This window comes from the organism of the source record quoted next, unplaced genomic scaffold (genome assembly GCF_019419815.1).
Source record: "Pyrus x bretschneideri cultivar Hongxiangsu unplaced genomic scaffold, Pyrus_bretschneideri_v1 Contig31, whole genome shotgun sequence".
NCBI lineage: Eukaryota > Viridiplantae > Streptophyta > Magnoliopsida > Rosales > Rosaceae > Pyrus > Pyrus x bretschneideri.
Window position 1 is genome coordinate 4333950 of NW_025999624.1, and position 71620 is coordinate 4405569.

At 36.8% G+C, this 71620-nt stretch overlaps 6 protein-coding genes and 2 pseudogenes across 7 annotated transcripts; 3 read left to right on the forward strand and 5 right to left on the reverse strand.

The window, feature by feature from the left end:
- Window positions 1-2969: 2969 nt before the first annotated feature.
- LOC103935644 (heterogeneous nuclear ribonucleoprotein F) lies at window positions 2970-6659 on the reverse strand. Of its 2 annotated transcripts, XM_048590273.1 has the most exons (3): window positions 6505-6659; window positions 3278-4066; window positions 2970-3128 (listed from the first exon to the last, which is right to left on the reverse strand). In XM_048590273.1, exons 1-2 carry the CDS (start codon window positions 6516-6518, stop codon window positions 3304-3306), a joined length of 777 nt encoding a protein of 258 aa, XP_048446230.1. In that variant the 5' UTR covers window positions 6519-6659; the 3' UTR covers window positions 2970-3128; window positions 3278-3303. The 2 variants fall into 2 exon arrangements, with proteins under 2 accessions (XP_048446230.1, XP_009343715.1); XM_009345440.3 differs by lacking the exon at window positions 2970-3128 and having other exon boundaries at window positions 3159-4066.
- A 6251-nt stretch (window positions 6660-12910) lies between these two features.
- On the reverse strand, window positions 12911-16673 carry LOC103935646 (annotated as a pseudogene).
- Window positions 16674-21952: 5279 nt separating this feature from the next.
- Window positions 21953-24159, forward strand: LOC103935645 (chaperonin-like RbcX protein 2, chloroplastic). Its single transcript, XM_009345441.3, has 5 exons — window positions 21953-22291; window positions 23019-23110; window positions 23256-23313; window positions 23661-23726; window positions 23820-24159. The coding sequence occupies exons 1-5, from the start codon at window positions 21953-21955 to the stop codon at window positions 23937-23939; spliced, it is 675 nt and encodes a 224-aa protein (XP_009343716.2). The 3' UTR covers window positions 23940-24159.
- Window positions 24160-25080: 921 nt separating this feature from the next.
- On the reverse strand, window positions 25081-33675 carry LOC103963895 (uncharacterized protein C26H5.04). The gene is made up of 9 exons (XM_009376772.3): window positions 33143-33675; window positions 29847-30566; window positions 29122-29217; window positions 28963-29046; window positions 27523-27757; window positions 27265-27425; window positions 26230-26508; window positions 25986-26147; window positions 25081-25380 (listed from the first exon to the last, which is right to left on the reverse strand). Exons 1-8 carry the CDS (start codon window positions 33518-33520, stop codon window positions 26091-26093), a joined length of 2010 nt encoding a protein of 669 aa, XP_009375047.2. The 5' UTR covers window positions 33521-33675; the 3' UTR covers window positions 25081-25380; window positions 25986-26090.
- Window positions 33676-42961: 9286 nt separating this feature from the next.
- LOC103940537 lies at window positions 42962-46905 on the forward strand (annotated as a pseudogene).
- Window positions 46906-47045: 140 nt separating this feature from the next.
- On the reverse strand, window positions 47046-51259 carry LOC103935648 (protein DETOXIFICATION 42). The gene is made up of 14 exons (XM_009345443.2): window positions 51035-51259; window positions 50375-50577; window positions 49815-49936; window positions 49522-49731; window positions 49203-49393; window positions 48951-49086; window positions 48749-48845; window positions 48517-48617; window positions 48229-48392; window positions 47976-48047; window positions 47774-47890; window positions 47577-47672; window positions 47350-47471; window positions 47046-47268 (listed from the first exon to the last, which is right to left on the reverse strand). The coding sequence occupies exons 2-14, from the start codon at window positions 50449-50451 to the stop codon at window positions 47226-47228; spliced, it is 1548 nt and encodes a 515-aa protein (XP_009343718.2). The 5' UTR covers window positions 50452-50577; window positions 51035-51259; the 3' UTR covers window positions 47046-47225.
- A 3681-nt stretch (window positions 51260-54940) lies between these two features.
- LOC103963919 lies at window positions 54941-55570 on the forward strand. Its single transcript, XM_009376798.2, has one exon. It carries the CDS (start codon window positions 54941-54943, stop codon window positions 55568-55570), a length of 630 nt encoding a protein of 209 aa, XP_009375073.2.
- A 764-nt stretch (window positions 55571-56334) lies between these two features.
- LOC103935650 (dicarboxylate transporter 1, chloroplastic) lies at window positions 56335-60126 on the reverse strand. Its single transcript, XM_009345447.3, has 3 exons — window positions 58937-60126; window positions 57498-57719; window positions 56335-56984 (listed from the first exon to the last, which is right to left on the reverse strand). The coding sequence occupies exons 1-3, from the start codon at window positions 60059-60061 to the stop codon at window positions 56622-56624; spliced, it is 1710 nt and encodes a 569-aa protein (XP_009343722.1). The 5' UTR covers window positions 60062-60126; the 3' UTR covers window positions 56335-56621.
- Window positions 60127-71620: the final 11494 nt, after the last annotated feature.

The following is a 71620-nucleotide window of genomic DNA, read 5'->3' on the forward strand; positions in this document are numbered from 1 at the left end:
TTTAATAAACCAGGTGAACGTGAGCTATCTCATAAAAACATACGAGCTGCTCACGGGCTTTATATGAAATATGTCAAAGCTTATCAAGTTCGGCTCAATTTTTGAACAAGCCTAATATTTTGTTTGAGTTCAACCTATTACTTTGATGAACCTAGCTCGAACAAGCCAAAATGAGTCGAAAACTAGTCCCTCAAATTGTTTTGTATCAAGTTGAATTAACCTTAATTTATTTTACCAAAGTTAAAAAGGTATATTTGATATTTTCAAATACAAATTTTGATATATCATCTTCAAACGTTGAGTTTCGAGTTCAAAACCTCTATTTTTTAATTAAATTAAAATATAAATATCGTTTGTATTATTATTTTAATAATAATACAAATAGATCAAATAAAAGTCTAAATTGAAAAAAAATTAGGTCGACCATCAATAATATGAAAACACGGAGATACCCAACTTTTACCTTTTGTGAAGGGATTCAAAATGAAATATGCGAAAATAAATCAAACTAAGGTCTTTAACAAACTTGTTAAAAATGAACAAAAAATATGAGCTAGTTGGCTTAATTATGGGGTGAAGCGAGGGTTACATATTGTATTAGGTTTGGAAATGGTTAAAATATAGATCGCTTCCTCTTCACTTATAAGCAGTTACGAATTTAGGACTCTAAACTCATGGGGTCTCAATGTAAAAACCGCCAAGTGCGTGCAATGCACAAATTTTTCTTTTAATTTTTTCATTAAGGCATTTAGTCGAGCAATTGGTATGCATTATCTACCTGGTTCTATTAATATCTTCCAAGGCTTGATGCTGAGCATCACTTGCCAAGGCGTGTTGCCGAGGCTTGTCCCAAGGCTTGTTGAGCACCAGTTGTTAAGGCCTGCATAATTTTTCCTAAGAGGCATTGCATCAAACAATTTGTGCGTATCCTCCGGCGACCTTCCCCAATGTATTTCTTGAGTTTAGGATCCCGGGATCTAATAGAACCCCTTGGATTTTTTTTACTTACAAGTGAGAGATATTAGATTCAACTCATATGATTGTTGATAATAAATTATTTATGTGTTTAATTCGATATTGATCTAGTTAGTGACTAGCCTGTTGTGTGGGGCTACTCCAATGTGCTTCCCTCTAGAGTAATTTTTACTTACTGTAAGGGAATGAGAATAAATAAGTATGAATGAAAATGAATGGGCCGGTTACCTAAAAAAAAAAAAAAATCTCATTAGCATAGGGAGCTGTCCTATATATAATTTGTATATAATTTGTATTCACCTATGCTTGCAAGTTGTTTGTTTTTGAATTCAGGTTTCCTTTATATCCCACAAATACCTGTAGAGAAGTCAAATCTTATAAATCATTGGGTCAGTATATAAAAAATAAAGCTTAGATCTTTAATTAATAAAATTAACATTTGAATTTCTCTCCCGCCAATCTAAGAAATGAAGCAATATATGTTGATTTCCTTTGCACCCTAGGGATTACAATACAAATATATCAATTTAGAATATGGGCAAGAGCAAGACGAGCAGCTACCCAAGGAGCAGTTAATAGTTTAGATTCTATTCGATTATATATATATATATATATTCGGTAACATTGGAGAAGAAAAAGTACTAAGAAACAACTAATCTAATCGTAGTAACTCTATAATAGTTATCAGAAAGAGTTTGAACTAAATAAGAAGAAAGCTCTGCAAGCTTTTGAAACTCTATGTCACTATTTAAATCAATTTAACTAATCCGTCAGTTATAAAATTAATATATCTATAAACAAACTGCATTTAAATATTCAATTATATATTGATATATGATAGTACTAAATTCATGATTATTTTATTTTCATTAGTTATCTAATTAGGTGATGAATGATGGTCACTCACTGTTTTGTCTGCAAGCCAACCTTTTTTTATTAGGGTTTCTGAGATTGATTGATTCATGCATGGTGGAGCTGCCCCTGCCCCTCTTGTTTTTTCCCCCTTTTTTTATTAGAAATTTTCCAAGACACTTGATGCCAGTATTTTTCAGGGAATCCTAAATGCAGGAATTTAATATTTGTACACGTGTCCCTTTATACTTGGACAAAGTCATGGCATACAAGAAATTTGTTTGGGATTGGTTTTGTGAAATTATGAACATGGGTCAACGGAGTTTCATGTTCATGTTACTATTTAAATATGAATCTTGTTTTTGGAGGTTCCGATGGTATTTTTCTACAGCATACCCTCTTGTGAGACTTTCTTCTAGTTTTGTTCCCTGTTAAGATAAAATGACCTAATGTTATGTTGTAAAACTATCATTCAAATTATAAGCAGCGTGGATTGCATTAGTAGTTAAAGTTTTTATCTCTAAGCAATGTTTCATGTTTAAATCATCGTTCTTTTTTTTTTTTATCTAGCTTAGAATAGTAATAAAAATCTCTCACTCATATTAATCGGGAAACATATCAGATTGTCAAATTAAAAATCCAATAAGTACTTGTTTAAATGTATAATTCAAATTGACGGCTTGAGATAACATAGTGTTGGTCTGTACCAGTAGTTGTGGGGAGAGGGGTTGACTTCGGTAAGAATTAAGCAAGCAAGGTTGGAAAAGCTGCCAAATGAGCTAGTTTTGCAGAAAATGAGGATTCCGAAGTAAAATCTCATATCAACTAATTTCTCTCTCCCTAAACAAAATAGATTTCAGTCGGCTCGAGATATTCTCTCGCAATCATTTCATAGCTTCAGTGGTATTATTCAGTCAATTAATTTTTTTCACGTGTTAAAAAGATGAATCGCATATTTAATAAATAATTCTCACATAGTGAAATAGTTGTAAGAGACGAGAAATTTTTTATTGTGACAGGAACGTGGATGGTACATCACGTGTTTTCATATAAAAGGTGGAAATTTTTATTTTTTAAATTATTAATTTTTTAACACACATATTCCACCATTTGTATAATGACACGTAATGTACCATCTCGTGTCCCCGCCACATTGAAAAATCTCTCGTAAGAGAGAACCCCTGTCTCAGCTCAGCGTAATTCCGACAAGTTGCCCACGAATGCCTTACAACAATTTCAGCAACATCCAAATGCAAAACATGTGTCACGTAGCAGATACAGAACGCGAGACAACAGACAACCTAAATCAGCAGAGAAAACTAAGCTAAATATGAAAAACTTCACCCATACATAAATCATACTTCTCCCAAAACAACTAGAAAATCTGGCTGAAAGTCGTCAAGCAAAATTTGAAGCAACAAAGTAAAAGATAATGGGTAGTACACAATACCAAATTGATGGCCAAGTTACAAGGAATCACCGTCCTCTGGATATTGCTTCATCCAACTCATCATGCGTGGAGGGGAACAACTCTATGTATCGACTTCCAAGCGTCATCCTATCCTTGGCCATCGCTGCCTTGGAGTCTTCTGCACTTGCAAACTCCACAAAACCTTCCCCGGTCGGCCTCCCTTCTGAATTCATTGTGAAATGAATTGAGGATTCTGACAACACATAGTCCTTAAAGAAATCCATTATGTCATCCTTCCCAGCTGAAAATGGCAATCCCCTCAACCGCAATACCCCGGTATGCTCCGCTGAGTCCTTCCCTTCATCATAAGATTTGGCCCTTGGGGCATTTCTGCGAGGGGAACCTCCACGAGAATCAGATACTTCTTGAGCTATTGCCTTGTAATATTCCTGCCTCTTACTTCTGAACACTTCAACATATCTCCTGCCCATGTTCTGCCTATTCTTTTGTAGGGCAAAATCAACCTGGAGAGGATACCCCAAAACACAAAAAGCTTCCCCAGTGAACTTGCCATTCTTGTGGACAAAAAGAACATCAACAATGTCAAGACCATGGAAGAACTCAGCAACATCAACTTCTGTGCAATCAAATGGTAGACCACGAAGCTTGACAACAGGGAAAGGCGGAGGTTGTCCAACATATGCATAAGGAGTTGGATTGTACATATAACTTGAGCCGGGGGAGGTCCCATAGAATGAAGATCCTGGCTCACTTAGCCGCTGACGCTTTGAACCCATTTCGCGGCCATCACCACCATCAGCAAATTTACTTTAGTCCCCAGTGACAAAAGCAACAGAAAAGAGAAGCAAACTCATCAGTACTCTTAGCACATATTGTAAAGAATCACAACTAATTACAGAACTACATTAATATGCATTCCAATTTTCCAATAACGTTTCATTCAGTAACCATTTATGAGTGAAACAAGCAGAATCTTGGTGCACGAAGAAGAAAACGTACACCAATGACTCCTCCTAGTTTGGTACTTTTTTTTTTTTTCTTTCTAGAAAAGCATTTCTCATGCAATTTTCATTGAACCACAACTTTTAAATCACAAAATATATGACTTAGAACCTAGGACAATAGTAGTTGCATTAATATAGACTTCAAGATTAGGAATTCATTAGGTACTGTTTAAATCTTGGCACTTTCATGTTCTTTCCGTGGATGTGGGTAAATCAAGTCCCTACGTGCCATCTCTCTTTGTGTTTCTTCTTATACATCAATTGTTTAGAAACAAGAATATATGTGCTACTCCTACAGGGATATTATCGATACATATAGAATTATAGATGCCATCATTGACATCATTCCTGCATATCAAATTTCCATACAATGTGTATTATAGGTTGTCACATGATAACCACTATATAAAGCTCTGCCTTCACAAATTCCTCAGCTCCATGAGTGTTTGAAATAAGTCACTTAGTCATAAATACAAGTGTTCTAACAGTCAATAACCCAACTCGACTTCTTTACAATTACGTAAAATGACAGCTCGGACCACTTCTGATCATTCTAGAGGTGTATTTTGTACTGTTTCCTTGATTACAGCAACAATAATGTCACCAATATAAGCATATTATCGATTACTAGCTCCTATGATTCGGCCAAAAAGAAGCTAGCGAATTACAGTTCAGCATTACGTGACACGAAATAATGCAGCCCACAAACATTAAAAAATAGGTTGGTTTAATGTCATCCACAAATAACCCAATTTCGACACAACAAAACTGCTTACGTAACATTAGACTGAAGGTATGACAATTATCTTCCATTTCTTAATATGTATTGTACTATTCCTTGTAGAATAATAAAATTTTAAGGTTTTTCTAGTATCAGGATGAATTGGATTTTGTTTTTATAACGAATAAATAGTAATACATTTGGTTAGAAATATGTGAAACTTAGTTTTCAGTTTTTAATTCAAAATATATGTGGAGTCGTGGACTAACCCAAACACAACACCACTAATAAATGGGTGGTTAAGCCTTAAGTGTCAAGTCATTCCTCTCGATTAACAAAAGAGGTCGGATTAGGGACTAATAGTTAACAAGACATAACATGACAGGAAACAAACACCACCTTCTAACATCACTTGACAATGAAGTACATAAATTGACCCAAACACAGCATGATCAAGGAAAAGGTTGGGTTAAATGCCTAGTCACCTTAAAATGGTTAATAAGACCAATTGGGTGAGAGTTCTTACTAGTAAGCAACATGAACCTAAATGATACGATCATACGAGTAGAACAAGACATAAATACTACCCTTTGGGACTAAGGACCTTGTGCTACTAACTTACAAATTTTATAAGTTGGGAAACCCCTTAGGTGTAAAAATTATAAACTAAAGATAAATTTGCTCAGGAAAACCATATATGGTTGTTCACAAATATAGAAATAGGATTTTTCCCGACAAAACAAAGAAAACTCGTAAATACATTTGCATTATCCGCATCGAATCTCAGAATTTGGTTCATATATTTTTCTTCCATTACCCTAGACACCTACCATAAAGTTAAATCATCCTAGGTATTCAGCTACAGGTACTCGCTTAAGATATTAATGAGGTCAAACATTTTATTCAGGTCCTAAATAAACCTCTCGAAATTGTTTTAGTTTCGACTATAAGGTTTTGATGAACATACTTTCACATCCTAATTCTGCCTTTAAACGTGCGTCAATTTGAAAACAAGGGAAATAATCAATAGTTCCTCAAATAGAAAAAAGTTTCCTCAGCCCAAATAAAAGACAGGAAAAAAAAATTTAAGAGTCCATTTGATGAAAACAACATTATCCAATTACAAATTACCAGTAAGGATTTATTGGTGTAAGGGTTTTCGAATCATCGATGACTAGCTATAGACACTAAATTTGTTGAATTTTCTTCGAAATCGAGCATAGGTAGGCAAGCAAAACAAGCCCAAATAAAATTAGTTCTAATCAGATTATTTTACATTGTTCAACCCCAAATAATCCATAAAATTTCCGGAAAAATATGAACTTAAATTCTGGGCGTCATCTAATTTATATAATCCACAATTAACAAGAACATCAGAAAGAAATCGATCAACAAAGGCCATCGACAGAAATTAATAGAGAAAAAAGCACTTATATGGATTGAAATAACCTAAAGATAATGGAAAGATGAAGAAGGAAGAAATTGAAATAAAGGGTTAGAAGGAAGGAAAGGTGCGTTACCCTCTGTAGAACATGTTCCTTCGTAAGTTTGTCTTCTTCGTCGTCGTCTCTCTCTTAGCGGCGCCTGTGTAGCACGCGAAAGGAGAGCCTGTCCAACTCTCCCTAGCTCACATTCTTCACCTTTAAAAGGCTATTTATATTATTATTTTTTTAATTACAAGCAATATTATCGAGTGTTCCTTTGTTGGCACTCAAACTTGTAACGCTGCAAGCGGAGAGAAGCTACAGAGTTATTGTATGCTATCGTAGGTTTGAATTTTGTTGGTAATTAATTTAATATTTACATAATAATAAAATCTTATCTCATTAAGTAGGATCGATTGTAGAAATCTTAGAACGTCATTATGCGTATTCTGTGCCACGTTATCCGTTTAGATCCAAGTACTCAAAGTCCTTTTTTAGAGTCTCTTGCCAAGTTTTTTTAGGTCTTCCTCTACAGTCTACCCCTTCAACCTTGAACCTCTGTCTCGTAATCGCATCTTCTAACCGGAGCGTCTGTAGGCTTCGTTTCACATGTCCAAATCATCTTAACCGATTTTCTCTCATCTTACCTTCAATTTCGACTACTCCTACTTTACCTCAAATATCTTCATTCCTAATCCTAATCATTTTTCATGTGCCCACACATCCGACGAAGCATTCTCATTTCCGCTACACTCATTTGGGAAATTTGAAAAATACAACCAAATTTTAGGCTCTATATAGGGTTATAACCATCATTTTAATTTTATAATAATTACAACAAAAAACTTAATGTAAAAATACTAATATACCCTTAATATTAGGGTTCCTTGCAATAAACAAAACACAATCTTTGAACTACTTTAAAATGATGAATTAATGTCATATTTTTTATTTTCATTAGTCTCTATAATTTTTAAACTACTTTTTGCAACTTCCGGATTTTTGCAAAAGGATACAAAAGCCATATTTTTATGTTTGGCTGCACTTTCATTGTTCAATCACTTATCAATTTTAGAATCTTATTGGAGGTATCAAGATGCTTAACAATTTAATCCCGAAGGCTTTATTATTATTATTATTATTATTATTATTTGTTTTTAATTCATGCTTTTATTCTGATTTAAAGGTTGCAAACATTCAAATGTGTAGTTAAAGGTTTTAGACATCCGAAGGTAGTTTAAAGGTTACATAAAATAATGAAAAAAAAATGTTAGAGATTAATTACTAATTGATGTCAATTTGCCAAAAATAATGCAGGAATTCAAAAAACTCTCTCCATCTATATTCACATATGCAGTATTACTGGTTGTTGTGAGAAATCCTAATATTAAGTGTATATTAGTACTTTTACATCAAGTTTTGATTATACTTATCAATTAATTAAAGTGGTGGCTATAATTGTACATGAGATCCAAAAATTGGTTATTTTTCCAATTTTCCCCACTCACTTTGTATACTGATAGGAGCATATTCATGCGACTTAAATGGCTTGTTCTCGTGCATTTACGTTATGTTTCTTTAGTTATTTTAGTACTTTAAGCTATTTTCGTGTGTTTGTAGGTCCATAGGGCTAAAGGAGCAAAAAGATGCATTTTGGAGACTTTTGGAGCACTTTTGGGCTAAGGATGGATAGCTTATGCTTGGAGCCAAAGTGTTGGACGAAATTGAAGACCTAATTGAAGACCAAAGTGTTGGAACCTTGTTCTCTTTAGTTCTAGGACATTTAAACCTTTCCTATATCCATTGCACATGCATTCCTTTAATCCACATTCATCACCACTTCAACACATGCATCCATAATCATTTCTCCAACCTTGCCGTGCACATCATCATAAACAATCATGCACTCCACATGCATTTCCACCTTTACCAGACCCTAAACGTATCATCCACACAAATCTGCCATCCGTGCATCCCCTCACTAGGTAATCATTCAACATTTCAGAAATGAAGCCATTCCACATGCATATTCAACCTACCTGTCATTCCACTTCATTGCACATGCATCTTCATAAATCAACACATGCATTCACATGTTTTCACAACCTAATCCACATGCAATTGCATCACCCATTCACCACCAGAAATCACTCATTGCCGTGCACATTCACTCACCACAAACATTCCACATACAATCATCAACATATCTAGTTGTCACTCACATGCATTTCCTTCATCATTTCCAACCCATCTGTCCCTTTAATCATTCACACATACACCCATTCACTACCAAGAAATCATTCAACACATGCATCTTGGCAGATTTCATATGCACATTCAACATTCCAGAAATCCTCTCAAAACCGTGCATTATCCCTTTCATTTCTGTCAAAGCACATGCATTCCCTTCATAAATAATTCACATGCATTCATCATCATTACCCCTTTAATCCACATTCTTTCCCATTTCAGATTCACCACAGGAAAACACCGTCATTGCCGTGCCTAATTCCATGCATTTCATCCAATTTCATCCACATGCACACAAACAAAGTTCCTTGCCGTGCACATGCATTCCCTTCCATTTTCTGCTTGCATTTCCATCTTTGCACATGCATATATTCCTCCTCCTAGCTGTCATGTCCCCCCCATTTTACCTATAAATAAGCATCCATTGCATTCATTCTCATTCACTCTCATTCATACACATTTTAGTCACAAACTCTTCCATTTTCAGAATGTAGACATCAAACCACAACACCTTGCCGTGCTCTCCCTTACAATCCAAACACCATTCTTCCATTCCTCCACCACTCCCCAAACCATTCACACCATCAAAACATGTCCTTAGACCTTGTGCCACAACGAAGAGGAAGAGAAGAGTGCCTAAACGTTCATACAATTCAAGTTTGAGTTGTTGGAATGTTTGGGTGTTTCTTTGATTTCAATGTTTAAATTCAATTCTCTTTGTTTTGTATGTTTGAGGAATGGATGAAAAGAGTGCTTAAACGTTCATACAATTCAAATTTGAGTTGTTGGAATGTTTGAGTGTTTCTTTGATTTCAATGTTATAAAGAACTAAATCCCCCTTTGGCTAGGGGTGGTTTCGATGTAGCCTTGCAAGATTGCCATGTAGTTAATTCAGAATTCTCATTCAGTCTATCTATTTCTTGTTTCATTCTCCGATTTAATTGTGACTTAGTGTGTTGATTTTAATGCTTGATCATCATTTGAATTAACCACAGGTTGTTTAGCCAAGATTAAAGCACACATCATGCATAATCTTGGTGGATATGTGAATGAATGAAGGGAATGTTTTGCAAACATCCTGCCGAGTGTTCCCTTTGGTTTTATGAAAGTTTCTTGTGCACTACATATTCTTGATTAGGAACCAAAGTTGCACATCACAATTAGGTTCATGATTAGAGACATTTGATCAAATCCACACATCATATGGTTGATCATATCTAAGTGAAACAAACTCAAGAAATAGGTAGATGACTGAGTATAAACTGATTTAACAAAAATGGACTTGGTTTAGCAATGGTGAAATCAAATCCCTAGCTTCATCTCCATTGATACTATCTCATTTTATTAGTTGTTGATTCATTTATTTGTGTTTACTTCATTTCCTTATGCTTTTAAGTTACAACAACAAATCTGCCTACATTGATTAGTTTTATTTCTCTAGTAAAGAGTTCTTGCAAAACAAGTAATTATATAGGTCCAATTAGTCCCTGTGGATTCGATTATATGCATATGTTCATGTGTGGATAAGGAACCCACTAACTAGTTTCTCATCATTCTTCGTTTTACAATCTATTTTGTTCCCAAGTATTTGTTTTGTTTTCAATTTCATCCAAAACCAATCCCCCTTTTCTTTGTTAAGTCATTTTAGTTAGAAATCAATTTAGTTTGTGTTTTTAAAGCATTTTGAGTCTTTGATTTGTTTTAATGTTTTAAAGTTTAGTTTTGCATTCTTTGAGTCTAGTATAGTGTTTTATATTATGTTTTTACGTTTTTGAGTCAAACCCAAGTGATTAACAATCCCTCCTAATCCCCGGTCCAGAACGATCCCTACTTACATCATTACTACAATTGTCAAAAAGAGGGTTTAATTTGTGCGCATATAATTATCGCATCATATACGTGTTGATGCTTCACCGCCAAACATTCAGTGCCATAAAGCATTGCTAGCCTTATTGCCGTCCTATAAAAAATTTCCCTTGGACGTTAGTGGCATACGACGGTCGCACAGTACACTTGATGCGCTCTTGCACTTCATCCATCCAACTTGTATTTATGGTTGAGGTCTCCATCCAATTCTCTGTTCTTTTGCAAGATAGATCCTAAGTAGTGAAAATAGTCGCTCTTTGATACTTCCTGATCTCCAATCCTCACCCCTAACTCATTTGAACCTCCATTCGCACTGAACTTGCACTCCTTATACTTTGTCATTGACTAACTTGGGCGAAGACCTTTAGATTCCAACACTTCTCTCCAAAGGTTAAGCTTCTCATTTACTCATTCTTGAGTTTCATCAATATTATATCTTCTGCGAAAAACATACACCAAGGTAAGGCTAATCTAACAAAATCTATCGTTTGACCAAAAAAAAAAAAAAATTACTAAGTTAAGTTCACCCAATTAAAATTTTAATTTTAAGTTCACCCAACTAATAAAAATCATCTCTTCTACACCCATCTTCATCATCTCTCTTAGCAGCTGATGTGGTAAAAGCTAACACACAAATTAAACTTGTAAATGATGTAATTGTAGTATGAATAAGTAGGAATCTTTCTATTCCGGATATTATAAAGGATGCTAATCAATACAAACTAAACTAATAAAACTAAAACTAAGTTAAACTAACAATGAAACAATGAATGGGGGATTTTGAACGAATTTAATTAAAATTAAAATAAAAGTAAATGGCAGCAAGTAAGTTAAGTTGTGAATAAAATACGGAAGAAATGATAGCTAAAGGATTATTCTCCTCACATGAAACATGTGTATACAAATCAATTTTCAGTTATTCTTCCTATAAACGAGAATGACAATACCCTAAATTAAATGTGGAAAACACTAAATAACTCTCAGATTTTCCTAAGTTCATTGAATTGGACTTAGCGACACAACCAAATTATTCTTCTCAAGTTCCCTAACTATCAAAAGCATGATAGAGATACATCTCGAAGATCATTAAGTTCTGTGAAAATTATAAGCATTGACGAAACATTTGTACCTATGAAAAGTATGATAATCCTGCCAAGGATTATACTTAAATTAAACATGACTAGTGAGTTTTACTACTTATGAATATAAGTTTATAACGATCAAGTGAAATTCTCTTATTTTCTAGAAATTCAAGCATGCAAACTTAGTTGGTCACCCTTAAAAGATATACAAGAATAAGTTCTCTATAAACCAGATAAATAAATTGCATTCACGTTTAATGAAATAATAACTGGATGTAATCAATTAATATAAAACATATGTCCATATCTTCGAATTCACCTCTAGCTAAAAAGAAACATAGTTGCACATGTTTATCATAACTAAAAAGCAAACTAAAATAAACATCGATACTTAAAACAAAGATAGAAAAAACTCTGAAAATTCCAGCAACTTCAATGTGAATAATAGGCACAACACGCTTGTGTAAAATGTTGGAGGACATTTTTATGTGTAGGGCACAACTGAATCCAAGGAAGAAAGGGATGAGGCGTTTGAATTATTTTAGGATTCTAAAGAAACAGTTTGAGAGTGTTCGAATGTGACTAGGACCTTCCCTTGCAGCTAGAGATATGATAAGATAAGATAGTGTTTCACTCCAAGTAGGACTTTTCTTACTTGTGTAATTCCTTGTCTTCCAAGCTTCAACTTAAATTCCTTCATACATTAGCACGTGTTTAACACCTTTTAAACTCTAAAAATGTCCAATGCATAAGCTATCCATGCATGCTATCCAATCCAAATCCAAAATTGCTCCTAACTGCTCCATTTGATCTCTAATTATCAACTTTACCAACTTGACAATCAATAAAACAAAAATAACCTAAATCGCTACAACAAATGAAAATTAACTCAGTTAATACAAAGAAACAAGATAACTTAGTTAACTCAGTTAATACAAAGAAATAAGATAACAAAGTCGCATAAATATGCTTCTATCAGCAGAACAAAGGTCCCTCTTATGGTGGCTATGAACCACGTCATGAATGACGAGAAATCTAATTAAACCAAGGTTAGCTAGGGTCAAAGACAATGAACTTAGATTGAAGAACTATTTAAGCCAAATCCTATGAATGACAAAGATGTTACATTTATTAATTACATTAGATGGTCATGGGCATGAAGATAAGGAAATTACTACTTCCCTTCATTTACATCAAAATCGCACATTTGATGAATTTTTTTATTTACTTGTTCAATTATTGTTGAACTACAATGGTTTATACTATCCATTTCGTGAGAAAAATGTAGGGGTGGGGGAGAAGACTGCACCAAGAAGTTAGTTTTGATAAATATAAACTGTCCAATGTCATAGCATTTCATGTCTACATACTACCATTGTCATAACAACCGGTTCACGTAGAAAGCTCTACTCAATCCACACTTAATCCTAAACATCAAGGGTTAGCTCAAGTTTACAGAGTCATAAGCCGTAAGCCGAACCCGCAGAGCAGTCATAGTTTGGTTATGATCGTAGATTTTTCATAGCTTCCTTATGAGGAGAAATATCCTCTAGTCGAGTTCAAAGTTCTTGAATTGTGAGGCTTCCCCCTTCAGCATCATCAAAAGCCCGCCAAATGAAGCACTTACCTCCCTGAAGCCACAAGACAAAACCCAATAAAAACACCTCCTCACTTTTTTGTCTTTCTGTATGAGAAGTCATTGGAGCAACTGATTGTTGTAGGAATAGCATCATCATCCTCTACAATTTGTTTTTTGAAATAACAAGGATCATATTTGTCGAGGATATAATACCTTAAGCGGACTTTTATCAAATTCATGTGAGCTTATTGCCTTATTATACCAATTCCAGATGCCTACAGTTTAGCTTTTGTTGTCTTTGTCACGAACAAACAAATAAATAGCATCATCGTTAGATCCTACTAAGTGAAAGTTTTTATACGTACGCTTTTGGATCATGTTTAGAACCTTCTGAAATCTTAAAAAGCTTCCCTTGCATGACATACTCATATTCATCAGCCAATGTCCTGCGATTGCCCTGCAAAAAGGGTAAACTTTACCGGTCAGGCATAATGTGGCTCAATAATTTGGTAAAACCGAACACAAGCAACTACCGCTGAGAACAAAGGTCAAGAAAACATGGAACACAATCATCTTTAGGAATCACCGACTTGTTCTCATTGTCAATTCATTATTGACAAAGATGTGACCTTTCATATTGACCTTCAATGCTATCATACGTACACCTCATAATTTGATCAAATCCAAGCAGATACTATCACCAACTTGAAGTGTCAGCCCTGCCATTTTATTTGTCAGTTTAAGATTAAATTTATTTGAAGGCAAGAAATATTCTAACCTAAAAGCACATAAATAAAATCTAGAAAAGAATAAGGCATTCCAATAAATAGCAATCTCAAGATGTGGCGGAAATCTGCAACTTTGAAGATTCCCATGCTCCATAAGTTAAAACCCACTTACACAAGAGTGTAATAATAAATGATCAACCGACTATGCCACTGGCAATGTAAGTTGTAACACCATTCACCATGAATTTTCCCCTAGCAATCAAGTTCTATGAACAACTGCATTACTCTGTATTTCCATCCAACCCAAAACAGTATTTAGGAGGAACCACGGAAGACCAGATGTGCTATTAATAAACTAGATTATGCTCCCAGTAAATCAATAACAACATTTAACAGAATAACCACTGACCACACCATAATTTGTCTGAAATCTCAACCTCACTCAAGCCATCAGCTATCATGTCACAAGTTTGGCAAGCCACCCATGCTCCAATCACACTTTCAAATGCGAAAGCTACATGACATCCTCACTGCCCTCCTACACCAACCTCCTAAACCATCACTATATTACCTCCATCATCCTTCTCAGGTTGTCCTACAACAAATCTCCACAAACTAAGAAAAGCCTAATTGATTGGAGTATGCGGCTTAAAATCCAGATCAACAGTTAACATGAACCCAGTATTTTCCACCATACTAAATGTACCTCTACTCTTTCCCCATCTGTGTTCATAAGAAGTACCCCTGAATCTTGAATGCAATGGCACACAAAAAATAATTGATAGATCATAGACAGGATCAAAGTTATCTCTCAACCCTTAAAGAAGTAATGACTTTCTTTTCACCCAACTAATTGCTCACATTTCACAAACTTTTCATAAATCTCTCACACAAAAGGCCTTCTTAAAATATGAACCCCATCTAAGTTCAAGATAGGTCAAAAGGAAGGAAAGCCTACTCCCATCTCCATTGCATTACTAAACGCGTTTCAGTTGGCACATCAAAGGAAATTTCATGTTTGAAAAGCAGAAGTACTAGTAGATGTACCTTAGATCATGGTAGAGAGTGGCCAGCAGACTCTGGGCATGTATCCGTAAAATGAAAATGCCATTGCAAATACCAAAGTTGTAACCGCAAATGTAACTTGCTGAGAATATATCCTACCTCAGGAAAACAATAGTGTTTCCTGACAATATAAGGTCATGGGCTTGTACATCTACAGCCAATTGGTTTTGAGCTGGATGCTCTAATTCAATTATTGTATCAGAGAAAACAATTCACGTATCGGGCCTAGTGAACACACGTGCTCGCATGTCACCCGATATATGTTGCCCCACGTGTCTGGCTCAAGTCAGACAACAAGTGAGGAATGGAAAGGTAAAAAATCCCCACAAAATCAAACATCCCAGTCAGTTTATTACAAGCTTATACAAATTTCAGAAGTTCAAACCCATCACAGGTCACAAAAAGCTTAAATCCACTGCTGCATGTGAATGTACCAAAACCATACATCACTATGGATGTAGCTCAGGCTTCAAGTTTCTGTCCAAGTTTTTTCCAGAAATAGTAGTTTATTCATTTTAGTGGTAGGTGAAGTGATAGGACAAGGACCGTATATTCAAATTAAGCTGACAAGAAAAAGCGTAAAAAAAAATCTCAGGATATCATGGACTATGTTGGACTTTGGTGATACAATGTGACTAATGAACAGATACCACTCTGATTTACAATAATTCAAAACTTACTAGCTAGGTGATATCATCACCTAGCTAACGTTCATTAGACAATAGAAGATCTGGCATAACTATCTAACCTTAATATGCAGTCTCGGTTTATCTACAAATTACGTTCACCTTCCAGTGGTCTTTGTTAATCACTAATTACTCATTACAAAGACTTCGGCATTTCCCTACGTGAAAGGACCAGGACTGCCTTTCCGAAACCACCTAATAGACTAACCATGAAATCCAAGACAAGATACACGTGACTTACAGAAACTGTTAGAGACCCCAAAAACACCCAAACAAAAAATCCTAAATAAACCACCATTGAAATTTCAGAAAAACAGTACGGGTTTCCGGAAAAAAAAAAAAAAAACCCAGTTTTGCCACTCGAGCTAAAATCACTGATAGCTCTCAAGCTAATAACCCAAGTCATAAATTCACTTTCACTGTACACTGGCACATGCCTTCATACATGTCACATTTCCAATACAGGATTACAGATACAGTAAAAAACAAGAAGGGAATCCATAAATATATAAGCAACAAAGTAAAAACAGAAGTTCGAGTAAGTATAGGTTTTACCTGGGTGAAATAACTAGTATCAGGAGTTCCATCTAAATTGATTGTGGAAGTTAAAGCCATTGAGAATTTCTCACCTTCCCTCATCGGATACACCTCTGAATTCACATCCACATGCATGAACATCTCGCAAGTCTCACTCTTTGCTTCCACTCGAGTAACTTCAAAGCGCAAAAAATTAACAAAAATTGAATAAAAATTAAAAATTTCTTGAAAGGGTTATGTAATTTCGAGTAAGAAAATTCGAAAAGATGGATGGGAATACCCTTATCGAACTTTTTGCCATCTGGGCTCAATTCGCAGAGTCTGAACTATGTCCTCGAATAGACGATCAACCATCCTTGCCGCTCTGAACGCCGAGTGTTGTCTCGCTACAAAGACGACGGTGTTTCGAGTAGTGGGCCGACAATGGGGCTTGCTTGCGGGGGATTGGCTTATAAATGCGGAGCTACCATCTCCCACCTTGACATGCTGAACGGTCCTGATCTCCCAAAAAATTCCATAAGTAAAAAATAAAGAAAATTAATGAAATGATTTGAAAACTTTGAGTTTTAACGATAAGGACAAAATAAAGGGTAAAGTGAATAGTATCATAATTGACTTTTAGTGTAAAAATATGATTTTTCGTTAAAGTGAATAGTACCGAGAGCTTTTCGTTAAAGTTCCCTAAAAATAAAGATTAAGTACTTAAAACCCCAACACTTTTTAATATTCCAAAAATATACTTAATTTATGGAAAATGTAACATTCGTTAAGTCCAAGTTAATTTTCTGCTAAATTAATTAGGGACGTACTTTGTTTCCAATCAATAACAAGGTCTTGGAACTAATAGTCACCACCACCCCCATCAAGCCACCATCACTAAAAACCAATGTGCAACCATCAACTCCACCCTACAACCCAAGGCCACTCTAAACATAAGCAAAACAAATATGCTATAGCAGCTGGAAGTAGTCATGAAAGGTATGCACTTCACATCATCACCCACAAAGATCGCATAGAACTTCAACATGTTATCAAAGAGGTAGATATGGTGGCAGATGCACTTGTTGACTCAAGACTTACAACAGATTTCAAATACTAGAAATATAACCAGATTCAATCTTGTAGGTGGTGGCGACTATTCGATTGGGTTGTTCAATCTCCTTTAATGTCAAGGATTATGATGGTAATACATCAATATCAACCTATGTTCTTTCTCCCCTCCTTTCTAAGTCTTCCTCCCTTATTACCTTATCAAATTTAACTCACCTTAGGTCTTAATATTTTTCAATCAAGTAGGCCAATCAAAGCTTTCAAGACTAGTATAAAGCTTGGAAAAGGGTTTCCATGGTTGGAGGTTAAGCTTGGAGTTGGTGAGGGTTTGATATTTTTGGATCTTCAATGTTTTCTGTTTTATTTGTGAATTTGTTTATTTATCTGTTTCATCTTTATGTATTTCTTGAAATTATTATTATTATTATTTGTGTCCAAGTAAGCTAAAAGTGGGACCCATTATTGCCACATGTACATTTAGTGGAAATTAATTAGGGCTTAATGGATGTGACATTATCAATAGGTTGGATGCTTGTTTGAAATGTTTCAAAAAATTGAGACTAATTTAGAATGAATAAAAGAATGGGGGACTTTAAGTATTTAATCCTAAAAATAAATAAATAGAATTGACCTGCTCTATTGTAACATATTTAGAGCAACTCTAGCCCAATTTTTTAGGTTGGCCTAAAGTCCAAAAAAGAGGTCGGCACCCCGCAAAACATGCTGAGCAAAGGCCCAACCTATGTGACTCACGCTAGCGTCAGCATGACGTCATATAATCCCATCTCTAGCACCTAAGTCGTCTAGCATCACCGATCTCATCATCCTGCAAACCCAGTCATCAAATCTTGCTTTCTCCTGTGTACATGAACTGCAACCTCCTTCTCCAACCACCGAATTAGATTAAAGCTTCAATTTGAAGATTAAAGCTTATAAATCCCAAATATAGAAACACCAAAATGCGATAAACCCAGAAAACTATTACCTTGGGTTGTAGTGCTCTTATCCCGAAATCCATAGGCAAAAACGAAATCAAATTTGGAGCTGTAAATCATAAATTATATTAGAAACTTGATTTCGGATTTTTGAGTAAAAGAGATAGCTCTCTCTGATTCGAGGAACAAGAAGAAAGACCTGCTGGTCTTTTGATCCAAATGAAATCAGGTGCATAATTAGCTTCCTCATTTGAAGAAGAGAACATGGAGAAAAAGGGGAGAAAAAAAAGAGAGGTGGGGCGAAGGTTGGTCGGAGAAATAAGGGGAGAATACAAAGGAGAGGGAATGGAAACATTGGGAAGGAAACAAAAATGTTAGACCCTTTCGAGAGAAAGGAAGAAATTTCCTAAAAGAAAAAAAATTAATGATAAAATATTAATTGATATGAATGAAATAATATAATATTAGATGAGCTGGGTGCCAGCGCATTTTTAGGGATGGAGTTGCATTTGGCCAATTACTGTTTATTGGTGTCAATCACTATTCATTTGAGTGGATTAAATGGGCTGAGTGTCAGCGCATTTTTAGGAGTGGAGTTGCTCTTATGGGCGTATTTTAGAGAAGCTTAAAAATCTGAGGGTATTCAATTAAGATTTAAATTTTTTTGTAAATGTTTAGGTGTATTTTAGAGAGGTCTGCTTGACTGTGGCCATGGGCATGGTGCAATACCATAGCCTCTCCGGGCTGGGAAGGAGTGTATAATCGTGGCTTGCCACTAGTTGTCTCCTTTTTTTTAAAAAAAAAAAGAAAAGAAAAGAATTAGAATGTTAAAGTTACACAAGTCTATAGAATTTCATGTGTATGAATCTATTAAAGTTTGGATGTATTCAAAATATCATTGATTTTGAAAGCATTTTGAAATTAATGGCTTTTTAGAAATTTTGTGATGTATTGTATATAATAAAAATCTCACCTCTCATCCAAAGATTTTGATGGATTTTTCTCTTCCATCTTCTCATAATATAATCAACCACCAATCCTCCCACCACATTTTCTACCACCGTCTTCCCCACCTTGTCATTGCCATCGTTGCCACCACTACCTTGTATCAAACATTACCACCACCATCCTTTCCACTGCCACCATCACATCTACCAAGGGAAGAGCCGTGAAGGGACCAGAATGGTCACGGGCGTACCCTGACATTTTTTTTTTTTCACCCAGGAAAATTAAAGTTATCCCTCTGATTTGAAATATTTTTTAGGGTATTTTGGCCCCAACCAGAATCTTTTCCTTATTTCCTTCACTAGGTTCGGTATGAGGTTGGTGGCTTTTATGCCGTTAATTGGGATCACTGTGAGTTTTGAGTGACTCAGATGATCAGAACAGAGAGAGAGAGAGAAAAAATCGGCGAGAGAGTTGGTTTTATTTTTATTTTTGCCAGTTTTTTTTTTCTCTATTTCTTGAAATCTTTAAATACTAATACTTTTTCTTTTTTCTATTTCCTCCTTCCTTCTTTCTTTTGCTTAAAGGGACTTTTATTTTGAATCTTAGTCATGATACTGGGTATGAGGGTTGAGTTGAGGAAGATCATAACAAGAACAGTATTATACCAATACCAGATGATGAGGGTTGGTAGCTTAGGACAAGACATATCCTTATTTTTCTTAGATCAGAAAAGCGTTTTATGGTGAGACTTTGACTTCTTCTGAACCACCTTGGTGAGACCATCACCACCACCATAACGCCACCACCTTTGACCAACATTGTAGCCAGCATCCGCCGCCACTGAAATCATGTCACAATTATCACTATCGGCCCTACCATCACCACCAACATCATTACCTTATCACAACCCTCGCCACCACCATACCTCCACCGCCTACTCCCCACAAACATCACACATGATGGCCCGCCACTTTTTTCAAAACTAATGGAAATGTCCATTGAATTTTAATGGACATGCATAAATTCATGACAAAAGTCTCACAGACTTCATTAAAATTCACATAGAATTTACTCAAAATCCATGTCAAGGCTCAAAAGCTCTCTCAAAATTCATGGATTTATGACTCCCACAACATCTTTTAAATCTCACTTCACTATCCTCCCCGCCCCACAGTTTTGTTTTTGACCAAAACAATTTGGTTTTCATTAACTTCCGGAAAACAAAAATAACCATTACGTTTTTATTCATTAGTTCTTATTTTCTGTGTTTGAGATATGGGAATGTATATAGGAAAACGGAGGTGTCAAAATGGGCGGTGAGAGTGAAGAGAAGAAAGAACAAAAACAAAATCTTAAAAGTAAGACCAACTTAGAATGGTTTTCAGCTCCTAGTTTTCATTTTGTGTTTTTTCTATTATATTTTTTCTACATGTATTTACTCCATCCTTCCTTTAATCTTTTTTTTTCCCTACATTTGTCCCATGTCTTTCTCTTCTATCTCTAACACAAAAATAAAAACTAAAACTTGTCTGTTTCCGTTCCATCTTCCTATAATATTTAATGCAAGTTCTTTTGTATCAATCATTGATATTCATTGCCCGAATTTTATTTTTAGTTTTGGAATTGTAGGGTCTAAATTCTTACAGTTTCATAAAGTTGTGGGAATGAATTTTTGGTCAATCAAATAGCCGATCCCATACTTCAAACCAAAAGAAAGAGATAACTCGTACCTATTACACTGGTTGTCGGATCATAGAGTTTTATATTGAAGATATAACAAAACAAAATGCAGTTTATAAGCGGAACTCTGTTCTCCGCACGTCTCTCATGGGTAAACCCACACACGGTCACGTGGGAACTCAATACCCACATTGAAAACTGATCATTCATTATGTCAACACAATTTTTCAAGAGTTTCATACACTAGAGCAAACATAACTTTTTGAAGGCTTGGTCATTCATTGAATACTCTTTAAGTTGAAGCTAACCCCTACTTTTTGGAAGTCCAACTTAAAAAAGCAAACTTGAGACTAATAAATTGGGCTTAGGACGTGTTGGAATAATTACTTGCTATGATAAAATAATAAACATTTTTAGGCTTATGACCACCACAAATATCTTTATTATTGTCCTCAACTTAACCAAATTAAATTTTATAACAAAAGACATCGATATTTGAACCGCAATAAGAAATTACTATGAATAGAAGTCAATGCCAAAGGTGATTGTAAATGAGACTATTTTATACCTCGTGGTTGACCACCGTAATCTCTCATGTTAATAAACAAACTCATGTTGTCAAAAGCTCAATTCTAAACCACAAACGTTCAAGCAAAAGAATCTAACCTCCCTACCCAACGTGGAATATATACAAAATGCTCCCACGTGGCAAGAAGCCCACCAATTTGGAGAAAGCAACCGTCCGGTCGGTTAGATAGCAGAAAAATTGAATATTCAAAAAAGGTGAAGAAAAGGAAGAAGCTAAGTTTGATTTGATGAGTCGTGGAACGTTTGTGTAGGAGTAATTTGGACCTCAAAATTTGTCTGGTTGATGTTCACACACCTTTAAAACCTCCCAGATTCTCCCACACCGTCACTTGCACCACAATACCATCTTCGTTCATCACCAAGTTTTCCCTCTCCTCGTAGCTCCTGAATCTTTGGCTAGATTTTCTTATCAAAATCTCCCATTTTCTCGGAAACCCCATCACCAGATTCTTGTCATTTCCCTGAATCCAGCTGCAAAGATTGTTTTTTGGGAACAATTCTGATCTGGGGTTTTCTCAAAAAGGTGGTTTGAGCTTTTGAGAGAGAGAGGATGGTGGGAGCTGCTCTGTCTGTGGTAGGTTCGTCGGTGGTGGACTCGCACACTAGTCCTTGCCTGTGTTTTGATGCGCTGCCGACGACGGCGATGAATCTCAAGAGCGGCGGAGAAATGGTTTTGCGGAGGAATTCAATGGCCAAGAAGCATGTGGTGAAACCAGGCTCCTTGGAGTTGGGCAGTTCGTTCATTGATTTTGGCCACGACAGGCGATTTTCGATGAAAGCTCTTCCTGTTACAAGGAATAGGAGTACGAGGAAGCGAAAGAACCGGGGTTTTGTAATTGTTAATGAACTTGCTGGGCAGTATGAAGACAGTTTTGAGGATGTTAAGACGGTGAGAAACTTGTCCCCTATTGAGATTTTTGATGAACTTTCATTGGATGATGTTTTATATGTGCAACTCTCTTACGTACATGATGTAGTTTGTTGGTGTTTTGGTGCGTATGAGACCCTTAGCTGACTACTTTATCCGTTTCTGTATGTGATTGAATTAGGTATTTCCTATGTTTATAGAGTTCACGCCTTTATTTTTAGTCCACTACGCAGTTTGAAATTCTCTGTAGATATAAAAGATTGATTAGTTTCTTGAGTCCATTTGATGTGGGAAGATGACCGTAATGTGTTACCGCCGTTTGCGCCACAAAACTGATTGGTGCCTCTGCACATTTCGAACAGCCTATCGAGTTGAACACTCTTCGCATCCATTGTAGACTAATTTGTAACATGAAGAGAAACATAGACTGATAGGTTATGCGACTCATTCATCTTTCTCTTGTTTACCCTTTGCTTTTCATTGATTTCGGAGGATTTGTTTTACGATGACTTGTTTTCTAACGACAAAAAAAGTTTGCGTTCTCCATGCCCTCCATTGATATCAACCGTATTAAAACAGTTGTAGCATTACATAAAACGTACCAATTTTGTGTAGACGATGGTATGTTTAGATGCTTTCGTATGCTTGTTTTTCACATACATAAACACATATACGTTCTGTCAATTGCGAACTCGCAGACGAGAGCATCTTATTGTAACTTAGCTGACTGTAATTTCTCTGCATGCAGCAATTACTCAACTATTTTACGTACAAGGCTGTGAGGACTGTTATGAATCAGCTGTACGAGATGAACCCTACGCAATATAGGTGGTTGTACGAGTAAGTGATCGACAAGTGATTGATCGGGTCGCTTTACCATTTTTCGTAATATGGACTTCACCTCATATTCCAACGACTTTGTTGTTTGAAGTATTACTACTACCACTGTTTTATCTAAATCCTGCTTCCATTTTCTTTGGGACAGTTTTGTTGCAACACACAAGCCTGGAGACGGGAAGCGTTTCCTCCGCACCCTTGGGAAGGTATCTATAAATCTTTATACTGTGGTTGCTTCGAACTCAAAAGAGGGAAGCCATTTTGTTCTGTTTGTTCTTTGTTTTGTTTCGATTCTAATTGTATTAGACGCCGAAAAGAAGGGGTTCCTGTAAACCATTCCTTTCGCAACTCGTTTGCGTGGTTGAAATCACTTTCTGGAAACCTGACTATCTAAAGCACAAGACTCGCACTTTCACACACATATTTTCTGGCCCTTTCATGTTTTAGTAAAGAAAAGGATACACAAAATCGGGTTTGGATGTCATACATATGCTATTGTTTACCTACAAATTTATGCACGAATGACGGAAATACAACCGGTGCTGATTGACAGGAGAGGCATGAACTTGCCGAGAGAGTAATGATCACACGGCTTCACCTCTACGGTAAATGGGTCAAGGTAAGCAACTTCAAGCATTTTCTTTTTGAACGAGCAAAGCACTTTGATGGAGAAGTGTGAGAACCAATTTTTCTTGAATTCGCTTTGATGCAGAAATGTGATCATGCCGAAATATATCAAGGAATATCAGATGAGAACCTGGAGTTGATGCGTGAACGGCTTTTTGAGACCGTGATATGGCCCTCCGATGACAACACGGAGAAGATTGGCTGATCGTGGATCGTAGCGTTCATCGTGTACGGGTGAGGTTGAGCCTTCTGTACATTGTTGTTCCTTTGTCTAGTCTAGTTATTTTTCACCAGTTTGGTTCCCGGTCTGTCATTTGTATTATTTGCCACCAACTAATAAGCTGCTGAATATCTGTAAACTGTATATAAAAATGTCGTCCACCTCGTTACATTTAGCATCCGATTGAATATATATTTCTCTCATATGAATTTGATCGAAATTATTATGCGACATAAATGGAGATGATGAACAATTTGAGTTGTCCGAACCACGGAATCTCCTCGTGCATGCAGATTCGGTTTCAACTGAACCGAAGACGAGCATTGTAGTGATGTGCCTGACTGTAGGATGCTGTCTATCGAGATATCGTTTTTGCTTTTGGTTACGTTGGAAGGGAATCGAATTTTTGACCAATGTTCTCAGATTTGACGAAACATGCCATATTACAAATTTGCTTGGCCAAAAGAACTTGGTTCAAAGCTCTATAAATGACGTGAGTGTGATCTAATAAACGTTTAATTTCCAAAACATTCAGTAATTTATTTGGAATGATTTAAAAAGTTGAGTTTTAGGCTTTATTAGTTTATGCATTTTAACATAAATGGCCAAAACAGCGACCAAAAAATAACCTTTTCCCTAAATTCTAATTGCAATGTTTACATCATCTACAAGAATGTTAACCCAGGGCCAACATGGTCCCAAATTCAAGTTCAAATATCTCGATCGGGATAATACCGAGAAATTTTTTCATATCCTCGATCCAAATCGAAATAGTATCAAAGAAAGAGATAGGATGTCCGCACAAACTTAAAATCTCAATTCGTGCACCAAATGCATTATTTGTTCATTGCGATCGCACTCGAAACCTCATTTATTTGTAAGATATTTCTGTATGTTCTGCAGTCAATAACATCGAATTTTCTTTTTCACAAACAAGAATAATATGTGGGCGGCATAAAGTATCGAGCAATTGTGGTACTAGTCCCCAGAGGGCTTTCTAAACTCCGAAGCAGAAGTAAATCTTCTGCAACACAATCAGCCCTGCCTCAATCAAAGTAGCATCAGAGCATCCTTTGCCCGATACTCCTCAACACAGAGCTTCCACAAGGCCATCAATGCAACATGATGCCACGATTATTCTGGTCACTTTATACATTTGGAAGTAAAAGATTGCCGATGTATACATGTTTAAAAATCTGACATGATACGACAGTATTGTGCACACTACGTGATGTCAGTCAGATGGTACACTAAGTTTACATAACTACATCAACCATATGATACAAGATAGTAAATGGGGTTCAAAGAAACAAAAATGGAACAGGAAGTATGATAGGGAAAAATGATGGGTAACCTGGTTAGGAGTACCCCCAAAATTAGCAAGCTTCCGCACCGCTCTGACTGGAAAGAAAGCAATGTGTTACACCTGCAAAACAAAAAATAATGATGTAAACATAAACTTGGCTAATTACAAACATCAATTCATGTCGTCATAACCTTTTCTCGAGGCCATAGTTGGGGCCCCGGGGGGGGGAGGGGGTGGTGGTGGTGGGGGGTGGTGTGGGGGTAGCCAGGGGGCTTCTCATGGTTGTTGATAATGGGGTTTGGGACTTGTAACATTTTGGTCCTTATCTTTAAAATTTGGCAGATGGAGGGGTCAACGGTGTAACTGTTTGTAACTTTAGGAGTGGTTTTTGTTAAATATTAAAAGGACCAAATTGATATAGGCGACAAAACCCCAGATTTCTCTATCCCAGATGCCCTCTCCCACTCGCTGCACTGTGACGTCGAGCCAGCGGCAGTGCTGGACTGCTCCAGCAGGTTTTGATATATAGAGTTTCTTTTGGGCTTAAGGGGCAGAATGGGGAGGCCAAAGTTAGTAAGAGGTGTTTTGCTGGAATACCAGTACTATAATACTATTCTATTATTTTTACCACACGAGACATTTAACCTGGCTTTCAATTTATATAAGAATAGTTTTGAATTAAAACAACAAAGGCATACTAAAAGTCATTGTAACTTGAAGCTTACCATGTGGTTGCAAGCCACAAAGGACGCTGAATATACAATGAGGTCAAAACTAGTGCAACTTTATCATTACTCCTGTTCTTTGCCAGTGGTCAGAGGGTAGGAAAATCATGTTGAGCAATCACCGAAGGTTGTAAACTGCCCAATCGCTGTTCTTACTCGAAGCTGTGCCACAATGAATCAGATAATATTAACCGAGTATTACATACAATGGATAAATAACCAATATGAGATATAAGATAATGACCTTCACGTCTAGGCAAGGATCATTGACCATGCTCTTTACTTGAGAAACTATGCCAGCATCGTGTAGTTTCACAAGGCGGCTAAATGCACCAGGACTTGATGGAAAAGTAAGATTCACAATGGCCCAGACAGAAGCTGTACGTAATTGGTTCTCATTACTCTGCAAAAACTTGAGAATAAAAGATTGTGTCCCATTGTCTCCTTGTGGAATGAGTTGCTGCATAACTGCTTCCTTGTGAAATTCATTCCCACTTGCAACATTGCCAAACACATACATTCCCTATATGAAAATGATTTTAAAACCTTATCACATAATGTAAAATATTTATACTAGAAACAGTAAGGTCAGCGATAACGACTAGAAAGGAGTCAAAAGCTTCAACACCTATTCCTTTCTTCTGCATATTTAGATCTTGTTACTTTAATCTTGAGAAAGTAAACAATGGTGTTCTAATAAGTCCCCATTGGGCCATCACACGATTCACTTCTAGATTGGTTACTCGACTTTTAAGCATAAAAATCTTTTGCACAATTAGAATTGATGGTTAAAGATGGAGATGATGTCACTTCAACTAAAGCATCTGCCTGCTTTCTGACTCATGAAAAGAAACTCACTGGCCCACTAATTGCAAGACCCAGAACTAGAAAACATCTTTTATCAATAAACCTTCAATCAAAACTTGGTATTCTGAATTATTCCCTGGTTAAACAAACCAATAAATAACTATGGAATTGGTAATTTATTATTTGCAACATTATTATATTGATACACCAAACGCACGTTTCCAGAAATTTCCAGTTAAGTATATTCAACAAACTTGCAATCAAGATGAAATATCAGAATTTAGAACCTGCTATGATTTCACAACATTATTAGACTGATATACCAAATGCATGTTTCAGAAATTTACAGTTACGTATATTAACAAACTGGCAATCAGAATGAAGTATCAGAATCTAGAACTGGCACTGCATATCACCATGGTACCTATAAGATGGCTACTTAATGTCATCAATCTATAGAAAGACATCTAACCTGTAACCAAATTTCATCTTTTGAAGCATTCTGCAATTGCCTCCCAACAGCATCTAATAACATGCCATCTTCAGCAAAGACAAGCTCAATAGACTTCATACATCCATCAACAAGATTCCGGACCAGTGCAAGAGCCTGCTCTTGGACAAAAGGTTCAGAGTCTGCAAGGTGCAAATACATGTAAATTTGAAGCAAACATATGAAGAAAGATTATTAAAGGAAAAGTTATAAGCTGCCACCGACAAACCATCACATTACCACAGATGACACTTGCTAATGAAGAAGCTGTGAGCTTCATGAAGATCTCTTGTTTACATGCATTGTCTGCAAGGAACGTCAAGTTCCTTAAAGCCCATATAGCATTTAACCTCACAGTTGAATCCATTGATCTGGATAACTGAACAAGCTGTTTCACACCTCCACACAGTACAAACAATGACCTACGCATGGTAAAATCAACTACTACGTTGCCAATCGCACTGAGAGCTGCAACCTGAAAAACGAAGCATTGAAGGGAGATTTTCTGTAACTTTACCATTTTTTGTTGTAAATGTCTAGGTAAAATATTTAAATTGTGGTGGATAAGCGTAATTTATTATAGGAATAGAAACGAAAATCTAAACTCTAACTGCAGGTATTATCTTGATGACCAATATCGCAGATGAGTTTGATTTTCAATTAAAATGTGTAATAATCATCTTTTGTAACATTTTTTATTCAGATACTTGTTGAAGACATTAATTAAAGATGAATTCAGTCTGAAAAATCTGAGTTCCAAGTGTCCTACTTTTTTTAATTGGAAAATTGATCTCTTAGTTGAATGAGTTAATGTCCCCTTAAGTCCAACAGATTCAGATGAAAGGCACAAGACGCTCAAGGAACAAAAGCTCAAAGATCACACAACATATAATCTTTTTCACCATTCAACCCAACCTAGTCTGTGGCCTCATAAAAAGTCTTATATTTATGTGCTTCAATGCATCCATGCAAATTTTAACCCCTTGAACTAAATTTTTGAACACCAAATATTATGATGGAAGCCCTAAAGAAGGTAGAATTCGGTAATTATTTTGAATATCTATTTGTTTCCCCAAAACTCTTAACAGGATTGTTCATTTGTAGTTCTTTGGCAATAGCCACCATCGAAATATCCTTTATGTGAGCAACAATCAATCAATCAACTCCTCTTTTTCCCTCTTTTTGATTCGGATCAAGCAACTGAGAGACTGAAAACACAGTTAACTGTTGTAACAGGATCAAAACCATACCAAAAAGTTGATTGGATTCACGGGGTTTTTGGTGAGTTTTGGAAGCAAGTAGTAAGTACCATATGCTAAATATGGGAAGCGGAAAACACAAAATCCAGACCACTAGTACATGTAACCAGAGCCAAAAAACATAACACATAACCATTGGCTCTACATTAGCTCTATCGTATTAACAAAAACAGCTCAAAATAATAATTGGGGAGGGGAGGGGGGGCGGCGCAGGGGGGGTGGAGGGAAGGCAAGAATCCTCTTCAACAACAATATCAAAACTGATGCAAAAATGAAGAGAAGTCCTAAGATAATTTTAGAAACCATTTGCATTGATGCAACTGCATATCTGTATTTCATTCAACATAAATTCTTGGGAATAATATGGGACTAGACTCAGCTGACATAGAAGCAGGTTCATTAGTGAGAAGCAAGCATATACCTGGACAGATGTAGAGGGGTCATCCAATAGCCGAACCAAGGGAGGGACAATCATTTCATTCATAAAATTACCTGCACACAAATTCTGAATGACAATTTCTTAGAAACACCTCTGTGTAATAAAATTCTAAATATTATTGACCTAGAACTCATTGCAAACCTTGATTGACCGAGAGACAGATCTTAAACAAATGCAAGCTGCCGTACGTACTTCAAAACTATCATGAGTTAGTGCATCAGATACCAATTTCAATGCCTGTATTGAAGAAATATATCAGAAGTTACAAACTGGCTGGAAATTTCACAAACAAAATATCAATTCTACAGCTTAGTAAGACATAAGACAAAGAAGAGAAATGAGTTCATAATGATTTGCTCACAGAATCCACTATTATTAGGGAAAAAGGGACTGTTTTTACAACTTTTATTTTTGGTCTTGAGTTTTTATTTTTATTTTTATGAAGGAGAAGTGGGCACATATGAGAGAAAATATGGAAAAAAACAATGGAAAAAGGATGGAGAAATGCTGGGAAATGGGAGATGAAGAAGAAATGAAATGAAATAAAAACGTGAAAACTGTTTAAAATTTCTTTTAATTTTCATTTTATGTATCATTTCATTTACACTTTTTCTCTCCAACCCTGTCATCTTTGTTCTCGCTATCCTCCCATTTTAATTTTTGAAAAATAAAACTAAAAACAAGTGTTACCAAAGAGGCCCTTAGAAAAAGAATATTGCCAGGCCAAAAAGTAATAAACACGACCACAATGTATGATAAATAAATGTGCAAAACTAAATGAACGGAAAAATTTGAATTATTAACAAAACTGTAACAGGCTAATGGCTAACCCGGAACAAGTTAATGTGTTATATGAAGCAACAGACCTGCAACGACAGGAATCTAGACCTGCAGCTTTCCAACTTTGAACATAGATCAGCCAGTGCCAGCAAAATTCCTTCGAAGCGTTTGGGATGTAACAGACTCTTTTGCAAGTGGTTGTAAAGTTTATCAACAGCATTTGCCTCAAATGCTAGTTTCTGTAGATCCAGTTTCTCAGAAATTAAACTAGAAAATGCAGAGGGAGCTTCATCTCCAACTTGACCAGGATCATCATGAAGTTCAAGTAAGAGATGCACCAACTTGGTTTTGATGCCTATGTCTTGCAAATAGCAAGAAGAGGAGTTCCTTATAACAATCAGGCACATAGAGGCCAATAATCTGGTACGGGGGTACCTATCCTTTGTCAATTCAATTACAGAACTCAAAGCTCTCCCATTTTCAGATCCCACAAACTCTGAAACAGCTTCGACATTGTTCTTCATAATTGTGGCTAGAGACTCTAAACTATTATCTCTCTGACTTAGAGAACCTTCAAGAAGGCTAATTAACTTCTTAACAACCCCAGAATGACACAGTGCCTTCTGTTCAGCAGTAGTCTCACAAGAACGTATGATTATACTTGTACCAAGTCCAGTAACATTTTCATTCTCACTATTCAATAACCTAAGAAGAAACTCCATGTTTTTCTCTTGAAGGAAATCACACTTTGGAGCCAGCTTTGATTGATAAATCATCCTTAAGGAACGTGCACCGGAATCGACAATCTACAATAAAACAAAACCATCGAATGGCATATTAAATGAGCAGGGAAGAAAAGGTACTCATGGAAGCAGAACATATTAGAAACACGGGAAAATTCTGCAATTAACTCAACGAGGAATAACTAGAGTAAAATGAGTACTAAGTGACACATTAAACTAACCGAAACAGACTAGATGAACAATGTCAATAAAGTATTGTCCATATACATTTAATTTTCAGTAAAGAATGGAAGGACGAGATTTCCTTCTCTTTTATCCACTCCAATGACCCCACCCCACTAGATTAGAAAGAATCATTCACAGGGAAAAGACGTCGGGAGTACATAGAGATTCATAGACAGCAGACAATTTGAAAATGGAATGTCTGGTGGTGTCAGTCTAGTGGCTCTATCTTTAATAACTTGTAGAGTTATACACATAATTATTTGTGAACTTTATTGAGCATCAGGCATTCAAAAGCCACATACATGACACCTTGACATGGATAAACTATAATTCTGGATTGTGGATTCCACAATTCTCTCAACTACCAATGTTTTGATGCAACTTCAAATCAAACTACCAAATCAGGAGAATTGTTTATATCATCAAGATAAATAGGATTTTTTTTTTTATATGGGAGTCACTTCTATAATCCTAATCATTTACAATTATGGCTTCTTTTTCTGTCTTGACATAGAGAAACATAAACCCATACCCATTCATTTATATCATTTATAACATTTCTTTATAAATACTTTTTTGGAGCATTTTGAATGTATAAACAAATGTCTGTTTTGCTATATATTAAAAAAAACGAAAAGAAAGTCTTTTTATTCACTTCACTATGGTCACTCAAAGCTCTTTAGTTGTTTTTGCGTAGTTTTCTTAATAAAAGAAAGGTCCTTGAGATCATCCATTGGGCATATGCATGCAGTCATCTGGTAGAAAAAGGAATATATCAAGTTCTGATAGTAGTGGTCAACATAGCACAGGTTAGTGAAAATCGCCTATAGTTCTTGTACCGTAGGCTATGAGGCTGAAAAATCCTAGTATCAATTAGGCATTAAAGTACTAGACTTTAGAGGGAAAAAGGGCTAGACTTCAAGAAGAAAGGTTGCTTGAGTTCTGGGACAGCAGTTAAATACAAGATATTTAATTAAGAAAAAAAAGTTGGGATAAAAAGTTAAGATTGGTCCGATGCACCATGTATTGACGTGGTATATTAAATACATGCATACACACAATCATTGACAATCCACTTTTATGGAGTATAAACAAACATTTCCTATCAGCACTACAACCTTCAAATATAGAAGGCATTAATTATATAACCATATCAGGACTAGAACATTCAAACACAAAAAATATTAGCTAAAAACCCAATTAAGACTACAACTTTCAAATATGATAAGCAATATTTAAAACACCATTTCTATAAACTAAAACACCTTATTTAAAACCCAATAAAGGACACCTAGGAAGTTTAAAACTTCAATCACATTCTGTGCTCAATAGAATTAGTTTAAATATATGTGCAACTAACCCAGAAAAAAGACATGTAGCTCTTACACTAAAGACTCAATTAAAAACTGACATAATCCCAGGCCCAAAGCTTCAGATCCATACAAAACTTGTCAACTTCCACTTTCACACATATGCTGTACATAACACAAAAATGCCAAATCTGGAAATTGGCAAATAGGCCCTTATTAGCAAGTACTGTAGTCCATTGATTAAAAATGGAATTCTGAATAACCAAGCCTTTGCACAGCCACACGGCCCCAGAACCAATAGGCATACCCTGGGTACATTTAACACAGGCAAAGCATGTTGCATTGATCTTTGTTGTAGTATGAACAACTGTGACACCAACTAATGGTCAGGGTAAGGCTTTGATTGTATAGTAAACTTCCATCATAGTGAAGACAATTCTCCATAAGCCAAAAATCTTTGATCACTCAATAGCTTATAAACTACTAAACATAGTCTGAAGATAAAATGCAGTTAGTTTAAGGGTAGTGATTTCCGCACACCCATTTTCTCCCCCTGCAAGGCTGCAACCCATTTGTTTCTGGTCTATATCTAGCCTTTGGATTGAATAAATCAAAGAATCAAGGGACAGAAAAACATGGGTGTGCATTAGGAGGAAATGGATGTGCGGAAATCATTCCCCTGTTTAACCACAATTCTAGATTTAGTAAACCAAGTTCCCCATTCCTTATACCTGCGTTTCTTGTAATTTTTATTTTGGCCTATATTATAAACTTCACGGCTGGGGAAACCGACCTTTAGCACAAAAAACGATTTGAGCAAGTAAACAAAAAGGTAACTGAGATCACATTTACTAGTAGCACAAACACATCAATTTCCTATCTTCTTTTTGGTCCGTATTGATTTCCTATTTTTAAATTGAGTAATTCACATCACATTTCTTATAATCAGAAGCAACAAAGCAATAATTCATTTTCTTTTCTGCATTTTCTCCGCATCCAAAATCAAAAACTAGCAGAGAACAGAACGAGAATTCGATTAACTTGACATATTCGATCAGATACTTGTTTACCAAAGCAAAATTGAACAAACGAACGTAATTGTACCTTAGCATCAGAATGCGATAGAAGCAATAAGAGGTTAGGAAATACGCCGGCGTCGAGAACGGCTTGGACGCCGACATCGAAGCCGCAAGCGAAGCTTCCGAGGGCAGCGGCCGACTGAACAAGGAGATTGTTGTCGCGATGAGCCTGGGATTGGGATTGGGCTCTAGAGGCGAGGATGGCAGCGACGGGTGGGACCAGGCCGAGCTTGATGAAGGAGAGCTTCTTGGTGCGGTTGCCGATGATGCGGTTCTTGAGCTCTCTGAGAGCCTTGAGCTGGACGTCGGAGTCGGGTGACGTCAGCCGGGTCAGGAGGTCCGAGTGGGCCCCGCTGGTTGAAGAGGCGGAGGCGGAGACTGAGGGTGAGGCTGCGGTGGGCATCGTCGTCGTATCGCTGGAGGAGCCGATTCGGGTGACATGCAATGGCCACAGCGCTCCACGGAAGAGCGAGGTATAGCCTCCTCTGGAAAGGGACAGAAAAATGGATGACTTCGGGTCTTCGGCAGAAAACGAGAGAGAGAGAGAGAGAGAGAGAGAGAGAGAATGAGAGGAGAAAAGGAAATTTTCTTTTTAATTATTTATTTAAGCTTATTTATATACATTCCCCTCAACTTTAGTCATTGTTTCACTTTGGTCTTCAAATTTTTTGGTTCCGAGTTGGTCGAACTTTTTTAAAATAGGGAAACTTGTTTAAGTCTAAAATTTTGTGCCAATAACTATCACTAGGTGACTTAGGGTGCGTTTGTTACATTAGACTATCTCGGACTGGACTAGCTTCAGGACTAAGTTGGACTGGCTTAGATTAGACTAAACTGGACTACTTAGTAAAGCGTTTAGTGCAGTCTCGGACTAAAAAGCAGGATAACAAAAAACTATCGCATTCGTCACCCAAAAGACTAACAAAGCAATTCAGAACAAAAATCATACATTTTTTTTATATAAAATTCTAAAATTTTCATTTAATAAACAATGATATGGAGTCATCGTACTTCGTTGTGTATACAAAATGTATATATACGTTCTATATGACTTCTATTTGGCATACAATCTCAACTCACGATCTTCTCCCTTTTTCCAGTAACTAGTGGATTGGTGCACTCGAGTCTGGACTCTCAATATTTGTTCTTCGCATATCGCATACAAAGAGAGCTTAACCTCGTGGTCGAAGATAAGGACACACCAACATCCCTCTATGCACCCAGCATGTGGAAATACACCTGAGGTGCCCACCCATCCAGCTGGTTTAGGAGAGGTAAGGACCGCTAGTAACAAATCGAAGCTATGACAATTCCTACAAGACCTCCGGCGAAGACGTCCTGCCAATGATTCAGTAATCATAACACGAGAGATTCTCACGAGAGCAGCACATAGTAATGGAAGAAATACAATGCAGAGCTTTGCGGAATAGCCTATGTGATCAAACACTTTGATCTTCCCGGACAAATACCATGCAACAAAACCAAGAACTGCAAATAAAACTGAAGTATTTCAGCACAAGGAATCAAACAGCAACAATTTTCTGCATTTATTTACATAAGTGAGATTAAATGAACAATTGTAAAAAGCAATTGAAATAGAATCAAAGTAGATACATAGACAAAAAATTAATGAATTTGGCCCCAAGTTTTCCAATTTTATTTATTAATAATTTACCAAAAACAACACCCAAACTCCAAAGCTATGCATCTGCATCTCAATTCTTTGTCCTTAATACTAGGTGTCTAATCAAAAGCTTGCATCTACATCCAAAGCCTTGCATATACATCAAATTGTGGACGTGATAGGAATAGACAAGAGCGCCACATGCTGAGGCACACAATTCTTTGTCCTTAATACTAATTTTCTAATCAAAATTTGCACCATAATTATCATTTTACTTTCCTCATATAACACCTAATTACTGATATTAATATGAACAAATGTGCAGCCCCGTGCACCAGGCTACTGCCATTGCAGAGTATTGCAGAGTCATTGCAAAGTACATAGACAAACAATTTGAATGACGCTAATCACCCACACGCCTCGGACCACTTAGCCACTACTGATTTATGAAATTCAACCCAAATCAAAAACACCCAAAACCACAAAATTCAAGAAAACTAAAATTATCTACAAAATTGACAATCTTTGATGTAAAAATTCCAAATTTTCACAGTTTTCAAACCCAAAGCAACGAATCGATAAAAACCCAGTAATAATTTAACGATCTGAAACAAAATCGAAGAAATAAATCGTCAAATTCGAAATTTACCAGACCAGGAGTAGATGATGACGAGTAGGAGATGAGGGCGAGTAGTACGAGGATGACGAAGCAGGAAAAGGAGCGAGCAGACGAGGACGAGTGACGACTCTCTCTCGACAACGGGCTTAGACAGTCCCGTGGTATTTGGGGGTCCTCGTGAAGAACTCCTAGTGAAGGAGATAGTCGAAGCGAGTGAGGGCTAATCTCATTAAACCTAGTCCCTTTGCCTACTAAACATGGGACTACACTAATAATTAGTGTAGTCCAGTCCAATGAAACTTAGTGAGCTCAAACAAACAACCAATGTATGGAGATGAATTTCAAACCCGTTTTCACATGCATGTCTTGAATTTGACTTTTGTTGCTCATGAATCACATGATGGTGACCAGAGAAGACTGAAATACCTCTATGAGTCTTTCCTGCTTGCCGTAGAGAAGCATTGAAGTCACTAGTTGGTCCGCTTTTTTAAGCAAAGAATATTTTGAGTCAATATTAATAATAGTTTAGTTTATTAAAATAAGTCAAATTCTTCAAGTTTAGGATTATTTTATTATCAATAATTATCTCTTTAATGATAATTTTCTTATAAAAATTAAATTTCTTCCTATTATCTCTTTAATTATTATTTTTTTGTTAATTCTTGTTCTTCTTTCTGCCCTAAACCCTCCTTATAGATTTTATTTTTAATTTTATAATCAACTTATATCACATTTTAATTGTATTTTTATATACCTATGTGACAGATTCTTTTTATAATCAATCTGTATCACAGATTAATGTGTCTTGCTTGTAGGTAACTAGACTTAACCTAATAGCCATGTTGATTTTTTGGACCTAGATCTAAATGCCCTTATAAAATATGTAATGTCAGCTACAAAAATTGACAGAAGTAGTAAAACAACAATAATGCCTTATCTCACTAAATGGGTTCAACTGTATGAATCTTAGAATGTCACTGCACTTAGTTTTGCACCAAGTCTTCTGTTAGCTCTAAGTACTCCATGTCTTTTCTTAGAGTCTCTTTCAAAGTCTTCCTAGGTTTTCTTCTACTCCTTTGACATGAGTCTCTATTTCAAAGTCACATTTCTTAATCGGAGTATCTATAGGTCTTCGGTTTGAAAGGGAATATTGAAATTTATGTGGGATTTCGAGTGACTAGCATGCAGACAATTCAAAATTCAAATACATAAGCAACGGAAGAAAAATATCAAAGCTATATTCATGCAAATTCTTCTAGAAGCATAGGTTTAGACTTGATGCATCATATAAACTTATTGTAGAACAAAGTGAAGGGTTAGTTTTGTACCTCTTGATCTAGACTTTAGACCAAGGATGGACCACCTCCAAGACCTTTGCTCTTGGACCTCCTTGAGCCTAGCCTCCCTCATTGCTTCCTCACCTTGAAGATTTGGAACTACTTGATTGTCCTTAGTCCCCAAAGTTGAAGGCCTCCAAAGATCCACACCCACTAGTGTAGTGAGATGGATGAGGGAATACCCAAAACAAAACGAGATGATTAGCTTTCTTCTTCCTTTGGTAGCCGGCCTATGTGCGTGATGGTTAGCTTTTTTTTTCTCTCTCTCTCTCTCTCTCTCTCTCACTCCTACACAAAACACTTGGCCTTTCCTTAGTGTTGGGCTTTACTTGGCTTGGATTTTCTTATTTCAAGTCACTCCATGCTTAAATTAAAAGCCCAATGGGTTTTTGCCCAATGGACCCAAAAGAACTTGAAGTTCCTTTTAAGCCCAAAAGCAATGTTTCATCGCTTCTACGATTTATTTAGTCTATCTAATTACTCATGACATGTAATTAATCTAGTTAATTAATTCCATTATCCTTTGTTATTTCATCACACAAGTGTATTGGTGTACAATCTTTTTAGGTTCTAAATAGTGAGACAATGAGGTGATTGGTATCAATCCAATTGATTAGTACTAATACAATCACTTCATGAATTAAAACTTACTTTTAATTGTACTTATACTTTGATGACAAATTATTTAATTATCTAGAATGACCCACAAGCCATGTGAGACATCTAACCATATATCATGGCTACCCAAGCTAATGTAGAATTTGGTCGGAGAACCTATTCTATTCAGTTGGAATTACAATGTAATTCATTCCTTCTTTAATTCAATACTCCCAATCACATTACTAGGGTATGAATACTTTACGTCAAACCCTTAATGTGATTATATTATCTTATATGATTCAATTGAGCCATATAGGAATGTCTTCCATCATTACACTCGATACTTCGGTCCAAGGCTTCTGAATCATATATTAGAGTATTCATCCTCTTCTATTGAGGATTAGAGATTCTTGTTGAACATTCACATGCCTTTAAGAATAAATCACTGATCCCAACAATGCATAAAACACATCCAACATAAGATGTGGTCACGTCTCATTGTGAAATGATCAATAATATATTCCCCAAGACATCTATAATGTCTCAGGTCAAATGACTACTTACATTATTCCAACAAGTAGAGTTACTTGCTTGACATGTGAGTAGGCCTCTATGCAAGTACTCACGTTTAATTGTGTTTAGTGGACTCATTCCCTTAACGAGCGCCTACATACTTGTTTTAGTATCCCTACATGAATAGCTTAAGACTTTCTATCATTCCCATTGAAGCAGACATAGTACGTAATGGTCCATCTGGATTGTTAGTATTTATCTAACAATCCTATGATTAGGAACCTTTTGGACATTATGGTTATGTGAAGAAGGTCCTTGTAGTTTAACATATTTAAATTACTTCTTCCATCAATCCATTGTCCATGGATTTACTATTTGGACATATATGGTTTATTGAAATTGTCCTAATTAGTGATTGTGCGCTTTTGTTGTATTAGACTTAACTATACATTCAGACATCATCATGAAATGTTTCTTCTCAAGATTGACTCTCAAGACATATCCCCAACAATCTTCGACTTTCCTAGTGAAGACTCACTTGCGACTAGAACAAGTATCGACTTTTGGAGCTAGTTCGCATAGTGTACTAAGCTTGAAACTCTTGAATTCCTAACTACACACCATACCACTTGTTGAGAAGCTTGAAATAAGTGATGATTCAAAATGATGTTGGGGTGAGATTGTAGAGAGCTAGTCCATAGTTAATGGTCACCTCTTTTGTAAAGTTTAACAAGGGAAACATCAGGCCCAAGGCTAGGTATCAAGGATTGACCACGGTGCATGGACAATTAAGGTCGGACAAATTTGGCTGCAGGTGAGTGGATATCTTCGCCGGCCTCTCACTGAAGGTACATTAGTTGAAAAAGTTATGTCCAGGTTGAACATAACCATAATAGTCTTCTTGATTCCTCACCCTAAGATTAGGAGCTCAAATTGAGTATAGCTTGGGTGAGGAACATAACGAACATCAAGAATGGAAGCTATAGCCATCGTTAGGAATTTAGAGAAGAAAGTTGGAAAAAAAGTTCTGGTTTTGTGAAAGGTTTTTTTTTCAAAGAAGACTTGAGAAATTTTGAAGGCAATAGGAGAAAGTGAAAGAAAAGGGATGAGTATTCATAGAGGTTTCTTTGGAATGGCATGAGCAGTTAAATCCGGAACGATTCACCTTGAGATTCATGAATTCGATGGCTAAAAACTCTTGAAAACGTAAAATGTGATATATCTTCATCATTGTTGTCTTAATGGTATGACTCTCGAGATCAAATGCGTGAATTTAGAACCTACCCGACTACCTGGCATTGATTACAGAACCTGGATTGACACGTGTTAAAGAATTACCAATGACATGCTATTTCAATTTACTCTGAAAGAAATGGTCCTAACCCTCAAGGGTACATCATTTCGGAAGCATAGTTAAGGAAATTTGTGGGACCATGAATTTTCTTGGGCCGGAGTAAGGTGGATCAGAATGTCAATGTCTTTATAGTTCGGTCATGGACTTAATGACTTCGAATCGGACTAAGCTGCCTACATGGAGCAAATGTGCCATCACACCCTGTTGGGCACTAGAAATGGTAGGCAAAGCCAACAAACCTTTCCAACCGTGCTTGTTCCACAAGACACAAGAACCTGATTCAACTAGGGATCATATTGGTTTCCTATATTCTTCGATATTTCTACAATTTAGGAATTGGCTTGTGCCTCAAGTAACCACAATCCTACAAGGAAATAACATCTTATGCTAAATATCCTTTATGATTCTCTCAGTTTAATACAAATTCAATATCCTAAAAAGAACCTCTCTCGTCTAGTAAATGCACCCCTTAATTTTCAACATGGCGACGCATACTATAGTCTTCTTGCCCACTGCTTGAGTTCTAAGATATTATACTAACTTGACCTCCAGAGACCCTTTGTCCAATATTACATTGGTGCCTTAGATTATTCATGGATGTTTGCTCTTTCTTGTAGGTGGTCGTTCTTGCACTCTTCTCCGTCCACGATGGTACAAAAATTTGGTTCGAATCAGGAAGCATTTGCCAAATATATTTCAGTGAAATGCAATATATGTGTGTGTGTGTGTGTGTGTGTGTGTGTGTGTGTGTGTGTAGGAGTTGAATGGGTTCGTGTAACGCACCAACTCAAGTATTAACGTAAACCTCGTTTAGAATGTGATTCACACCTTAACTGTAAACCTTAGCAACATAATTATAGTGTGAAATGAAATATAAAATAAGAACATGAATAATTCGCTTGGAACAAATTCAGCGGAGCAACATATAATCCATTGTAAAATACAACCAAAATTATGACTTAGAAACTACTCAAATTATACACATGACTAGCTCTTTATTAAAACAAGAGAGCAAAAACCAGCAAGCTCATCTTTTTATTTCTTATACAAAATAACATAACAGACAACAAATAAAGTAATTTTTATTGCTTGTACAAAGTCACATACATACGACAAATAAAGTAAACTTCTAGTTTTTTGGTTTCATACCTGCAAAATTTAGTTAGGATGAGCTTAAAAGGCTAGTAGGGAATAGAGCTTGATTAACTTGACAAAAATATTAAAGTGTGTTTTAATTCTCAAGTCTTCTATAGAGCTTTGGATCTCCGAATCGACGCTTTTAGCTGAGCAAATTTAGAAGGGTTGACTTGGGAGATTAGAGCTCCAAATACAACAATTAGTGAAAACGAACTTTAGCTTTTATCCACCTCATCATTTAATTCTAGTAATGCCATCACTTAATGTTGGTAAAGTTGTAATACCCCATATTAAATATATATATATATGTATGTATGTATATATGTACATGTGTATGTAGAAGTATGATTAATATTTCTAAGATACAAATTTTTTGTAATATTTTTATGAAAATCTATTCTTATGTACGTGTATTTCTCTATTTTGGATTAACATCATTTTACATATATACTTAATTACTAATAGAACGGGAGGTGTTGTCAAAGCTTGGAATGTCTTTGTGCCTACTACTATACTTGTAAGTGATTTTTAGTGAAGTTTTATGAAAGAAACGTGGATCTTTTACCAAACTTCATTTGTAGGCCTATTGATTGTAGATTTACCCATGTGTTTTGATCTAGGAAGAAAACTTAAGGTAAAGCTCCACGTGGCCTTAGATGCTTGTCATGCATGATATTGGTTAACTTAACACGTCTCTTTGCTATTTGAACACATACCATTGTTAATGATTAGCCTAACATTTGGTGTGTTTCTATTGGAACACATATTAGGGCTGCTGATTATCTTAATATTTTATTGTCTTTCTATTGGACCTCATATCATGGCTAATGATTGACACAACACTTGGTTTCTTTCTAATGGCACACTTTGGAGCTTTCATTCTCAAGCTACATGGGAAGGAGGATGCCATGCAATCCTTCTAAAGGAAGGGCAAAAACCAACGGAATGAAGAAGAGAAAGGAAGAAGAAAAAGAAAAGAAAAAAGAACAACTCCAAATAGAAAGTCATTCTCCCTTTCATGTTACCTTCTTTCTTTTACATGTTGTTAAGGCTTTACGTCTTATTTCATTGTTGTATATAGTGAAATACAATGAAAGCAAGCCCAGTGGATGTAGTCGGTTTGGCGAACCACTTAAATCTTATGTTTATATATTTACATTTTGAGATCATTGCCATAAAAAGCACTCCCACCAAACCATCGAAAATCTCCCTTTACTCCACCCTGAGAATCATGTAAAATAAATGAGAGACAAATCCCAAAAAATACATAAGAACTTACCCAACAAATCTCTCCCCACCAAACTCACCATCATTTTCGTCTAATTATCAAAAGAAAGATATCTAAAACTTAGAAATTCGTCATACCTGTTTAGCATAACCAAACACCATTTTCTGTAGCTCAAAACGTAAAGCCTTCTCCATGAAAGTTATTCATTTACTTGTGAACTACACCATATCCAAATTTGAGATCCATTGCAGTAGTACAACCTCAGAAGCTCAGGTATAACTAGTGGCTGTTCATCCTTTGTCTGTCAATCAGTCAGGCCGGTTCTGAGCTTCAAAAATCTATTTTATCTTATTCAGATCAAACTACTCTCTTCATAGAAGTTGTTATTTATCATATTTACCATAACATATCTAAATCACAGAAAGATCCAACGGTCCATTCATTCTAGATCCTCGAAATACTATCACAACCTTGAAAGTCTCACAGAAAATCCTGCAGTCATGTTTGGAGCTTCAAAACTCCAACTTCCTTAGCTCAAACAGAAATAGTTCCTTTATAAAAGGTTCTCCTTATCATCTCTTGTATAACATATCTAAAAATCACAACAATCCAATCTATATGTTGACTTGTATGCTAGTTCGAACAACTGATGTACGGTTGAGCTGGCCTTCTTGGCTAACCTCTTTGCATGGCCAACATCTCCAGTTTTCTGTCGCTCACTTTCATGGAAGTTTTTCAGCAATTCGACTCATATTACATATTTAGAATTTCAGCTACATTAAAGAAGAGAAAGGGAAAGTGGCAAAGGAAGAAAGAGAACAAAAGGGAGGAAATGAAATTGAAAACAATAAAAAGGAGAAATGGTAACATATTGTTTATCATTTGTGTTGTTAAGATTATTACTTTAGCAAGTGACATTTTACCACAGTGGTGGAAAGGAGTTGAGCCCTTACATCACGGTGTGGGTTCAAACCCTATTGGTGTCTAAAATTTAACATAATGTAATAATATCTATCGTTTGACAAAAAAAAAAAAAAAAACGATTATTACTTTGTTGTTGATATTATGATTATATTACTCTTGTTGTTGATATTATTTCTATAGATAAGATGTAGCTCACACCCTAACTCATGAATAGTTCTTATTCGTGGGTCGGGACGTAACAAAAATCATCACTTAACGCGAGTGACCTAACAAATCCAAATTTTCAAAACTTGAAGTAGTTATTTAAAATATTTTAAGAAATTGAGATTAATTTGAAATCACCTCAAAAGATTGAGTAGTTATTCGCACTTAACCATACTTTTTATATCTTATTGGTAACCTACAATGGCGGCTCCATTGGTTCTAATTGCATATGTCTACAAATTTATATGCCCTTTGTTTTGTAAGTCCATCTTCGTTTTATATGTTTTTCATTTATCTATATTGATTTATGATTTCAGATGGGAAATTATAGTGTTTATTTGAGTTGATGGTATTCAAATTTTGAAATTTGAGATGGCGTTTGTATGTAGATGATTTCAATCTTTAGTTACATTGTATTTGGTGGTCGCTTATTTTCTGTTTGGTTGCTGAGAAAGTGTCAGAAAATGAAAAATATTTAAAATTTGAATATTTTTCATTGACAACAACTGATATCATGGCGGAAGAGAAGGCAAAAAAAGAGAACCCATCATCATATAATTCAAAGTTCAACAGTTTAACTTATGAAGCAGAGTACAAATTTCTTACCATCTTTTTCTTTTGCCCTTTAATTACTTTATAAATTTCATAACTTTTTTGTGCAATTGATAGCTGGATTTAAATGGAAGATTTTGGGTTTCTTTAAGGAATTTTATTTCCTAAAAAAAATGATATTCTTTTCACAATGAGATTTTCTAGTGATTTTGCTTTTTATGTTAAGCAAATTGTAATTTCTGGTAATTTCTGTTTTCATATTGGTAAAGAATAGTTAATGCCTTTCCTGTTCTTCCTTAACAGTTCTAGTCTCAAGTCTCTTGTATTACTGATTGATTCCTCTTGCAGATCAGGGTAACTTATTTTCTCCTTTTCGAAAAGATTTGATTCCAAATTTGTTTTCAAATGTGATAAGGATATGATTCTGTATTGTCTTTTGCATTATGGTATATGATTCTGTTTCGGCCTCGTGTCTTTTTTTGGTGAATTTATTAATTGAAGCATGTGTGGTGTCCTGGAGCAGTTAAGTTCCAAGTCTCCCGTTCCATTATCTTCCCAAGAGTGAGACTGTGAATAAATTCATGGCTACTCCATTGAAAACAGTTGAAGTTGAACATTCTTTCTCCAGTTTGCTTGAGCTTGCAGCTGATAACGATGTCGAGGGCTTTAAGCAGTCTATCAGCGACCTTGCTGTGGTTAATGAGATTGGACTTTGGTATGGTTGCCATAGCGCTTCAAGACGAATGGTTCTTGAGTATAGGACTCCATTAATGGTTGCTTCTTTCTCTTTCAAAGGCGGATGTAAACTTCTCTCTCGGCCCGGATAAGACCACTGCCCTTCACTGTGCTGTGTCTGGTGGGTCTGAAAAAGCTGTTGAAACTGTGAAGGTTCTTCTGTAGGCTGGTGCAGATCGCAGTGTTACTGATGCCAACGGATGTTTCCCTTTAGATGTTATTGTTGTTCCTCTGAATTGTTCCAATCTGAAGGTTGTGCTTTCAGAGCTTTTACAATATGGTGGTTCAGCCCATGCTTTAAGTGTTAGTTTTGGATTTAGTTCACCATTTATTTCAACGACTCCGACAAATAATTCCTTGCTATCATCAATCCCTGATTCCGCATGTAACACTTATGACATACATGTTTCTTCTACACCTGAAAAGAAAGAACACCTCTTTGATCTGTCACTTCCCAACATCAAGAATAACATTTATACCACAGATGAGTTTCAAATGTTTTCATTCAAGATCCGGCCTTGTTCGCGAGCCTGTTCACATGATTGGACTGAATGCCCTTTTGTGCATCTTGGTGAGAATGCAAGGAGAAGAGACCCAAGAAAGTTCCAGTATAGTTGTATGCCATGCTTGGATTTTCGCAAGGGGACATGTAGACGTGGAGATTTATGTGAACATGCTCATGGGGTTTTTGAGTGCTGGCTTCATCCAGCACAGTATAAGACTCGACTCTGCAAAGATGGCATAAGTTGCTTGCGTCAGGTTTGCTTCTTTGCCCACAAACTTGAGGAAATGCGACCCTTGTATATTTCTACTGGATCTGCCATGCCATCCTCTCATTCAGCAACCTCTGCTGCTGTTTTCATGGACATGGCTGCAACTTTGAACGTGCTGCCTGGCTCGACCAAAGCTGTGCTGGCCATGTCACCTCCTTTTACTCCTCCCATATCTCTTCGTAATGGTATTTTCGACTATTCCATGGCATGGCCTCAACAACATATCCCTAGTTTATATCTACCAGGCAGAAATATGCAAGCAAGTCGTCTGAGCTCTTCTTTTAATGCAAATGATGTTCCTACCGGGAGGTTAACATGTTGCATAATTTTGAAATGCAACAACAGCAATCATTTCATGATGGGTTTTCCTTCTCACATTCATACATCAGTGCTTCCTCAATGAGTCATCTTCACCGTAGCGAAACCTTGACACCTTCAAATCTCAATGATGTTTTCACTTCCCATCTCTCATCCCCTCGATTTGCTGACCAACTTGCAAACTCATATGCTTTCTCACCCTCAAAAATATCTGTTGTTCGCAATCAACTCCACTAGCAACAATCAATGTTATCTCCTATCAGAACAAATGTGTTCTCTCCAAGGATGGTTGACCAGAATCTCTTGCAAGTTCCATTTGGTCTTTCCTCACTGAGGATGATGTCACCTCGAAGCATGAAGCCTCTTTCTCCAATAGGCACTAGGGTCTCTACTCTTGCTCAGCACGAGAAGCAGAAGCCGCTATACAGCCTCAACTCATGTGATGTTGGATCCAATGGTGTTGGTTCCCCTGTGCCTATGTCAAAATAGGAGTCTAGCAGTGCGAAACTAGATTGGTCTGTTCAAACAGATGAGCCAGGTCATTTAAGCAAATTAAGTTATACAGAACACAATGTCAACGAGCCTGATGTTTCATGGATTCAATCTCTGGTGAAGGAATCACCATCTGATGCAAAGGAAATTACACATGTTCCAGAATCAGGCACACTGCTACCTATCGAGTGTTCTAATTGAAACGTCATGCAGTTTCCAAAGCAGGGATTGAGCAGTTGCAGGTTTACCAACATGTTGCTTAGTGAAAACGAAATCATGTTTACTGGGCTTGGAGTCGAAGGTAGTTACAACAGAAATACAAATTCTTGAGTGGGTTGGTAACAGTAACGATAGAAGGAGGATACTGAACATAGTCTACAGAAAAGAACCATTCATTTTTTTTGGGTTGAAAAACGGGCCTAAAAGCAAGAGTCCGAACAAACTTACTCAATAATAAGTCTAGACCAAGAAAGTCGATCCTCACGAATAAAACTCTATGAGAAGACCAACCCAGGTGAAGGATCTTCTCTCCCAAGTCCAAGTCCCAAATCTATCATAACTTAAGTATTTAAATTTCTTTTTTACCCTTAAATTATTTTTTATTTAAAAGCAAAACTGCAGAAGCCAGAAGCTCTTGTTCTACCATTTTTTGTTTATATTATTTTGAGCAACTTTTTTCTTTCTTCGAATGTCAGATGCATCTTTGATACTGTAATGAAATTAAGGAATAAATATATTTATTTATTTTTCCTGTGTTGTGTGCTCTTTTTTTAATTGAACAAAGTAGAACATATTCTTTCAAGAAAGTGAAAGATGGTGCAATTTGCACCTGATGCAATTTTCTAGTGTACTTTGGAGTATTCTATACTCTGGAGTTTTCAATCGTTGGATTCTTGATCAAAGATAAGGTTACAAGATCTAACGATTAAAGCCCCGAGCAACTTAGAATCTTAAATAAATTGTTGCAGAGGCAGATGGTGGTAGAGTGTGGTACACTTGGTCCTTTCTTATCTTTGATTGTCTCTGCATTGCTTTTCCTCTCCTTTCGTCTGTTTCCTTGTTATGAGAATCTAGTGATGAGGTGGATTCCAATAGGTAGTTTGGTGGGTTGGGGCTTTTTGATTTGGATAGGTGGGAAGTTGCTTTTTGATTTGGATAAGTGGAAAGTTGCTTTATTTTTTGTATGGATTTGTTCAATTTTTTTTCTCTTTTCTTTGAGATGATTAGATTTGATGCTGGACCACTTACGAAATAATTTATTTTACTTTCTTTGTCCTGGGTATTCAAGCTCGTTACATTTTTTTCAACGTTGAAAACAGAAGTACTGCTAGATTACTAACCCGTTTTTCTTCTGCGTTAGCACTTGAATTTCTCCGTGATTGACTCCTATCTTGATTAATATTTCAATTACATGAAATTAAGTTCACTTTCAATTTGGTTATTCAGTCACCATGGATGCAATTGTATGAGAAATATGCAGAGAATGTGCAGTCCTTTCTCAAAACTACACTCATAAACTTATACGAAAACAAAATGCGTTGCTAAATATTTGATCAAGGATTTTCCCCAACATTGTAAGTTACATGCAGATTTGGTTTTTGTATGATTTATCTTCTTGTAAATGAAATCGGCAGCACGGAACGAATGGAAGCTAAAAAAACTGTTTTAACCTTCGAATGAGTAAAACCGGGTTCACATTTATGCCCGGAGGAATTCCCAGGGTCCTGTTCCTGTTCCTATCCTGCACTTGCATACCAAAATTGTAAGTTATGGGAATTTTTGTGTTTGTGAGGGCGCGCGGGCAAAAACTGTAAGATTATACCTCCAAAATCCGGCAAATGTCCGGAGACTCATATAGATGGTCAAAGCAACCCAGATTCCAACGAATCCATTGGTATAGGAGAGTACAAACAGAACTAAGATGCTGACAATAGCCACCATAACCTGGAGAGAATGGTGATCATCAAGTTAACTTGTATCCCAAGGAATTAATTAGGCTAATTAGCCCACATAATTACTTGTATTAATAGAAAGGGACTAAAGACTTGCCATGGAAAAAGCTGAGTACGCGAAATCAGATGCTCCAAAGTTGACACCGTCGAAAACAAATGCCAAGGCATTGATGGGCTGAGTAGCTGCAACAAACTGATTTTGGATTGAAGACTGTTAGTTCAAATTGAAATGCCATTTAGGATTGAAGAAGTGTAAGTCGAACATTGTGTTCTGCTTCGAGACAAGGGACTTACTGGAATGCCTATGCCAATGAGATGTAGCACATTGACATCTTTTGTGAATAATCTTGCTCCATACTGCAACCCCACTCCGAGCATGGCAGCGAGCATCAAACCCAAAACCAATCCCAGCTGCAGTTTAAATGCAGTTACGAATATTTGGAGAAACTGACATCATATGAAATCTGTACCTGATTCTTTGAAATTTTTTACACACCTGTAGCACTCGGGATGCAGTGGCTGTAGCCTTATCGTAGTCTTTTTTGGCAAATGCACTTGCAAGTATGGCCTGAAAGCGGAGCAGGAAATTTCAGCACGAAGGCAGTTGATCATCATCAGTTCTAACCAAACTCAACAGCCAAGAAGTTGATCTTTCTATCTATTTACTACATAACTCTACTGGTTATCTGCCTAATTTAGTAAATATCAGTATTTCAGTAGTTTCAAGCATTAACGAAATGATCTCCGACCTGTCCAGCAACAGCCAGCCCATCAGCTAGAAGGGAAGTTGCCAACCAGACCTGCAAGCAGACTTGAAATGCAGCCATGGGTGTCGGTCCCTGACGTGCAGCCAACGATGCAGCCAGAGTCACACAGAATGTAACAGCAATGACCCTCATTAATAACAGAAAACCTGGAGTAAAGAAAGACTAATGGGGATAAACTTCATAATTAACATTAACTATCTTTTAACAAATGCTTCCAATGTTTTCGGGTCACTAAAAGCAAGGCCTAAGGATTACAGAATAAAATCTCACCGTTTTTAAGAAATCGACTGAATTGGAGATGTTTGATACTTGGGGGTAATAGATTGACTTGAGCCATTAATCTCCACAGGAGTATGAAACATATCAAGTACCTGCGTACAATGACCATTTTATCGATAACAGGCAAAGCTGGCATACAATGTAGAATTCCATAGAAAGCACACCAAGACAACAGGACTGAACACAAACACGAAACTTGGGAAAGGAGTTAGATAACACTTACTGAGATATAACATGAGCAATAGCTGCACCGGTGACACCCAGATGGAAAACAAAAATAAATATTGGATCCAATATTATATTTGTTACATCTCCTGCCACTAAATTCAAACAGATAGTTTATGGATTAGAACAAGCTGAAGACTGTTTTATTCTGGTGAAATAGATGCAGTCAGAAGCTAAAGTTTAACATCGTTAAGGTATACCAGTGGCATATAAAGGAGTTTTTGTATCCTTGAACCCACGGAAGATCCCTTGCATAGCCAGTGAAAGAAGAACTGCAGGAGCACCGAGCGATCTCAGCATCAAGTACTGCTGTGCAGGTTTTAGCATAGGGGAATCCTAAACGAACAATAGTTCCTTTTGTTATTAGAAATTAGAGTACATAGCATTTTAGCGTTTGATACAAAAAATTATTTAAGTAAAACCATATGCCAAAAAGAAAATGATTAGCTTACAGAACCAACTCCCATAAAGTTCAATAGAGGTTTTGCTCCAGATATGAGGAATATGGCTTGGATGAGGCCAAGGATGCTGCCGATAACCATCGCTGATGACGCTGACGGGATATACCTTTTCTGATGATTGGTTGTAACTATTTCAAAGCTTGTAGCAACGGATTTTGAGTTGTATGCATTCTGAGTGGCATCTGAGAAATAACATTGAAGAAAAATAAAACTATCAAGTAAGAAGCATTTACAAACTTAATGCAATCACATTCTGTAAGTCTGTACACACTGCATACGAAGTACATTAGGAAAAAGATATGGAGCATACCGCTTTCTGGTATCAACTGTTTCATTTCACCATTAGTTGATGAACCTGTTTCCAGGTAATCACTGTCCTTTGCCTCGGGACTCACTGTTCCAATAGTATCTTCTTCAGCAACAAAAGATGTTGTGACACTAACAAGTGGGAATATTGCAATTCTGGATGCTTGATTAAATAGAGCAATAGAAACTCCTACAGCAGCAAGCTCCACTGGACCTTTAAACATTAAGATAATTCATTTCAGATCGAAGAACATAGGCAATGTTGAAAACGAAAACACAAAAAAGAAAGAAAAGTACCTATTTGGCCAATGAATGCTGTGTCGACTAGAGAAGCGATTGGATCAGCTGTCAAAGCTAGCGCCGCAGGCAATGCAATTGATGCTATTTCTAAACCAAGTTTGTCCAAATTAAGAACACATCTACACATAAGGAGAGAGAATCCAAGAATAAGATTAGACCATCTATGTACATTAATTCACATACAATCTTTTTCGGTCGTTTCAATTGTAATTACAATTCACTTAACTTTATTAATTGAGGAAATCGCAGGACTACATGATTTGTCAGGAAAGGAGATGATAACTACTTTCTCTTAATTGCAATAATAAAATCATTTGGAAAATATGGCTCTTGGAGCAAACATATCAGACGTAAGAAAGTCTGAGCTGGTCTAGCCATGGATAATAAAATCACCACAGCCAATGGTTGTGAGTAAAAAGCTCGAGTTGCTTATAGAAAGTACTTTTCACTGCTTTTCTGCTAGGTTCAGTTTAACAAAAGCTTTAATTACAAACCAAGGTGGCTCCTAAACAGGGAAAAGGAATGTAAAATGCATAAAATCGATCGAAATAATATACCTGCAATCCTTAAAGAAAACGTAGATAGGACTTTTCCTTGTGTTCCCATATGAATATGAACCATCTTCTTCTGCCATCAGTTATCAATGAATTTATTTTTCACTGGGATGTGGTTACAGAACTAGGTGCTTATTGGAAGCAGAATTATCAAAGCAATGGCGATAAAATCGATAGACGAGAATTCACAAATTGTGCTCCAGACCCTGAAGATTGTAGTATCTGTCAATTCATAACTCTTGTTTCTTTGCAAACCCAAAAAATCACAGATGAACCACCAAATAAAGTAGACTAAAAGAATGTTGGGTTCCAAGACATTTCAACACTTGAAATTCCCATCCTTCAAAACAAACATTCAAACTCAAGGACTTGTAACAGTTTCAAAACATTCCAATTAAAAACAAAACAATCAAATGAAAGTCTTCTGCACATTAGCTTTGGAAACTAAACACCAGCCAATTTCTCAGTCTAGGCAAACCAGGGCGGAGCCAAGGTGGCTAGAATTAAATCATCCTACTCTACATAATACTTCGGATATCGCTCTAATTTAAAGGAAAAAAAAACCTCAGTCTATAAGAAAAATTAAATTCAAGAGAATTTAAAGATAGGAATTTAAAGCTTGTCAAAGAAAAAAAAAAAAAAAGAACTAACAGAATCACTGACCTTTGAGCCTTGAAACTTTCATTTACTTGAGCCTTGAAACTTGAAAAACAACTGTGTGTGTGTATATATATTGAAGAAGTCTGAATTTAAATCCAAATTCCAAATTCCATGAGAGAAAAGGACAACCACAACAGAAACACACCAACTGGGGCAGGCTCTTCTTCTGTACGTTAGAGAGAGAGAGCTTTCAGAGCCAGCATTTAAGCTCTTCTTGCAATGCTTCCAAAATTCATATTTACACTATTACTTTTCTTTATTCGAGCTTCATTGATGTCTTGAAGTAGGTTCTTCGTGGTCAATCGGTGGCCACGTGTAAATAAATTATGTTTTGAACGTTCAACTTATACAATCAATTTATTAATCGACTTAACATATACACATCACTTGTTACATGAGATGATACGTGTTGTACAAAACTTAAAACTTATGTTGAAGAATATAATCCCAGGTTTGAAACATGACAAAAAAAATATTGCTACTTATAAATGAAGGGTTCCACTCCTAATAACTCAAGACTTTTTGTGTTAAAATTTAACACATGTTAGATTTTGTTGATGATTAAGTAAAGACAATATTAGTATGACTAGTAGTGGGTACCTAACCCGACTTGAAAATTTTGATGACTTGACTTGACATTACAGAGTATATATTCATATTACTAATAAATGAATAGTTCTATTTTTAATAATATTAGGGCGTTTTGTAATAAAATTCAACACGTATCTAATTAAGCAAGTAACTAAATTTGTATAATATTATTAAGAGAACTTTAATAAAAAGCTTCCGGTACTATTCACTTTAACGAAAAACTATATTTTTATACTAAAAAGTCAATCTGGTACTATTTACGTTACCTTTTATTTTGTTCTTATCGTTAAAATTTAAAGTTTTCAAATCATTTTCATTAGTTTTCTTTATTATTAAATCAAAAGTAGTCCACTAACTTGACTAAAAAATTAACAATTTGACAACTTAAGCTCTCTAAGTGCGGTCAATACGTTGGTAAACATCACCTCGAACGAAAATTTTCAAACATCACCGTCACTCAAACGAGAATTTTCCTCCTATAAAAACACGTAAATTTGGTTCAGACCGACTACTCCATGAGAACTCATCCATGCTTTAATGTGCTGATGGTGTGATGGCGAACTGCCAAGAGAGGTGATTACATGTGTTGATGGGTGATGAATACCAGATTCCCAGAGAGAAACGCATATTTGCATCACCACCCTAGATCATGGACAGTGGGGACACCCAGTGGCACTGCATGCATGGTATGGCTAACAGCCAAGTGTCCATCACTTTCATGCAAAATGACTGGTGGTGGCCAAGTCAATAATAGAAAATTCTAAGTCATCGAATTAAAGTGAAATTAAATAAAATGTAATTTTACAAAAATTCCAAGTCAATAATATATGTTGGGTTCTGGATTCGATTCCTGATACTGATGAATCACATAGCGGTGGTTAGAGGAAGGCTAAAATACCTCTGTGAGTTTTTTCGATCTCGAAAAAGGTAGAATGTTATGGTAAGGCCACCACCTAATCCATTTTTTTATAGCACTATATATTTATCGATATCTTAAATGAATTATATTTTAGACTTGTTAATTGAAATAGGAATGCTCTTTTGGAAACCTCTGATTGTGCAAAACCATCATTAAGGAACGTATCTCAATCTAGTTTTAGATAACAAACAACGTAGTAAAGATTAGTATGAATGAAATATCGTACTCTTCTTCTTAAAAAAAAAAAAAAATTTAGTTTGAAGACCTAATTTTACATATCTTGTGAGTTTGGTAGTATATTTATGCACTCTCTTAGTGAATACTATGTATTATTACAGGTAGAATGTCCAAATCTAGTTACTTTATGTTTCCTGAGGATAATTTAATTACTTGACGAAGCAATAAGCAAAGTTGATTGCTAGCTCAAACACCGAAGTTGAATATAAAGAGATAGACAATGAATATGTTCCAACTTATTTGGCTAAAAATTTGTGGACTCAACTTGGATTTAATCTAATCTGATGATGGACCTATGTTATGATAAAAAGGTTGCTTATGACATTGCTCATAATTCAGTTCAAAATGATTGTACGAAATATGTTGAAGTAGGTAAATATTTTGTTAAAAGAGAAGTTGGAAGCTCAAGATGTTTGGTTTCCGTTTGTGAAGTATGAAGATTAACTAGCAAATATCTTGATGTAGGTAGTGTCAAAGTAAAAAGGTGTTTTACAATTCACTTAGAAAGTCAGCATTAGATATATTTATGCACCAATTTAAAGAGGAGTGTTGACATGAGTAATTTTGTTGATTAATTGTAAATAGGATTTTGTTTCCTATTGTCGCTAAGTTAGGTTAATCACTTTCTTATTTTACTAAATCTTTCCAACTAGATCTGTAAAAAGGATCAATGCTCTATGGCCCGGCCCGACCAAATCACAGGGCCAGGCTTTATTTAGCCATTTTTAAGGTGCGATGCTATTTACATTTTTTGTTACTTTTCACACATTTTTTTCTATTATCAAACAGCTGAATCGAAAGAATTAAAGAAGATTAAAGAATATAAATTAACAAAGACTGTATGGTGGTAATATGTATTTAGATAGCAACACGCCTTTCAAATGGGTAGGGTCAGGGGCCTTACATATTAGGCTTTGGGTCGGCCCATGGCCTAGCTCTACGCGTTAGGTCTGATCCTTAATATTACATACATATAGCCTTCAAAACTAAAGAATACCCGTCTGGAAGTTTTTTGAAAATAGATTAAAATATTTTAAAGAAAATATTTTTGTGTTCTAAAAGTATTTAAAATGCTTTTTGCAAGAAGCACTTTAACGTCCCGTTGTGTTACATTTCTTTAAGAGGGACAAGACTAAGTGGGGACTGTAATCCTATCTTTGATGCAGCAAAGGATTAAGTTAAATGACGCTAACTTCGACTCGCCTCGACTCCGGAACCAGCTATAGGTGCCTTAATCTAACCGTCTCAAGCGGACCTTCTCCAGTGACCGCAGTCTAAAATCTTAATCCGATTACCACCCAGAACCCCTCCATCCCAATTGCCGCTCCCCTTCCCATATCCTCATCTGCAATTTGCGCGAGAAGAAATAATGAGTTCTTCCGATTTCAACAACAGAGAAGGGTGAGGGGTGAGGAGTCGGTGGTTGAATACGTAGGAGCACTTTGTGAATTTACTTCTCGATCTCTTGTTAGAAGGGTGAACTGGTGAAGGGTCTTGAAGCAGAGCAATTTGTGAATTCTTTTTTTTTGTTTTGTTTTGTTTTGTTTTGCAGACAATGAGAGAAGAAATTGAAGAAATGGTAAAAATAAAAAATGATTTAAAAGGTGTGGATCAAAAATAATAATTTGGGTCCTAAAAAAATATTTTGTCCATAGTTTAGTCTGATACTGCACTAAGCACTTTATTATTCTTATCTTGCTTAGTCCAAGCCAAGCTAGTCTAGCTTAGTCGTTGAAGTTAGTCCAGTTTGAGATAGTCCAATGTAACAAATGCATCCTATGATCTTAATATTAACCAAATAATCATCATATCAATTATGTATCTAGTAATTATGGGAATATGGATTTATAAGTTAAATTCAATAATTCGAATCTAATAATCCGATTATACATGCACTATTAATTCAAATTTGGATGGAATAAATCCGATTCGAATGTAGCCTTTTAAAGATATATTATAACTTTCTAAGTTGTTTGATGAATGTATGATAATTCCCACACTGAATTGCAACATTAGGGTGCTTACATTGCACAAAGTATTCACTACGAAACATAGCATTGGAGATTATAAATAGGCAGCTGGAGTTGAGTCTATCCATGTTCATTTTGCAAGCAAACATTCGGTCACTTGTGAATCAATCCAAGTAGTACATCATAAAAAAAATGCCTCCCTTCGACACAGATAACAATGACGAAAATGAGTCAATATATCGGCAGATGTCACTGGTAGATGTTCCGGACTTCCCTCAGGTTGATTTTTATGGAAACAGATACCAGGACCTCGTGGACCGTTGCCGGGAGCACGGGAACGAAGAGGCTTTGTTCCGACATGGAATGGATCACTACTTTGGTAGAGGAAGTACCAGCAGCGTGCTGGGACGAGAATGGCTGATGCGCGCAGCTAACGGCGGGCATCCATGTGCATCCCTTGCATATGGCTCGATTTTGGTGATGTCCGGGGGAGACGAGGTCCCAACAGGTCTAAACATCATGTCTAATGCAGTTAATCCATCGAATTTACAGGAATGTAGGGACAGAATGGCTGAATATGTTGGAGGCATGCCATATGTGAGTAAGGAGATGGTTTTCAGCACCATCTTGCCGTACTGTGAGCAAAAACTACATTGTAGTGCATGTGGAGCTGATTTAGAAAATGACTGGACTGTTGGAATGATGGAAGCCACCATGATTGGGCAAAAGCAAATCGAGTGGAATGGGGAATGCAAAGCCTGTGATATGCATTGGGAGGTGTTCATATTTGGTATGCTTTTCTGTAGCCGATGGATGGACTAAGTATGCATGGCAGTTGTCCAACAGCATGCTGTGAATTGTCCTGGTGGATATGATTTTCTTTTTCAGCACACAGTGTCCCAGGTTCAAACCTTTTTTCACTCTCCCATTCCCTTAGTGTAGTTTAGAATAATGATATCGCTTGTAATAGTATACGTTTTTCTTAACTTGCGATATGAATAATGTCTTATGTTTTAGTTTACAAAAAAGTATGTGTTTTGTTGTGTATTTTCTCTTATATATGCAACGAAACTTTGTTTTTGTGATCCTAGAAATTACAAGAGCTACGTAGTGTGCATATCAAGTAACTATTGAGCTAATTACGTCTTTCTATTGATGTGGGCATCTCAATTTGCAAATGAGCTCGGTTGGGCGAATGAAATGAATGTGGTGATGCAATGGTGAGTCATGTTGTTGACTTCTGCACTAAGAGACTTCAACCAAGAAAGAAACACATGTTTAACACCAAAAATGCGCAACTTTCTCCCACGAGTACCCAATGCCGATCCCTACTTAAATTGGACATCATGGCACAAAGGCCGAGTAACTAAATAGCAAACTTTAATACTTATAAGAGAACTTACGTGACATGGGTGCAACGTCAAATGGCGTTCCATGCCATCATGTAAACAAAAACTAACACACGTTATTTTATTGATACAAGATGCCATCTTAGCGGTGTACCATGCACAGTTAATCATTCAAACTAAAAGAATTATGGCGAAGGTACGATCCCTTCGTTTTTGATATACCACTAAGAAAATAAATGCAGCACAACATAAGGGTACATTCAAGCATCAACAAATGATGATTCTTCAATTGTATTGTCATATGCTACATCAAAATTTGGGGTACATTTTATAGTTGCTGCTCTAAATGGATCTCCTATGTATACCCATTTTTCACCAAAAGGTCTCAAGGTTATTTCCATGTGAAAGAATTCAAGGGAAAGATCAGTGTGCCCTGGAAAGAAGTGAAACAACTGCATCTGAGTGAACAAACAGAAAAAACCATGCCGAATTTCAGGTCGGCAGGTTTTCAAGGCCAACCACTTTTACCACAAGCCGATGAACTTCCACCAAACCCCTCCAACTCCAAGCCAAATAATGATGTTGACCACGGATATAAGGAATCCATAACCCCACCACTTGGCAAGTGGGACGTAGTTAGCACCATAGAAAACAGGTGCTGATCCAATGCCGTAATGGGTAAGACCACCCATGAGGTTGGAGAGGAATGCAAGCACCATCGCTCCAAAGAAAGGAGGAGTACCAAGGGCAGTAGAAACAGACAAGAATGCTGTAAACATGGCACCGATATGAGCAGCTCCACTGGCGAAGAAGTAGTGAGAGTAGAAATATAGAAGAACCAGAATGCCAAAAGACGCTTGCCATGAAAGACCCAATCCACCAACAAACTGTAAAAAGAGCAGAATCGTTGTTAATGATGACCAAAATTAAATACAGTACTTTAGCAGATTCGTTGAGGTTGAGCCTCTCGTAAGAAGATTCATTGATGTTGAGGTCATATAGCAGGAGACACAATAATGGTGCACTGATGCATATGCTTTACTTGAAGTAGATAACCTAGCGAATTGTAAATACAGTACTTTATGCCAGTAAACAAAAACATCCCGAAATTAGATGATGGGAAACCAGCGGATTGACTTTTGAGCTAGTTAAACTTAAAAAATTGCCAAAGTGAAATTAAGTATGGATAAAAAACAGCAAATAACAACTCTGAAAGGACCATAAATTAAGTTACAACGAATCCTCTTTTATGTTTCTGTACTAAAGTTTTTCACCACAGAAACAAACAAAAGAATAATGTAATGCTAACCGAAACTTCAAACTACATTTATAACTTTTAGTAGTGGTGATATCAGCAGCATGCACAACTATGTGACCAGTAAGTGGAAAGAAAGCCTCACCTTAACTACAGTCTGGCTAAACCAAGAAATAAGACCATATTTGTTGAGATACCCAGCCATTGCTATGAGTGCAGCAAACCAAGTAAGCGTATCCCAGGCCACTGATTCAGCTAAGCACTCCTTCCATGTAATAACACCAGTAACAAGGAGAACAAATAATCCAAGAATAGCAGCAGTTACAGCATCCACACCCAAAATTCCTCCGAAAATCCAAAGCCCCACCTGATACGTGTTCAGAAAAAAAGGAGGGAAACTCTAAGCATTAATATTTTAAACAACACACCAGATTTACATATGCATCCAAAACAGTTGTGTACACGTGTTAGTAAAGGGAGATAATTTACCACAATCAAGTGATATAATACTAATTCAAGATAAACTGCTAGAATTCATGGCATAGGAGAAATAAATGTGCGAATTATAACCCGTAGCCAATGATCAAGGGGAACACCAGCAACTTGAACAAACAGCATTCAATGATCAAGCTTAAGTTAAATGCTAAACTCTGAAAGGACAGGTTAAGAAAAGTTAAACGCTCGTTTTTAACTGAAGGGGAAGGACGCCTACAAAAGACACAGCAAGTAACAGCCAAAACAAGTTCCTACCCAACAACTTGAGTTGGCAGATAATTTGAGCAACTCAAAAACAAGAACCCTACACAAGACTACTTCCCCTTATTTGGTGATGAGGGAAACCCTGCCAGTAAAGTTTTCAAACAACATAATGCTCGGTTCCCAAAGCACCAATTGAATCAATGCCACCTCACAACAAAACCTGAAAGTAGACAAGCCAACTTTGCAGGTGCTGAATGCATATCATGTCAAATGGGACTACCACTCTATATAAGAACCATTCTAGTATACTGAATATGGATGGTAATACTTGTAGCCATTCTACGCAGTATCATAGAAAATAGGAGTCTTCAGCTAAAAATGGAAATGGATGGTATTTTATGTAGCATCGTGGAAAGGGGAAAACAGACAAATGCCAACAGCAATTGACAGGACGAATCAATCAAATTATCTAAGGAACATGAAAATTAAAAAACTGAAGGCACGTACAAGCTTAGAACATCCAGCTTATTTGTCAAAGCATATCAACGGAACTGAAACCAAGCATACCGCTGATAACTAATCAAATTATTGCAGGTATTCAATCCATAAACTTGTCACAGCGTCTTTCGATAGTAACAGAGAATGGCTTCAACAAGCACAAACCATTAATTTAAATCTTACATACAACAGTGTAGCTCTTCGACGTTGCAAAAAATTGAAGTTATGCTAGAGTAACTCAATGCAGCCCCTGTCCTCAATACATTTATTAATCATACCCAATTATTATCAAATTTAGCGTAGAAAGCAACTTCAACATACCCAAATTTGAAAAACCGAAAAGTGCACGCAATGCAGGCATTTTAACAAAAAAGAAGAAATGAGTACCGTAAGAAACAGAGTCCCGGCCATGATAAGCTCATTTTTAGACATTGGCCCCATCTTCTCCAGCCTCTCCCTTGCAAGCTTTGGCGCGTCCGGGCTGCTCTTCACCTCCGGCGGGTATATAATGTACAACAGCAAAGGCACCACAATCAACGACACCAAACCTGGCACAATCGCCGCCTTGGCCCAATCGGTCCACCCAATCGTCTGCTTAATCGTGTTTAATGCCAAGTTGGCGCTCAAGGGGTTAGCAGCCATGGCCGTCAAGAACATTGCCGACGAAATCACCGAAGTCTGGAAGCACGTGAGCATCAACCACGACCCCAACTTACCCTCGGTCCCGTCGCCGACATTGCTGCCGCAGGCGACGCAGAGGGACTTCACCAACGGCAAGAAAATCCCACCGGCTCGGGCGGAGACGGAAGGGATCGCCGGGGCCAGCAAGGCCTCGCTGAAGACCAGACTGTACCCTAACCCCAGAGAGGAGCTACCAAAGAGGGAGACGAACTGGTACGCAATTCGATTTCCGAGTCCGGTCTTGATGAAGCCTCGGGCGAAGAAGAAGGCGAGGGCGATGAGCCAGGGGATCGGATCTCCGAAGGCGGAGAAAGCAGCGCCGAAAGTCAGCGTTTTCGTGAGGACGGAGGCGCCGAGGCCGAGCAAGGCGACGGCTCCGAGAGGCAAGGGCTGAGTAATGATACCGACGATGGTGGCGAGGAAAATGGAGAGAAGCTGCCACGCGTTTTTGGTGACTCCTGCTGGAGTAGGGACGAACCAGAGGATAACTCCCGTCGCGATGGACGCGATTAGAGGCTTCATCGCCGCGCCTTGCCATGGTTCCTTGGCGGGAGTGATGGAAGACCCGCCGGTGGCTACAGTGGCTCTGACGGAGAAGCCACGGCGGGAGGGAGTGAAGTCCCGGGTTAAATTGGGGAGTTTGGGGGAGGAAACGAGGGGGGAGAGGGTTTTGTTGAAACCGAAGGCGGCGGTTTTGAGGGAGTTTCGGCGGGTTTGGGAGGCGGGAAACGGCTTTAAGAGTAGCGATTTGGGGAAGGGAGTGCGGGATCTAAGGGAGGGGAGGGTGGAAGTGGGGGTGGTGGCGGCGGTGGTGAGGGCGATCGACGCCATCGGAGTGGGGGTTGGGATCTGCTGCGGCGAAGCTCAGAGAAGCGGCGGCAGCAGCATGTGTTGTTAGGAGTAGAAAAGGTCGAAATGGAGGCGCTCGCGTGGGAGGGGCAATTAAGTCAACGTAGGGTAGAAACGTGGGCCGTTGGATCGGGATTTGACGGAGTGGATTGGTGATAGGAATGTACGACCCTTTAAAACTGCGACGTTGGAAATGCCGTCTGGAGTGGCTCGTAGTTGGTACTTGGAAGTTTGAAAATCGAAATGTCCGTCTAAATTCTCTGACAAGAGATTTTTGGGTGCATTGAAAACAGGGTCTGATAAAATATCACCATACACGTAAATTCACGTCGACGACGATGAACATGTTTCATGTACATCTTTCTCATCGACCTCAACTACCGGGGCACTGTGCCGGTTGGAAAGTCCACGTGGCAGGATCTGAGTGGATATGTTATAGCTTTTTCTTGTTGATGACATGGGGATGGAGAAGGAGAGGAGAGGGACGAAGGGAAAGTGATCGGATCCACGTGGCGCATAGGGATTTGTCCGTGGTATTTGTCTGGTCGTGAGGAATGGTAAGGGAACAAAGGGCTTTCTGACAGTTCGAAGGAAAGGGAAAGTGGGCGACTGGTGCTGGAAGCAGCAGAGGAGATCTACGCCTCTGGGCCACTACTTTTAGGATCGGTTTCTCTGCCCTTTCAGTTTTTATACATTTTTATTTTCTTTTATTTTATGTGATTATAGTTAAGTTACGTCAATATTTTATATCGATCTTTTTATAAAGATAATAAAACAAAAGGCAATAGTGATATAAAATGTTAACGTGGCTTAACTGTGATCGCACAAATATGAGGGGATGGAAGTGTATGGGAACTAGGAGGGCAGAGAAGCCAGGTCCCTACTTTTAAGCACGTGAAAATACATCAATGCCATTGAGAGTCTAAGAGTGGAAATTATTAGGCACCACACGAGTGCACGTGGGTGGATCTCGTTGTCCGAAGTGTTTCTGTGTAACGAACTTGAATGACGGGAATTGAGATATGTATTATTACTTATTAGCGACCTAGGGGTTGAATTATTGGGATTTGGATTCCGGATCTTCTTTGTGAAGATCTGGATTCTCACATCTTATTAATTTATCATACATCGTGAGGTCATAAATTATTTTGAATTTTTTATTTATAATTAAACACAAATGTGTTTAATGAAAGCTGGTTGCACGATGTACGATGAACGAATAGAATGTGAGGATTCGTAAATCCTGATAAAGAGAATTCGAAGAGGATTCTCATCTGAATTGGGCTTGTAAATTTGTCTTGGTCTTGCTTCTCAAAGTGGGGTAGTGGTTTTAATTATGTTCCATTACACTGAGATTGTAAAATAATGTCTATACATTTCAGGTTATTTGACCGTATGATTCTTTGTTAAATTGATTAGTGATAAATGTTAGACCAGCCTATCGTTCAAAGTTTGTCAACACTTCATGCATTAGGGAAAGATCAATGAAAATCAAATCACACAGCTCAAATTTTCCATTGGTAGGCAAATATCCAACCCAGCCCAACCCTACCCTAGTCACTGTCAAGGCCCTAGTTCTTCCCATGCCTCCTCACCTCAGCCCCCATTTTAAATAAGTGGAAAATTGTAAAATATTTGAAAAGAATTTGTAGCTCGCATGGTAACTTTTGAGCATTTACCACTGCACCACCATATATATTTGAATACTTTTTTTCCTTCATCTTGTCGTATAAACATATAGTACAAATGCTTAACAGGTAATTCGATGATTAAGTGTAATTAACTTATCTATCACAGTTAAGCTTAGGTTACTAGTTTCCACCATACTTTCGAGAAACAACTCAACTGCTCTATCAGAAAAAATGGAAATCGGATAATCAGAAAATCGCAATGTATAGTTTATAATAAAAAGTTTAAGCGAATTGTTATCGAAGTTTCGCTTTCGTAGAGTCGTTAAGGCGTCTACTTGCTAAGACCTACTCCAACTCTTCGAGTAAAAGTCAAATTTTTCCAAGTATATAGCGTTTCAACGTGAGAATTCAAATATTTCAGGCGACGATATTCTTTTTATTATTATTTTTTTTTCAACTTTGTTTCCCTGTTCTCTTTGGGCGAGACCTTTGTTGCTGTAATTACTTAACTATTCCCCACTACAAACTCATGATATGACAACCAAAATCAAGGCAAAGGTTGATGACTGAATTTGTTATTCTCCTATCATTTTATTGTATAATTTTTTAAGCAAATTATACTTTACATGCTCAGAGTTTGATATCTATAACATATTGATTCGCGAAGTTTAAAAAGTAACAAAGTGCACGCGTAGAGTTATAGATCCTTGCAATATTAATCATTCCATTAATTAAGTTGACGGGAGATAACAATTACATTTGAAGGTACGCAATTCAACAATTTTTTGAAAAAGCTTATATTTTACACGCTTGAAGTTTGATATCTGTAACATATTGTTTCCAAAGGTTAAGAAAGAGCAAAGTGCACTCTCAAAGTTGTAGATCGTTGGAACAACAATTCATCCATTACCTTCTTACTTTTCCCTTTCTATGATCTGCTGCTAAAGCCACTAGTTTCATTGTTAAGTTTGGCCATTAATAATCTTCTAATCCTTAGTTTGGAATATAAATCATGTTGATGGACTACAAGTGATAAAACAAACATACCTTGGTATATATTTGGTATGATACAAGCCATGCATATGTTGCACATGAACGCTAGGTTTGAAACTATCTTGATGCCAGTTCATGACACTCAAATTAATTAACCAAATATGCTTTCACGATCATGATCTGATTTTTTTCATTTCTCCATTTTTTTTTTCAAAACTATAACCCATTGCATTATGCACAACCACCTTTCTTACCACCACTTTCACAATCACCATTTGTTAGTCCGAGGGTTGGCCTTGAAAGTATCCGGAAAAGGCGACCACCTAAGGCCCCAAGTGGGAGGGGCCCTGAAATTCGTTTACCTTATCTGTTAGGTTACGGATAATACCATAAATCTTAAGGCATGACTAACTAAGTCCTTATCAATCTCATGCCATTAAAACCCAATGAATCAACTCACCTTAAGATCTCGACAAAAGATGATGAAAGAACTCGAAGTCTTTTCCTCACTCCTGCATCTTAATCACGAAAACTACATGGAGAGCTTAGGGTTTGTGATGATTGCATAATGAGCAAGGACCTCAATTATTTATAGGCTTCAACCTAATAAAGTCAAACCCATAAATGGACTATCTTATAAAACACTAATAGCCTATGACTATACTATCAAAGCCTGTGAGGGTTTCTTAGCCCACAAGAAAATCCCTTAATTGCTCCAAGTTAAATTCGAGTATATCCCTTAACTTGGTGCACAAGGAATAATTATAATTAAGTTCTAGCCCTGTTTCCTAAGTAAACTGTGAAACCAAACCTAGACAGGGAATTAGGGTTTAATCTAACTGTTGGCATGAATCAACTTTCCTATTTATTATGGATTTGTAATTGAAAGGGATTTCCTCCTTGAATAGGACTTCCATGTACCAAGACATCTTTTTACTTGTATATATATTTCCTCCTTGAGAGAAGAATACAACACAACAATTCAAACCCTAAAATTCTCATAGTTTTACATGTTTTTCTTGGCATCAAAGCATGTTTCCGCCTGTCTCTTTCCTCCCCAAAAAAAAAAGAAAAGAAAAACCCTAAACTCGAAAAACATGTTCTTGCCGTGTAACTTCCTTGGCTGCCGGCCCCTAAACTTGTAATTGTCTTGTGTTTAGGACAATCAATCCTACTGAAAACCAAAAACTTTTACCAAGTGCTACTTTGTGTTTTTTAAGTAGCACACAAATCTTGATCCTCATGCGTGCATCTTGTTCTTGGCAGTTGGCACTAAAAATCTTAAACATAAGCCTACCACATCAATCTGTTGCAATCATGGGAAAGAAGACAATATTGTGTCTTATTGATCAAGTATCCCTTTCTGATGATCATGATTATTCAGAAAATTCAAGAAAAGTCTTAACTGCGTCTAGAGGCTGGGACTTTAGTTGGATTATTGATCCTGAGTTATTGACCACATGATGTATGACAAGTCTCTATTTCAATCCATGATTCCCCTTCCAAAAGAGAGCGTCATCACTGCCAATGGAGGTTATCTAAATAACATGGGCTGATTCTATTGCAATCAGTGCATATTTATCCTTACAAAATACATTGCTTAGTCTGGCATTATCAAATCATCTTTTATCAGTCAGTCAAGTTATCAAACAACTGGATCTTATTGTACTAATTTTTTCACTTTATTACTTGCTTCAGGATACCCAGACTCGGGCTATAATTGGGCATGGTACTGAGAGAAGGGGGTTGTATTATGTTGACATGTGGTTCCTGGCAAAGTGAATCAAGTAAGTAGTGGGACTTGTGAAAAAATTAAGAAGATTTTGTTATGGCATTGGGCTTGCCTTGTTTCGTTATTTATGAAAGTTGGTTGTGTCGTTATTTGATGGTATTTTAGACTCTGAACTAGAGTGTCATGTATGTACTATAGCAAAGAGTCATAAAATCTTTTACGTATTGAGTTCCACTAAGGGAATTGTTTCTTTTGAATTAGTGCATTCTGATGTGTGGAGGGTCCTTCCCCTATTTCAACTCTGCAAGGAATTTGATGGTTTGTGTTATTTGCAAATGATTATACTAGGATAACTTGGCTATATACAATGAAACACTAGAGCGATGTTACTGCAATTGTCAAGAATTTTCATTAGATTGTTCGGGCTTAATTTTTGCTTCTTATTAAAGTGCTTCACTTTGATAATGAAGGTGAGTATGTTAATGTTGAATTATAACTCTCTTTTTTTTTTTTTCCTAGAGCAAGGCATCATACGCAAAACCACTTGTCCTCAAACACCTTATTAGAATGGGGTGGTAGAACGGAAAAATTGACATATTTGTGAGATAACAAGAACACTTCTCATTGAAACCTTTGCTCTGTAATCTTATTGGGCTGATGAAATTACATATGTCGTTTACTTGATTAACAGAGTGCCCTCCGAAGTGCTTGATTTTTGCACTCCTCTAGTTGTGTTAGCAGATCATGTGTCCTTGACTCCTTCCCTCAATCCCACCCCTCGTATTTTTGGGTGTGTGGCATATGTTCACCTTCACAATAATCAAAGCTCCAAGCTTGACTTTTGTGCAGTGAATTTTTTTTTTTTTTTTTTTTTTGGGTTTTGCTTCCCAATAAAAAGGCTACTAGTGCTATGATCCTTCATCACATAAACTCTATGTCATTATGGATGTTGCATTCTTAGAATCAAAGATTTTCTTTTCTCCTGATGAACCCAATTATGTCCTTCAAAGGGAGGAAATTTATGAAGGATCGGTTTGGAGTTAGAAAAAACAATTACCGAACTATAGTTGTTGGAACCAAATTTGTACACCGCGTGGATAATGGGGGCACAAATCCAAGTAACGTGTAAAATAAAAAATAACCATGAGCAAGCCTAATATCCTTGGGGGGGGGGGCAAAAACTCTCCAGCAGTTAAGTTAGTGAACAAGTATAAGAATCAAGCACTGGGTAAGAGAATTAGAGTGTGATGATTGCATTAGCAGAGATGAACACTAAAATGATATATTTAAACCAGTTGGGAGAGAGATTTTTTAGCATAGAATCCTTATACTAAGCCGAGAGATTCCTAAAGGATATTTAGATGTAGATATTGCATCTTCTTCAGGAGTATGATTACTAATTCCTAGATTGTACGAACTCCAAGACTTATAAAGGAATGGTTAATTCCATACCAGATTAGAACCCCGTGTCTTGCGGAACAAGCATGGTCATTTTCAGTGAAGTCCCTCGGACTTCACCCACTACTCCAGAATAGGATGATGGTGGCACCATTATTCCATTAATCTAGCTTTGCTTAGAGCTGTTGAGTGACCGTACTTTTGAGGTAACTGTATTTCGATCTTACTCCTACCCTAAAAAATCATAGTCCTATAATTGCCCCTAACTATGTATCCTAAGGAACTTGTTGCCCTTGAAGATGGATAGTTCTCCAAAAACCATGCCTTAAAGAGTAAGTTGGAATATGTATAGTTTAGTCTTCTATATTCATATGACGATCTGGCTTTGTTAAGTAGTAAAGCCATTTTGGATTAGACGTGCAGCCTCGAGTGTCATTCCATAAAGGTTTCAATGATAAAATTTCCTTTGTTGCATGTGCACAAAAAACAAGAATCATCGATGATATTCTTCACTTATTTTAGCCATCAAATTCATTGATCCAGAGAGAAATGAGTCTACATTCAATGGCTAGATGACTCTGCAACGTGCCACTTATATAACTTCAGACGTTTCTCTTTATTTTTCCAAAAATCCCCATATCATTCAAATGAAAAAGCTCCAACTTTTTACTCATGCATTAAAAAATTCCTTAATCCCTTTAATCTTCTTCAATGGCCTCTTCTTCGGCAGAGCCTCAAAAGTTCTCCATATAACCTTCCACTAACGAGGGTGTGCAGCTAAAAAGAAGGCTAAGCTTTCATTTAGAGCAATATGGACCTTCTGAATCAGTCTAGGGTTTGGTGGGAATCATTGCTCTAAGTTTCCAATTCCTAACTATTAATGGATCCAAGCGAATGAGGTTTATAAGGTGATTCATTTCCTTAAAACCAAAATTTCTCCAACTCCAACAAAGAAGAAATAAAAGCGATTTGGCAACACGTTTTTAGCGTTGTTGGCTGCACTTTATCAAATGCTGCTACTTATAACAGAAACAGTAACCAAAATCCTGAAGATAACGAAAAGATTTTGCTATTGAGGAGAAAAAAAGTCCCGTGCTCTAATAATTGCAGTCCCAAAAACATTCACCTCATAACTTTTTATTGAAGAGTCTTAACCTCTTCTTATTCCACCTCAAGAACACAACAACCACCTAAATCCAAACTTGAACCTATGCCTTCCCAACAACAGAATGATAACAAATACTCAGGTCGGGCTTTTTGTTTCATGGTAAAGCGATTTAAAATTTTCGAGTAAAAAGGTATTAGAAACCCTCCATTTTGTGCTTTTCTCAGAAAATCCAGGCTTTGTGACAAAACTCTTCTTCACACCATATGAAGTTGGGGCTCATGATTCTTCAATCAATCATGAATTAATTGTGACCGTCGTCTTTGTTTTTGTTGTCGCTCGCAGGTAAACCTTTTACCATCAAATCATCTTTGATTTGGTCTCGAAAGTCTATTTTTAAAGCTTAAGACATCCTCAACATATCCTCAAAAGGAACCTTACTTAAAATATGTCATCTTGACCTTCAAAACCCATACATCTAGAAACGTCAATATGGGAAAGCTGCGCGCTTGGCCTTGTTTTCTTCACCACGGTCAAACGGCTTGGCATTAAAGTTTGGAATTTTGATACCATTATCTTGAAAAAAATCACAAATCCATTCAATTGGAATTACTCCAAAATTCCTTTGTTTGATCTCTTTTTTTTTTTATTTTTTATTTTTTATTTTTTTTTATTTCAAAGAAGATTCGCATGTCGATAGAGTGATTTAGACAGGAGAATATGAATTCACTCTCAATGAAAGCACCAATTGTTGGAACCAAATTCGAACACATCCATGGATGGAGGCAAAATCAAGTTGGGCTAGCCCATGATCTCTGATGAGGGGAGAATGAGGTTGATTAGGGTGTGTGGTTGAATTCGAAAATGATTGCCTACATATCTCCAGTAATGAGAGTGAAACCACAGGTGTAGTTCTAAAAAAGAATGGTATGATCCATCCTTGACGAATAGCCTATGGTGGGGTGTTGGGAGATGAGTTCTCTATAGACAAGTCTCTTCAACATCGGTCACCACTCTCGAATGCCGATAGCAACCCTCATTTTTCTTATTCGTCCACAATTCCTCAACTTTTATCCGAAATCCCATCTTCGAATGACGGCGATGATACAAAGAGGTCCTTTAACTTGTGCCGAACCCAAGTGACCTATTGCTTTTCTTTGGTGGATCATTGTCATGCTTATCGCTGTCGATGGGTAGAGATGCAGATGTGATGAAGGAGATAGAAGAGAAAGAGTGATCTCAACCTTACGATTTTGCGTGAACGGTTGAGATTATTTCATCCTAAGGCTTCGCATGGAGATGATCTGGAAATGATCTTGATTTATAAATAATTGAAATAAACCACCAGTCAATCTAGGAGTAGGTCCAACTAGATAAATATGTAAACTACAAATAAATTCTAAAATACGAGTTCTCACAACACTCATCAAATCACAGCTTGCTAAATGAGATCTCAGCATGAGATGATAATGAATCTCTCATGCACTCCACTTAAATTTTCATACAATCAATAACTTTAATACCCTACTTAGTTAGAAGGTCACACTACAAAGCTCAACAAATCCTTTATTAGTCTACCACTCTTATTTGGGTGGACTAAATATTGTGATTTATCTAACTAGTAATGAAGGCAGAATTGTGCACCATATTTTTACACAATATTTAACACAAGTTCTAGACTTTTTTTTTTTTTTTTTTTTTGGTAAAACAATATTTAGCACAAGTTCTAGACCCTTATTTGGATGCAATCAAATTTGTCACTTTTAATTTTCTAAATTAGGCATTGTGAAGAAAATCCATAATTAATTTTTTTTATTCTCTTTCCTCACTCATTAATTGTATTCCATTAAATTTCTCCCCCTTGTGCTTCGATATTCGCCCTTGCTATCTTCTTTCTTCTTTTCATTTGTTTTTTTTTTATATTTATTTATTATTCTTTTCCGATTTCTTTTGGAAGGACCCGGCGTCATGGTCAAAGGATGGTATAGGCTTGTTTATTACTTAATGAAATAGGTACATATTTTGTAGTTCTAGTGCAGGCAATTTTCTATTCTGCTATGTTATGCTTCGGTTTTTTCAACTTTTTTCCACGGCTTAATGAATTCATAACCATAAAATAACCAAAATCTTAAATGAATCCATAATCCTAAATCATAAATATCACCATAAATCTACGTTGCGCTGTCATTGAACGCACCACATCTAGTCATGAAAAACCTGTAGCAAAGGGAGGATCTGGAGAAAAGTCAATCTCCAATAATTTGTGTATAATAGCAAAAAGAGTCACGTAATAGCGACTATAAATCTTTTTTAGACTAAATTGGCCAAAATTAAATGAGCAAGTCACACAAAAGTCCTTCAAAGTAACAATAGAAATAAAGTTAGAGAATCCGCAAAAATAATTGTCTCAAAAAGAACCATATGTCAGCTTTTGAATCCTCTTTGTGATAGTTAGAGAAAATCAAAGAAAACTAAGAGAGAAGTATTCTTGGGATTTTCATGGGCATTGTCTTTCGTTCCTCCCAACCACGATATAAAGAGGGTTTTGGGGAAGGGAGAAGACACACCAACAAAAACAATTCTCTTAGCTTTAAAGATGAAAGGTAAAGCTCTAGCCTTTAAGGTATCACCTTGACCTCTGGGTTAGGAGGTAAGAAGATGTCATCTAAATGTAAGTTTTCATAAACTTAAATCGCAAGAGCCAAAAGTTCATGAAAACTGGGGACCAAAGTTTGTGTCCAAATTTATAGCAGCCAGTCTAAATGATTATAAGCTTCTATCTTGCGATCCAACTTAAGGTGGAGGAAATATAATATTATACCATTTTAATTAAATCACACCAATGATTAAGTGATTAATGTTGTAGGCATAATTTACTGAATAATAATGGAGGCGAGGAAGAGAGGGGGTGCGGTAATAGTAGAGAGCAGAGAGAGATGTGTAATTGTGAGGTGTATTCTATTCTACCCCATTGTGCTTTTATTTATAGTAGTAGGTAAGGTTAATTCCTTACCCTAATAGGATTACAACTCTAATAGGATAATATCTTGTCTAAGAGATATGGTAGAATCCCATAAGGATATCCTAGATATGTTAGGATTTACACAATCACAATTCTAATCTAATAGGACTGCAACACTCCCCCTTGATTGTGTAAATACTCAAATAAATGGCGCATCAGGTCTTCAGCGACGAAGTAAGTTTAGTTGATGCAGTCGTCGGCGCAATGAGTGAATGTGAGTCTCAAATCAACGGAAGAATGCATAAAAGGTAAAACTCATAAAAACCTCACTATAGTAAAACCAAAGGTGGGAGAAAAATCCATAGACTAAGGAGAAAAGTGACAAATTGTATTAAGTCAAAACTATACGTCTTCTGGACATAAGTAGAAGAGCTCACAAGGGTATGACTAGCCCAGGATGGGTGCCTCGTTAAAACCTAGTTAGGTAGCAAAAACCCAATGGAAAAAATACTCCTAATTGTAAGAAAAAATAGTACATTAAGATCAAGTGAGTATACTTTTGGATACTTCCCCTGAGTTTGACAGAACTTCCAAATGAGAACTGCAAGCATTGAATATCAAGAGTTAGGCATACCAATTCCTTGGACAAGCTTCTAGAAGGTTGACTTCGACAATGACGACGTGTAGAGGTCATCAAGGTTGTCTGGGATTGGCTTGCATGACTTCAATCACCTGATGCATTGCTGATGTAAATGTAGACGCAATATGTCTTGGCGTTGACTTTGTTGATGTATCATGTCTTGGTTGGGTTGATACATGCGGCATGGTCTTTATGGATCGTCTTTGGGACTCAACGATGAATGAAAATAGCAAATACTTAGAATATGCTCAACAAGAGCTCTTAACCATGTCTCACATCTGGCGTAGTGAAGTAATGTGAGTCCTGGAATGATTCAAAGATTTCGCAACTAAGGTCATATCTTGGACCTCCAAGATATTGCGATATCCCTAATGGTAAAGACATAACCATTTGAGGATGTGCCTTGTGCGGATTTGATAAGTAACCAGCGTCAGCATAACAAACAAGGCAAACATCATTCCGAAGATTAGGGGGTCGGATCCATTCAGGATGTGTTGGCATTTGCCCAAATCCATAGGTCTTTCAAAGTAGCGGAAAACGTCATTAATACCAATTCAGTGGTTACATGTAGGTGCAATACTGCATCTTTACCAATAGATCAATAGCGAAGGAAATGTCTTTTCTAATTGCAACGAGCTAAGTACAACAAGCGCAAAGTTGAACTCAGATATGGAACTTTGGATTCCATAACCTCTTCAAGGGTCTTGTTTGCATATAGTGTATAGAAGATCATAGGTATACTTAAAGGTAACATCTTTGGGGTGTAGTTCGGCTGGTGGATCAAAGTACCGTCAGAACAATGTTTTGAACTTCAGGTCAAGGCATAAACTAGTTTTCCTAAGATCTTTCATCTCAAATTCCATCTTCAGGTGCGAGGCAGTTTTCTTAAGCTCTTCCAGAGTTTTAGTGAGATTCATGTCATTTGACATAAACTGTAGCTCTAGCAATTCGGAATAAGACTTCATAGTTTAACACACAAGGGCTTACTTCATATCCCTAACTGATCAAATAATCACTTAGATAGGTATACCACATCCATTGGATTGTTTCAATCTATAAGTGAACGCCTCAAACAAGTTA

What these genes read in the sequence shown, in the direction of transcription:
- LOC103963895 (XM_009376772.3), bottom strand. Translation starts at nt 33,520, where the DNA reads ATGCCCACCGCAGCCTCACCCTCAGTCTCCGCCTCCGCCTCTTCAACC. An exon ending in CTAGATTCCTGTCGTTGCAG is followed by an intron (nt 29,218 to 29,846) that starts GTCTGTTGCTTC and finishes TCTTCAATACAG; the next exon opens with GCATTGAAATTGGTATCTGA. An exon ending in CTGTCTCTCGGTCAATCAAG is followed by an intron (nt 29,047 to 29,121) that starts GTTTGCAATGAG and finishes ATTGTCATTCAG; the next exon opens with AATTTGTGTGCAGGTAATTT.
- LOC103935650 (XM_009345447.3), bottom strand. Translation starts at nt 60,061, where the DNA reads ATGGCGTCGATCGCCCTCACCACCGCCGCCACCACCCCCACTTCCACC. An exon ending in CCGGGACTCTGTTTCTTACG is followed by an intron (nt 57,720 to 58,936) that starts GTACTCATTTCT and finishes AACACGTATCAG; the next exon opens with GTGGGGCTTTGGATTTTCGG. An exon ending in TTAGCCAGACTGTAGTTAAG is followed by an intron (nt 56,985 to 57,497) that starts GTGAGGCTTTCT and finishes CTCTTTTTACAG; the next exon opens with TTTGTTGGTGGATTGGGTCT.
- LOC103963919 (XM_009376798.2), top strand. Translation starts at nt 54,941, where the DNA reads ATGCCTCCCTTCGACACAGATAACAATGACGAAAATGAGTCAATATAT.
- LOC103935645 (XM_009345441.3), top strand. Translation starts at nt 21,953, where the DNA reads ATGGTGGGAGCTGCTCTGTCTGTGGTAGGTTCGTCGGTGGTGGACTCG. An exon ending in GTTTTGAGGATGTTAAGACG is followed by an intron (nt 22,292 to 23,018) that starts GTGAGAAACTTG and finishes CTCTGCATGCAG; the next exon opens with CAATTACTCAACTATTTTAC. An exon ending in TCCTCCGCACCCTTGGGAAG is followed by an intron (nt 23,314 to 23,660) that starts GTATCTATAAAT and finishes GCTGATTGACAG; the next exon opens with GAGAGGCATGAACTTGCCGA.
- LOC103935648 (XM_009345443.2), bottom strand. Translation starts at nt 50,451, where the DNA reads ATGGCAGAAGAAGATGGTTCATATTCATATGGGAACACAAGGAAAAGT. An exon ending in AGCATTCATTGGCCAAATAG is followed by an intron (nt 49,732 to 49,814) that starts GTACTTTTCTTT and finishes TAATGTTTAAAG; the next exon opens with GTCCAGTGGAGCTTGCTGCT. An exon ending in ACTTTATGGGAGTTGGTTCT is followed by an intron (nt 49,087 to 49,202) that starts GTAAGCTAATCA and finishes TTGTTCGTTTAG; the next exon opens with GATTCCCCTATGCTAAAACC.